Source organism: Durio zibethinus, chromosome 27, assembly GCF_047325235.1.
Source record: "Durio zibethinus cultivar Kanyao isolate XHJ-2024 chromosome 27, ASM4732523v1, whole genome shotgun sequence".
Lineage (NCBI taxonomy): Eukaryota > Viridiplantae > Streptophyta > Magnoliopsida > Malvales > Malvaceae > Durio > Durio zibethinus.
In genome coordinates, this window is record NC_143188.1 from 16,624,094 (window position 1) to 16,696,182 (window position 72,089).

Here is a 72,089-nt window from a genome sequence, read left to right on the forward strand (position 1 = left end):
CGACCCGAGCGTCGACCCGCTTCCTGACTCGCGCGTGTCTCCCCCTTCGAGCCGATAGCCGAGCCAAGGTCCCAAGCCACTTCTCCGAGCCATTTTCTCTTCCTTGAGCCGAGCCGTACTCCGAGCCGCTCCATGTTTTTTTTTTTTGAATTTTTTTATTTTATTTTATTTTTTATTAGATTAGGTTTATTTAGTATTCTTTTTACCTTTATTTTATTTTATTTTTATTTTTGTTTTACTTTTCTTTATTTTATTTTTTTATTTTCACTTTTATTTTGTTTTATTATTTTATTTTCTTTAAATAAAATCAAAAAAATATTTTTGGGAAAAAGTTGAAAGTATCAATTTTCCTTAAAAATAAAATTTCAAAAAAAAGTTTTTGAGGAAAAGTTGAAAGTATCAATTTTCCTTGAAAATCAAAGTTTCCAAAAAATATTTTTGGGGAAATGTTGAAAGTATCAATTTTTCTTGAAAATAAAAGTTTCAAAAAAATATTTTTGAGGAAAAGTTGAAAGTATTAATTTTTCCTGCACAAGAACAAACATCATTTCCTTCCCTTTTATTTTGATTTTGATTTTTATTTTTTCTATAAATAATCTGACGACGGAGCCTCTGCAAGTGAAACTGTAGTTTTTCTTGCATACTCCTGAGGTGAGGAAATTTTATCAATTTTCTGTTAAAAGTATTAGAGTCAATTGAGAATAATTTTCAATAATTAATTACTTGGTAAAATTTTAAGGCTAATTGGATAACACAAATTTAAGCTGGTACCATCTTTTGATGGACGTTGTGATGGTGCTATAACCTTCCTCACACGTAAACGAAATCTCGAACCCTGTTCTGGTTAGTAGACCTGAACCTATTCTTTTAGGGACCCTTAAACTTAGGTGTTCCCTGAAAGGACAGATTTCATAGGTGGCCAATCGCACCTAAATAAAAAAGATTAGTGGCGACTCCCTTAAGTCAATGTCCAGCGATAGATCCCCGGATCTAAATGTTATGACAATGATCCTAGAAGTAAATTTTTGAAAATCAATAATAAAATACCACATTATATTTTTTTAAAAGATTGAAACTAATATCACGCTTCTATGAGAGCAAAACCAAATTAATCCATAATAGCCTTTAATCCTTAACTAACCTATTTATGTATGAAAGTGAAACCAAACTAATCCATAATAACCTTTCTCCTTAATTAACATATTTAACAAGTAATAACTAACCATTAATTGAAAAAAAATATGAATTAGGGCTTTAATGAAAAAATGAAGAAGCTCTAGCAATTTCTCCTCTCTTTTCTCATCTTCTCAATTTTTTCATTAATTTTGATTAAAAATTACCTCTTTTAGATTAGGCTTTAGGTTTTTAGTCAAAAATGTATTGAAAACTTCACTTCGTTTTTTTTTTTTTCTCAGTTAACAAAATTTTATTGATCAGAAACAGTCTTTACACCTGATAACAATATTTCCAGAAACTACCTATTCACCACAGGAAATATTATCATATTACAGCCATGCCTAAAACAAACTAAGACTGTACCCCCTTCCTTGCCAATGAATCAGCAAAGTAATTGGCTTCTTTAAAAATGTGTACAAACTTAACCTCTCCTATGATTTCCAGTGGCCTATCAATTTCCGCAAATATCAAACTCACTGCTACTTTTGAATCTGGTTCCAAAACTAGAGCTCCCTTTCCAGCCAAGGTGAAGAAGAAACATTTGAAGTGCAGTCTTAATGGCCAAAACTTCTGCAGTATTTGACTCCTGATCACCAAGAGGGCCACAAAACAAACCTCTAATATTCCCCTCGCAGTCTCTAAGAACATCACCGCACTGATATCTCTTCCATAAATATTTATCATTTTTTGCTAGAAGTTACAGCCATCTATAGCAAAGAACAAAAGAGAATGGAATCAAATCTTCATTGGGAGTTTTTTTTTTTTTTTTTGAGATAAGTGATTAACTTTTTATCTTAAGTTGTTATCAACTTTTTTAGATGAAGATTTGAGAAAACGATTTAGGTTGGTCTATTTTTAAAAATTTTATTTTAATTAATTATTTTTAAATAAGTTAATTAGTGTTAAGATTTAAAATCAATATTGACTTGATGTTGGTAAGTGTATAGTACTAATCAATGATCATTCTAATATAAATTTGAACCCTTAATTTTTCTATATTTGAATATGTCAAGAATAAAATTATGATCATAAAAATTAGGAGTTTAATGCCATATTAACTACCAAATGACTGCAAGATTAGTAGCACTTTTTATATAATTCAACAATATATAAATAGATTATATTTTTGAAAAAATTATAAATGATAAACCCCTCTAACATTAATTTAACCCAACCTAATCTCCTTTCCCCAAATCTAAAATATAAATGATAAATTTAAATATATCTTATCCCATTATTAGAAAAAAAATTGAATAACATTATTTTATAATTGCTAATCTCTATATATAATTGTTTGAGTGTATCCATGTACATAATTGGACAACTATTATAGTATAATAGATTTGATTTTTTTTTAGTCATTTTACTTGTATTTTGTTGTATAAAATAGATAAAATTTTATTTTTATTATTTTTATTATTATTTAAATTTCGTGGAATCAATGCAGAAAAAAAAACCAAAATTTTCTATGAATATATATAGTTTTTATTTTACTTAAATTTAGTTGGATCAATGTAGAAAAAAACCAAAAAATTCTATGAATATATATATATATATATATATATATATATATTCATATCTACATTCCTGACTATAGCCGTGGTTTCCAATCGATACCTCATTGATGCAAACCCTATATAATTTTTTAGGACAAGTGTCATTAGATGAAATTAAGTAATTCAATTTACAAATGTTAAGTTGATGTTCTGGATCCTTAGTAATAAGGTATAGATTAATTTTAATCTTTTCTCATTCTCCATTAATCAATGATTTAAAAATAAATATTTTAAAAAATTAATATAATCAATTTTATTAGAAATAATTAAATGTGTTTTATTTTTTGTAATCTTCGTATAGCAATTATTAATTATTTGTGGACCTACTGTACTTATTTTATGATTATTTATTGGTTTATATGTGATCAAATTTACACATAAGTTCTTTGCGGTGAAAGAGGATGAGGATTTTACTCCATTATTTCATTTTCTTTCATGGAAATGCTACAGTTAGATATGAGGTTATTCTTTTTTTTTTAATTGTTTTTTCCTTTGATACCTTTGTTGTTATATTTTTATTATTTTTTATGTTTTTTAAATTTATTTTTTATTTTTAATTTTTGAATAAAGTAGTATGAGGGTTGTTTTTTTAAAGAGAAACTCTTTGAACTTTTGAAATCATTATTTATATGGTATATATAATTTAAGCTTTTTTTTAAAATAAAAATTAACCATGCAAAGAATGGATTCAAAAATTCTAGTTTTTTTTAATTGTTATAATCATAATCAAGTATTACATTCATATAATTAACTGAATAATCAAATATCATAATCAAATTACAATTACTGAATAATTAACTAATAAATTATAATATAACTACTAAGTCATGATCTCATTGACTAACACCCTTTATAACATAACTACTAAGTCATGATCTCATTGTTGCTTTGGAAGATTCAACATTTAATTTATTTAGTTGATGGGGTTTGCATGTGTATGAGATATATAAACCTAATTTTTTTTTATTTTGGAATAATTTGTAACCCTATAAAAGAAAATAATTGCATTTTGCGATCATAATGATATTTTCAACAATAAATGCTTATTTGGCCCATTTTATAAACTAATACTAATTTCCGAAAGACAACAAATATTAAGTAATTTTAAATAAAAAAAAACCTCTATAAAAGAGCTAGAAATGAGAAATTGATAAATAATAAAAAACAAAACACATTCTTGACTATTTCATATTACTTTAATATGATAGAATTTCTTTTAAAAAATTTAATATATTCTTAATTATTGACTTATGGTGATGTATTTCATTTAAAATTCAAATTCTTACTAATACAATTAGTACTATTTTTGTTTAAAATCTAATTTTTTAAGCATCAAAGAAAATAAATTGAAAAAGCTTTTTACGATCGATATAAAATCTGGTTAAAACAAATGAAGCCAACCAATACAACTTTAGAAATGTTCTTGGTAGGCCATAGCCAGCAATCTTTGCCTTCGCTACAATTTATGCCAGAAATCATTTACTAGAAGCTCAAAACTAAGTCAAAACTAATGAGGAAAATTTTGCCAATTTGAATAATAACTTGGAAAAGATATTAATAATAACTTGTAGATGATGGAGAATAGAGAATTGAATATTTGTGTAGAAAATAAAATCAACAAGACACAAAGCTACAGGCTTCCTTCAAAACAAAACAAATACCAAAAAAAGAGTTTCGATAGAGACATAAAGCTCTGTTCAAAGTGCAAAATCCACAACTCTTCCTACAACTATTTTAACAGAACAGTACGCTAAAAGAAATCCCCCATTTAAAAGATCAAATCACCAAACTTCTTCTGACAACAAAATCAACTTTATCCAAATCTTCACCACATTCAAACAAAAGGCAAATCATAAGAGCTCCCATGATTCCTAGGCACATCTTCTGAAGATGTATAACTCAAGAAAATTGCCCACAATTGAGTAGCGACAGGTGGTGATGCAACTCTCAATGAAAGAAAACCATGCTTGTCGCCAATATGGATTTATGTATAGAACAACAAAAATTCCCAATAAAACAATTACATATGAAACCAGAAAGCTCACACAAAAAACATATGTGTCCATGAAACTACCTTCTCCTTCATTGTCTGTTGTAGTCGGTACTGTTGGTGGTGACTCAGTTTTAGAGCAGTTATTTTGCAATGGAGGCCCACAGAGAAGAGGGTTTCCTTCATAACTCCTTTCATCAAAAGTCCCAAACTGAGCTTTTGGTTCTGGAATACTACCTGACAAGTTGTTGTGTGCCACACTGAAAACCTCTAGAGAATTCAACTCAACCAGTTGTGCAGGGATTCTACCAGTCAAGTTGTTGTAAGAAAGGTCCAAACTCTCGATTTGCTTAAGCTTTGAAAATGATGAAGGTATGACTCCGATCAAGTTATTCTGTGATAAGTTTAACGAATGGATTTCACTCAAGTTTCCCAATTCGAGTGGGATTTTCCCAGTTAACTTGTTGCAAGATAAATCAATCCCAGACATGTACTCAAGAATGTCACCACCATATGTATAGGATATACTCTTTGTTGTAAACTCTATCTCTTCTACCATGTAGCTCTTGGGATAACCACGTGAACCAGTCGAAAGAGGTAGATCCTTCATTGTATATCCTATATACCAAGAGTAATCTACAAAAGACTTTTCCTTTTTCATTGCAAGAGTCAAATTACCCAAACAAGAAGGTATAGGACCAGAAAACATATTTCCAGAAAGATCCATAATGCTCAATGAATACAACTTGCATAATTGAACCGGAATTCCACCGTCTAGATGATTATCTTTCAAAAGAATGACACTTAAAGCAGAAAGTGTGCCAATCCATTCTGGAATATTACCAGTTAGATTATTCCCTCTTAGATCTAATGTCACTAATGAAGAGCTGTTAAAAGCAAGTGTCAATGAACCGCTTAGTCTGTTTCTCCTCAAATGGACATGCCTTATGAATGGTAGATTGAAACAAGATGGTATGGAGCCAGATAAATCATTTTGAGAAAGCTCCAAAAATTCAAGTTCAAACAAGTTGCAAAATTCCATTGGAATAGAACCCTCGAAATAATTGTTTGACAAAGCCAATCTCTTCAAATACGATACATTCCCGATCCATCTTGGGAGCTTTCCATTCAAATTGTTATTACTGAGATCAATATCTTCTAGTGATGAATATAAAAATTCAGTAGTAGAGATATTAATATCAGGTATCTCTCCAGTAAAATTATTGCCATCCAAATACAAATTTGACATCTTGCCTAGGTTGAACATCATAGGAACAATCTTTCCACTTAGGTTGTTATTTGATAGCCTAAGAATCTCTAATGAGCTATTCATTATCAACTCTTCTGGTAATCCTCCAGAAAAATGATTATCCGATAGGTCTAAAAATGATAAAGTGTTCATGCCACTTAAACAAGGAGGGATATTACCTTCAAAGGCATTCTTAGATAAGAATAACTGCTTCAAATTTGGAAAACTTGAACATATATTCATCGAAATTTGACCTTGTAGTTTGTTATTAGATATGTCAACTGAAGACACAATAGGATGAAGAAGCTGTGGTAACAAGAGAAGACCAGTGAAAGAATTACCCAACAAGAAGAGATTTTCTAATTTTGTGTTGTTTTCTAACAACCATAACGGGACTGTTCCACTGAAATAGTTATTGGAAATATCAACATATCTCAAGTCATATTGGTAATAAAGGAACTTAAGAGATTGTAGACTAAGTCCTTTATCTGTTGTACACTTTGACAAACTGATGATTTTTAGTTGGAACTTTGGAATTGAAGTATGAAAGGAATTAGGTTCTATTACCATTTTGTTTTCATCACCGAAGAGAAATTTGAGATTTGGAAGGTTTGCAAGTGACAGGAATGGCATTGAAATTTGAAAACGATTTCTTGAAAGGGAGACGAATCTAAGTGATGAAAGATTTGCTAAAGGAGTCAAATTTCCAGTAAATTGATTGTAGGAGATAACTAACTCAAGAAGAGATGTCAAGTTACCCAAACAATAAGGAAGTATCCCTTCAAGTTTATTTCTACTGATATCCAACTTTTCAAGGTTCCTTAGATCACACCAACCTGAAAATTTTATAAATTCATGGAAAAAAATTCTAATTAAATTTTGATTTCCAAATCAAAATATATAAGAGATATTAAATAAAAGAAATAGAGTAAAGGATTATTGGAAAAAGAAGTATTCCACAAGTTATATTGGAGAAATTATGGAGTCTTTAATTTACCTTGATTAGGTAAGGAACCAATAAGTCCGCAATTAACTAAAGACAAAGTTTTAAGAGAGGTGAATACTCCAATGCTTTTCAAAATGTTGTTGTTGAGATAAGAAACGTCTAGAAATATTTCCTCCACATTGCTGCTCTCATGCAATTCTGAGAAATCATAGCATAAAAGTTATTATTAGATGTTAATCAACGAACATCTACTAATTTTAGTTCTTTTGGAATAAATCAATGACTTACCTTGAGTATCCATAGTCTTGTTTAAGTGATTCCCTTGTAGATAGAAGGTTTTAACTGATGGGAATGCCTGTACTAATTTTAGTAATAGTGGAATGCTTCCATTGGTGAAAACCTCATTTAGATGAAGAAGTTTTAACTTTTTCAAACTCTTATATTCTGTGAGCGAAAGAGATAAGAAAGTATAAATTTTTATTCCTTGTAGAAAAGATTACATATGCAACATAGATTTTTAATAGAGAAGAACATTGAAGCGTTAACAATTTTTAATATAAATTTTAACACATGAAACAATCAAGAAGATGAAAATCAAACAAAATTGTAACATGAAAAGGCAAAAATTTTTAAAGGGCAATAAAAATAAGTAGTCTAAAACAGAAGGACAAAATGCAATCAAGTCCAACTCTAAGACACAACAAGCTAATACAAACAAAAAGGGAAATATTTGGTATGCAACTACAACACTTCTTAAAGAAAGCAATTATCTAATACGAATATATATATCATTCTATGATCAGTAATCAAATTATAATTAATTTCTTCCTTTAAAAAATAAGCATTAATTTTAATGAGAGCATTTAATCTATAATTATTATTATACAATTAATTAATCAAAGTTTAAAATTACGTGGGGTCTAACAAAATTTTATATGGATTCCACACTTATAAGTGGTGGATCACTACTTAATTCTTAATTGTTATAGAAGAATTATAGGATTATAGTAAAAGGGTATATAATAAATAATTATTTTCTTCTTTCAAAAAATGGAGTTTTAAATTTTAATATGCTAAATTTGTTGATCATTAAAACATCTACATCACTATAAACCTCATAAATAAAAATAGAAAATTTATTTATATCCATACCTTTACAGGCCACAAATTCATTCAGATCATTGGAGCTCATATCCAGTTCCTTCAAGTTGGTAAAAGCACCTAAGTCTGGGAAAAGAAAAGTAATAGATAAACTTCATTAAATCATTTGAAAACATGAAGAATGTTTTTTTAAGTATTTGTAATAGAGTTGAAATTTTGGTTGAAAAGTAATAATTAATGAGATTATAATTTAAATCAAGCTCTTCTAAATTTGTCAACGTCAACTGTCTCCTAGTATCTATAAATAATTTATATAATTTCATCATTAACGCTATATTTGGATACATATTAATAAAGGAAATGAAAGGAAAAAAAAAAAGAAAAGGAAAGTTTTTTTATAGGAAAGAGAATGATACATGTACCCCTTGTTTGAATAGTTAAAATTAATAAAGGAAAGGAAAATAAAGAAATTTTAACAACCATTATTCAGATAAATAGTGAAAAAGAAAGAAATTAATTCATTATAGTATTTTTTTCCAATTATAACTTTTTTTTTTATAAAGTAACATAATATATAAATATATCTTTATACTACCTAACATGTATAAACAAATATTTTTGAACAAAGTTGAGCACATTTAATATGATAAGATGTACTAGCTAGTTATTAATTTACTCTTAATTTTGTGTATAATTTAGCATTTTAATTTATTTTGACAATAATTTGACTTGTTTTGTTATTAAGACTTGAAAAATCATAAAATATTTATAAATTGTGATGTTATATAAAATACTCATAAAAAAATTATCTTTGTAGAAGGTGTCAATTCTATAATCAAATTTAATGTGATAATAAAAATATGGATATAATAATCTTTTCGAAAAAATAAAATTTTTTAACTTTCCTTTCTTTAGCTTTTTTTCCAAATTGAGGTATTAAAAAAGTGAAGATTACAAGGGAAACCAAAAGTTATTGGGTTTCCATCTCTTTCTTTTTTTTTTTAAATTAAAAGTTTATCCAAACAAAGCAAGGGTTTTTCTATTTCCATTACTTTCCTTTATTTTCTTTTCCTTTCCTTCTCCTCCCCTCAATCCAAACATAGTGTAAAGAAAAGAAACAAATGAACTTATTCATTATATCATCTTGAAACATGAATTAGGATTCTATTAAGAAATTCAAAATTTTTGCCAAAAAAAGTACTTTTACCTTTCATATCTATTGATCCTTTTAACTTATTGTAGCTTACATCCAAAGACTTCAAATTTGAAAGCCCGCTAAGGGATGCAAATACGTTGTCATTAACGAGATTATTACTTAAATGAAGTTCTTCCAAATTGGTCAAGTTCAGCCGTCTCCCACTATCTACATAAGATTTACATAATTTCATCACAAAAAATTATTTATGTATTATTTAATTACATGTAAAAATTAACTAATCGAGCAAATATAAGTACACACCTTGGAAGGATTGAAGGCTTTCAATGTTGTTGCTGCTTAAATCCAACATCTTCAAATTCATCAAATTATTGAATTCTACGTCCAAGGTCAATTCAAATAATCATTATGTTAGCCTGGTTATTCAAATAATCTTTTACGGAACATTTTTAATGACTTTATAATGAAATAAATGGCAAAACAAATCTAAAGCTTCAAGTGTAGAAGAAAAATCCCCAAATATGATATGAGATTGTGCCCATTTGATGAGTTTAAGGGTAAAAAGAATTTCAAGATAAAAAAAAGTTGTAATAGCTTTACCTTGAATATCTACTGAGCCTTGCAGTTGGTTTTGTGTCATAACCAAGGACTTTAGAGTTGAAAACCCTCGAAAGGAGGAAATTGTGTTGTTCCTGAAGCGATTACTGCTTAAATCAAGTTCTTCTAAATTGGTTAGTCTCAACTGTGTCTCATTTCCTGTAAAAAATATATAATTTTATTATATGCCATTGTCAATGAAAAATTTTATATGCTAATCACATAATTAAAAACTTAGTTGAGTGAATTGAAATATATATTTATACCTTGCTTTGATGGTCGAAAGCTTTCAATTCTATTGTAGCTTAAATCCAAGTACTTCAAGTTCGTCAAATTATTCAGTCCTATTCAATGCCAATGTGTAATTAATTTTATTAAGTATCAAATAAAATGACATGCAAGAGCCATTCTTGAAACAACAATTGACTTCAACATAAATAAGAGCTAAAGCGAGTTTACTGTGAATATGAACTGTTCCTTCCAAGCGATTTTCACTTAACCATAAAGTCTTCAAAGATGAAAGACCATTCATTTGAAACAATATGTTATTTTTCAAAGAGTTGTCCCCCAAATCAAGAGTTTCCAAATTACTGAGCCTTGAAAGCCATTGGAAGCCTGTAACAAAGAAAGATTAATATTTTAATTACTGTATATCATTCATTATCAGTATTAGATTAATTTTAACTCTACCGTTTGCATAAGTTGATCCTGTGAACAAGTTTCCTCTTAGATATAAATGCTTAAGAGATGAAAGCTGACTCAAAGATAATAAAATGGTATCATTGAGGTAATTGTCACTTAAGTTAAGAATCTCCAAATTTAGCTTCGCAAAACCTGCAAGAGAGTTATTTTTAAATATACGAGGAGTTAGTAGCTTTTCATCAGTAAAATGAAATAGAATTAAATATGAAATTGTAAAAATGAAAAAGCGAAGAATGTATTTCCATATTGCAAATTAACAATGGAATAATTAAAGATGAAAAGACAAAAAGGACCTTTATTTTCAACAAAACCAGCGATGCCATTCCCTAGCAAATAAAGACGCTTCAATTCCTTGAAAGGATGAAACAATGAGGCGTTGAGATACCATCTTTCTTTGTTGGACCTTCTTGTACTTGTATCCTGAAGAGAAAGCCCTATGACATGCTTGGAGGAGGAGGAGGAGGAGGAGGAGGTGTAGCACTCAACCCCTTCCCATTGACAGCAATCTGAACCCTTTACCTCCTCCACCCAGCTGTTCAGACGATTAAAACGATTGAAGAAAGGTTTGAGTTGCAAGAGAGCAATCCTCTCATTCTCCCAACACGCTTCAGTTCTACACCATCTGCATCCTTCTAACAACAACAACACACTCAACCACAACCATTTGGGTTCCATCATCTCTTTCTCTATTATATCTCTATATTTTCTATTCTCTCTCAACTGCGACTTCTAAATATACAACTATAAGCCTCGCATCAAGCTTAATATATATAGAAAATCAAGGAGGTCCAAGATCGTTTAGACTCTGTGTTGTAGGAAAGAAATAGGAAAGTAAAAGAAAAAAAAAAAAAAAAAGAACTTTTTTCCCTCTTTCGTCCTTACCAAAAAGAGTGTTAGTCTCTTTCTTTTTCTCCCATTGGTGATAAATTCTACTATTCTTGCAATTGAAACTTTCAATAAATTAGTCAATAAAATCACCCTCCCTCGAAAGTGGCCGACATAATTTAGAAAAATTTTGCAATGAGACAATGACTTTTATTTTCCACAAATTAAAACTTTATTCATGCTATCAGCGACGTTTTGTGCCAATAATGAGTTCAACTTGACAATTTTATTATATTAATAAATAATATATTTTATATTAAATTTTAATATGAAAATATTAATATAAAAATATTTGTAACATTTTAATAAAAAATTTAATTAAAGTGAGTAATTCAACTTGAGTGTATTTCATTTATAATTTTTTTTGTTATGATCCTACAATTATTTACCTCACACAATTTTAAATTGAGATTAATTATTACTATATATGATATACTTGACTTTTCTTTTTATTTATTTATTTTGTAATTAAAACTTTAGTCCATGGTGTAATTTGTGCTTGAAATCGTGGAGTTTTGTTAAAAAAATTCTTTTCACATTTTCCATGTAGCTTCCTGTGACATTTTATTTATTTAGTTTCTCAGCCAATAGTAGAATTTTATTAAACAGAAGAAGTCAAAACATAATGCTAAAGAGGAAACAGCTTTAGATACAACATCGTTCAATGCACCAAACAAAGTACCTAAAAGTCAATTACAGCCAAGCATGAAGAAAAATAGAACACTCAACTCCCATTTTTCCAAGCAATTTATCCTCCCTTTAAATGTGAAACAAACTCCACCACCCCAAAGACTTCTCTTAATCTATGAATCTTAGCAAAGACCATTCATTGTTTCCAAAGTCAGGAATCCTTATAACACACGCAGCTAATCGTCACCATTACACAAAATCGAGAAGCTGGTTAAAACTAGGATCAATTACTCGTGGTATTTTGGCCCAAAAAAATTTACACGTAATATTTGAATTATAATCAAAATTTTAATATGATATCTAAAATTTAAAATTTTAAAGTTAAGCACTCCAATTTTTCTTTTGTCTATCAATTTGCATATTAATGCTGGGTTCACTATTAGCATTACTTTGGATGTTGCTATTATGCCTGAGATACAAGGCAATTAGAAATATTTATACAATGAGAATGAGACTGCATTGGTTATTCCTAAATTAACTTACTTTAAGCTGTATAAGCACAACTTTCTAAGCCATATCATTCTATAAGAGCTTTAGGAGCTTAGTTTAATAATAATAATAATAATAATAATAATAATAATAATAATAATAAGAATAAGAATAAAACTAAAATTTTTGTATTCAATCGTAATTGTTAAAATTTTACAATTATTATTTCATTTTTAAAAAAATGTTAAACAATAATTTTGTTATCAATATTTTAAACACATCTTTTTCAATGTATATAATTAATATGTCATTTAACCATTAATCTCCCATTAGATTATCAAAATAAGTTTTTAAAATGTTTATTACCAAAAATGCTTTTTTTATTGTGGCAATGACAATTGTAAAATTAATATTAATTGCAAATAAATTGAATCAGTAACAAATTTCTAAATTCTTTATCTTAGCAAGGGTTTTATATTTGATGCACTATTAATATATGATGTTATACATTATTAATGAACCGTGTAATGATACAACATTAAAAAAAATTAATTTTAAATATATATTTAAGATCAAGTGCATTTATATTTTCAAAAATTTTAAAATTTAAAAATATTTTTTTTCGGGAATCATTGTGTATATTGTATAGCATTTATACACTTATAATATATTAAATATAAACTCTTTAAAATATATATATGTATAACTGTTTGATTAATTCACCGTTGAGTGTGAGTGTTGATCACATTTTGGTATAATTGAACTGTTTGTTCACGGGACGAACCAGCTTCCCCCATTAACCATTCAATTCATCAAGTAAGGCCTTTAAAACAGTCAATTTCCTCAGAAAATGCCCTTCACATGAGAGTTTGATTAACGTATCTATATTTACAAAAATACAAAAAGAAAAAGAGAGCAAAATCTTAAAAGGAAAAAGAAAAGGAAAGGCAACCAAATTATTTTGGGGCTTTCTAAGCCAAAATTAAAACAAATCCAAAATTTGTGAAAAAATAGAAAAAAGGAAAGCATTGGTTGTTTTTTATACTTGCCATGAAAGAAGCATCGGGTGACACTCTCAATTCCTCACGAAATGTCCTTTTTTTTTTTTTCGAAAAGAAATCCTCTCTAAAATTAAAGACATTTTACCACAAAACCATGGCTTAGCCAAAAATTTTTTTAATAAGAAGTCATATAATATTTAATTATATGTAAAAAAATTATATTATATATTTTTTGAGTTTGTAGACACCATTTTATTTATTTATATTTTTTTCTTTTTTCTTTTCCTTTTTTGGCAACTTTTTTGTCAATTGCCGACAACTGCACTACCAGCGACTCTGATAGCTGTCTACGACTGCATTATCAGCAGCTCTGACAACCACTGGCAAATTCTTCCAACTAGTAGCCACCCTAATCCTAGGCCACCAAAATCCCAAATTTTTTTGGATTTTGGTCTTCCTTTTTTACTCTATAAATAGAGCAATGAAACTGGCAACAAAAAAAGAAAATGAGGAAACCTTGCCAAAAAAAACAAAATGAAAAAACAAATAAAAAAAACACACTACCAGATTCCAAAAAAAAAAAATTGCTGTGAAAAAGAAGAATCAAACACCAAAACACAAACAAAACAAATAGTCCTTGAAACGGGAACCACAATGCCAACCTACAAAAAAAAAAAATACCATAGAAACAAGAAAAGCTAGTTTGGCCTAACCTTCTAGGCTAAATCCCTATTGTTTAGAGCCTTTTTTCGCAAAACTAGACTCGAATTTGGACTCAAGAGGTTGGGAACATTCATTTGGTGAGTTTTGGGATTTTTCAATGACTAATGAACGGCTACATGTGATCATTGATGGTGGTAGGCACGGCACAACAGTAGTCGGATTCTAGGTTTCAAGATAAAGAAAGTGTTTGAAGGGAAGAGAGAGAAAGAGGAAAGAGAAAACTAAAAAAAAATCTAATTCGGCCTTTAAATAGGCCTTCAAAACGATGCCATTTAGGGAATGTGTCAAAACAACGTCGTTTTAACCCTAAAGGATCCATGCGTCGACCCGAGACCTATCTTGAGGTCTGCACACTCTGCCCGATGACCCGTTCTCCCTTTAATTTCTGATCGATCTACCTGAACCAGACAAGACCGAACTAGATTGAAGCTGAACCATCGAATTGAAGCTAAACCGTTAAATTGGACCAGACCAACATCAAACCACTAGATTGACCAAACCGGCCCATACCGATATTGACCAGACTATTGACCAGTTCAGTTCAGATAATTTTTTTTTTTGAATTTTTTGAATTTTTATACATTATTTTGATTGTTTTAAATTTTATTATTAATATTTATGCATGTTAAAAAGTTTAAATTTGTTAGAATGAATTTTTGTTGAAATAATAAAAATAAATAATGAAACACATAATTAAAATTTTTGATAATTTTGTTAATTTTTAAAATAAACTTTATAAAATAATAATAAAGAATAACAACATATGTAAGAAAAAAAATTTTTATCTGACGATGAGATTCAAAGGTATTCCAAGTAATGATACCTGCGAAATCTCTAGGTGAGAAGACTTTTTTTAAATGCTACCAACGTATTGGAGTATTTATAAAGAGTTTTCAATATAATAAAAAATTTTCTTTTTTTGCTAAAATAGTAAATAAAAATTAACTAATTTGTTAAAATAAAATAAAAAATAAGGAAAAAGAAAATTTATTCGAGGATGGGATTCTTAAAGTATTCATAGTAGTGATGCTTTACGAAATTCTTAGATAAGAAGATTTTTTTTAAATATCACCAGTGTATTGAAATATTTATAAAAATCTTCAATATGATAAAATTTTCTTTTTTCTTCGAAAACAATAAAAATAATAATTTAATAAATAAGTCAATAAAAATTTTGTAATGCATGCACAACATAGTTTTTATGAAAAGTAAATTCGAGCATCTTAAGATGAGATTCTAAGATATTCTAAGAAGTGATACCTAAAAAATCTCTAGGTGAGAAAGAATTCTTTTAATGTTACCAACGTATTGAAACATTTTAAGAATTATTTCAATAAAAAGATTCTAATTTATTTTTCTTGAATAAAAAATGAAACAATAAATAATATAAGGTATTTAAAAAAAAACCAAAATTACCCAAGCATAATAAAAGTTTGCAAATTTATTTTTATGCTCTTGTTGGTTTCATCAAATTTTTTTATTTTACTATATTTAATTTTATTTGGGTTTATATTTGATATATTAATGTGTAGATTTTATAAATTGTTACTAAACTAGATGATATAAACTCATTAATGAATAAATATTTACCCTTAATATAAATATATAAAAATTAATATATTTTTTAAAAACTTAATTACTTGTTAATAAATTAGTATCATCTAATTCACCTCATGATAATGCATCCAATATACATATGATCATATTGTTAATATATAAGATACCAGCGCAAGGACAACACGTTTAATTTGAAAATCTCAAATTTAAATCTCAACAAGAAAATGTTAGGAGTAATACTTAAGATGAGAGTAAATTACATTGTCTTTCTAAGTCAAACCCTTAGGCTTCCATAAACACCAAACGGAAAATATAAAACCACTTTGTTAATTCTATTTTTTTAACACATTTCAAGAAGTTTAAAAGGAAGAGAAAATCTTGAATATATTATGTATTTTCATTGGGTTAACGTTATTTGCTTTTAAAGATTTTATTATATCTATGTTTATCTCTACTATATTAAAAACGATAAATTTTAAAAGTGCATATAATGAATGACATATACATATATATATATATCTATCTATCTATCTGTGCCTTGATAATTTATTAAATTAAAATTTTCTTCCTTAATTAATAATGTTAGCCTTTAATTATTCGATGTTTTGAAATGATAAAAATTTTAAATGTGTATTTTAATTGAATTTACTCAAAATTATTATATTTCTAAAAAATTTTTTTTTTAAAGATTATTTATTTGAATTTAAATGTAAATTTATTTTTTACTTTAAAGAAAATTTATTTTGCTTTCAATATAATTTTGATATTTTAATCATAAATCTAATCGAAATTGACAAATTGGCTCGAGCTCCAGTTGCTGCTTGGGTTTTCATTTTGTTATTTTAAAATGTGGAGTTTGGGTTAAAATATTCTTTCCACCCTTTCCATGTGGCTTCTTGCTACATTCTATTTCTTTGTGGAAAGAAAAAACTTTTATTGCGAGTTCCAGTGGATATCTAATTTTAAGTCTATGAGACTATATAACATCAAATATTTCATTGTTTGAGGGAATCTTGACATTAACATTGCCTTCATATCCACGTTAATTAAATGAATATATATGTATTCATAGATTCTTAAACCATGAATACCATATGTTTAGATTTGTCTATCAATAACATAGTGATAAATTACATAATTTTAATTGTAAAAAATTAATTAAGATATTAATTAAAGCAAAGAATTTAAACATTAATATATCACTAGAATGATGCCCTCATGTTGCATGGGACATTTTTAAAAAAATTTATTTATAAAAATAATTTTAAATTGAATAATATAATTAATTTTAATAATACTTATAAAACATAATAACGGCAATAATAAAACAAAATACTAATTCTAAAATATAAATTTTTAAAAGAATAAGAATAATAATAAATCCAAAACAATAAATATAAAGTATTGAATTTTTAAAAAATTAAAATAAAATAAAATTTCACTTATTCAATTTATTATTTTTGTTATTTTTATTTTTATTCAATGCATTATTTTATGTTTTAAAAATAAAAAAGTTAATTCATGTTGGTAAGTAGAAATTAAATGGCGTAAAATTTAAAAAAATAAAATAGTAAAATGGAAGCCAATTAGTAAAAACCCAGTTCGGTGATAGGCTAGCTCCTCTTCGCACCGAAATTGGGTTTGGGGTCAAAACGTCACTAGCAATTCAGGACATGTGTTTAATGATGTTGGGTGGCCCTACTAGAAACTAATTTGAGAAATTAGCTCAAATTTGCTTGACAATAAGTTTCTGTTGTCTAGTTTGTAGTGTGAACAAAGGCTTTAGTTTTGTGGAAAATAAGTTCTAGTTTTGTCGAAAATAAGTTCTTCTCTGCTTGCTTTTACATGCTAAAGAAAATATTACTTGCTTTATTGCAAATTTTTTCTATAACGTTTCGGCTACTTTGAAGAGAGAATGATGTTACTGACTAATTCATTCGAATGTCAATTCAAAAAATAGTGGAACTTATCAACGACGAGAGAAAGACGATCTTGACAAGACTTGCTAAAGTTAATTTTCTTCAATTTATAATTTAATTAATTACCACTGATGTTGATGCATTTGCTTTTTTCAAATGTAATCCGTCTTTATACCTTTGAGATTCAATTCCTGATATTTTGCTAATACCAAAACTCTTCTCTTGATAGCCATATAGGAACCATTTCAGCATAGCCATGAGGATTTCATCATTATTCCTCATAAAAGAATATAAATAAGCTAACCTCTAGAATAAGATAAAAATAAAAAAATAAAAAATTGATTCAAAAATATAATATTTGATTAAGACCTATTTTTTTCTTATTTGATTTGGTTTAAATTTGAATATTCGTATATTTAAAATTTTCTAATAACACAACTATATTGAATATGTAGCGTGAAGAAAGTTTTAGTTTTGTGAAAAATAAGGTCTTGTGCTTGGTTTTACATGCTAAGCAAAATACTAATTGTCTCATTGCATAAATTTTCTATGGAGTTTAATTTTTCTATACCGTTTCCACCACGTTATAGAAAAATAACAGAATGTGATATTAATGACTAGTTTTTTCAAGGGTCATTTCAAAAAATATATTCTAACAAAATGCACTTTTATCATTAAAAATATAAAATTGTCACCATATAGTAAAATTACAACTGATGAGATTGAGAAAGATAGAGAAATAGAAGACCTTGACTTCACTTGCCAAGGTTTCCTTCAATTTGCAATTTAATTAATTACAACTGATAGATGCTGATACATTTGCTTTTCTGTTGTCCTACAAATCTTGATCATTGGAATAAATGAATGGTCTTGTTTTTCTTTTTTAAAGCAATATATTCGATTGCAATGAAATAATTTGTTTTTATTATTTGCCACCGTAAATTAGACATTGTCTATATAAAATAACATAAACGATTCCATGATACCTTGTCATTGGACTTGTCTATTCATTAGACCATCTGCTAATCTCCACTTAATCGAATATTGAATAAAATTTTTAAAGTTTCTATCAAGGTTGACTACTTATTATGTTTTAATTAAATAATATTTGTTAATTTAATTTAAAATATATTTAAAAATATTAAATTATTAATATTAAAATCTTTTAATATTTTAATAATAAATAAAAAATAAAATTGACGATTTGCTTGAACAAAAGATTTTAATATGCTAACCATGTTCGATTTTTTTAGATGAAAATGTGAGAAAATGATTTAAGTTTTCCTAATTTCTTTTTAATTTTATTTCATTAATTATTTTTAAGTAAGTTAACTAGTATTAAGATTTAAAATGAGAAATCGTTTGATGTTGGTAAGTTTATAATATTCATTAAAAGCTTCTAAATACTTATATGTGGAATGTTTCTAGTTGATGCCTAAAAACTCAACTTTTAGGATCACCCTAATATAATTTAAACATTTTTTTTTTCATTTGAAGGTGTCCATGATTAAATTAGAAATTAAGATTTCATTGCTCTACCAATAGATTTATTGACATATTTTATATAATTCAATAATATATAAATAGATTATTTTTGTTTTAAAGAATATAAATAATTTTAAAAAAGAATATAAAAAGATAAACATCCAAATATTAATTTAATCCAATCAAATATCTTTTCCCTCAGATCTAAAATAATCTAAAATATAAATGAAAATATCAAATATATTTTATCTCATTATTTAAAAATTTTGAATAATTTTACTTTTTAATTGCATCTTTATATATAGTTGTTTGTTACTTTCCATGTATATAATTGAACAATTGTTATAGTGTAATACGTTTGAATTTTTTTTAATCATTGATTTGTATTTTGTTATATGAAAAAAATCAAATTTAATTTTTTACTTTTTAAATTTTTTATTTAAAATATTTATATTTCATTAATATAAATGATAAAATTAATTATATCTTATTCCATGAATAATAACAAATTAAATTTTATATCTATAACTCCAAAATATAAATTATTCTCTGATTGATTTTATACGTTGGAAAAAATAGTACTCATCTTGTTGCAAACTTTTTCCCTAACGTTCCACTCATGTTTTGGAAATTGTGATATTAATGATATTTTATTCAAATGTCAAATCAAAGAAAAGTAAAATTTACCAACTATGAAAGAAAAATAACCTCCATAGACCTGCCAAAAGTTAATTTTCTTCATGATGTATTTATTTTTTTCAAATGTAATCCATCTTTACACATTATAGAGTCAATTCCTGATATTTTGCTAATGCCAAAACTCTTCTCTTGATAACCGTATAAGAACAATTTCAACAAAGCCACGAGGATTTCATCATCAATCTTCAACAAAGAATATTAAAAAGCTAACCGGCAGGAAAAGAAAAAAATTTTAAACATTGAAAATCGATTTAAATAAATAATGTTTGATTGGGATCAATTTATTTTTATTTGGTTCGATTTAATTTTGAGTATTAAATATTTTTATTAATTTGGATCAGTTTTCAAATCAAGAAATGAAAAACCAAAAACTTCCTAAGGTTGATCATTTGGGGTAACTGCCAGCAATCATTGCCTTTTTTACTTACTGATATACTACAATCTAACAAAGAAAAAAAAATAGCTAATTCGAATAATAAATTGGAAAAGATAATGACACCAAACTTGGAGGAAGATGAAGAATAAAGACTTGAATATTTGTATACAAATATAAAATAAAAAACACAAGGCTACAAGCTTCCTTCTAAACAGAAGGAATACAAAAATAAAAATAAATTATTCTCTACCTGGTTTCACTCGCTAAGGAAAATATTACTCATCTTATTGTAAACTTCTTTTATAATGTTACGGCCAGGTTTGAGAGAGTGATGTTAATGACTATTTTATTCAAATGTCAATTTGAAGAATAGTAAAATTTACCAACGATGAGAGAAAGACGACCTTCACAGAACTTGCCAAAAGTTAATTTCCTTCAAATTGCAAATTAATTAATTACTATTGATGCTGATACATTTGCTTTTCTCAAATGTTATCTGTCTTTATACATTGAAGAGTCAATTCCTAATATTTTCCTAATGCCAAAACTCTTCTCCTGATAGCTATATAGGAACAATTTCAACATAACATGAAGATTTCAACATCATTCCTTATAAAAGAATATAAAGAAGCTACTCAATAAGACAGGAAAAAAATTAAAAATTGATTTAAATATTTGTATACAAATATAAAATAAAAAAACTCAAGGCTACAAGCTTCCTTCTAAACAGAACAAGTACAAAAAATCAAATATTGAGTTCTGACAAAAACAAAGAGCTTTGTTAAAATTACAAAATCAACAAAGCACTCTCTATACAATCTGAGTAACCAAATCCACAACTTCTTCCACAACCATATTAACGAAACAGTTAACTAAACGAAATTTTCTCATTTAAAAGAAATCAACAAACTTATTTTCTCTACGACAACAAAAATCAACTTCATCCAAATCTTCGCCACATTCATGCGGAACGCAAATCTTCACCGGACCTTAAGCACAATTGAGTAATGAAAGGTCAAAATCCAACCCTCAATTAAAGAAAATCATGATTGTCACCAATGTGAAATTATGCAAAGAACAACAAAAGTTCCTAATAACACAACTACATATTAAACCAAAAAATCCGACTCAAGTCGATTGTGTTAATATAAAATAAAATAATTAATTAATAACTTTATTTTAGAATATATTTAAGATATTAAAATATTAATTTAAATATATTTTTAATATTTTCATGATAAATAAAAATGAAATGCTAAGCAGACCAAACCTAAGATTTCAAGGTTTTAACCATGCTTGGCTCCTCTTAGTTCATGGACACCTCTATTTCTTATTTTCAGACAATATATTCTTGGCAAAATTAAGGAAGTCAACTGTTGTTGCAGCTATAATAAAATTCTCCATAGTTACTCATCCCTTGTAAATAACATGATTAGTATGTTTATTATCAATTATTATTTTCCCTATTAACAAATTATTACGATATTTAATTACAAAGCCACAACATATGAAGTAGCCATTGAATTAGCCAATGTATAGTTCCCTTGGATCTTGTTTTTGTTGGCACTCTCACTAACTTTGCCATAAGTTCAAATGCCCTGTTTATTTTCAATAATAATTTTCCCTATTAACAAATTATTACAATATTTCATTACAAAGCCACAACATATCAAGAAGACATTGAATTAGCCAATGTATAGTTCCCTTGGATCTTGTTTTTGTTGGCACTCTCACTAACTTTTCCATAAGTTCAAATGCCCTGAGAACAAGACTTCATTTCGTTTCTTTTTTTTCATAGCTGTTCAAAATCTTTGGATTTCTCAAATGCATTTTTGCATCTTGCACCATCATCCTCAACCCCATCAATAGATGAAGCCTCACAGCCAGGTGTTGATATATCAGTTTCATTTCTCAAACCACTGGACTTCTCTTTATGTGATTAATCAAATGCCACACAGATTTCCTTCACAGCTTGGATAAAGTACTTGGTTTTAACAACTTGACACTTAACCGAACAATTTACTCTGTCTCAATAGTAAACGCTTGACTATTGCCAGGTGCAATAAAAGCTCCGTAAAAGAAGAAAAACAAAGGGGGAAAAATAAGCAACTAGAACACAAGTGAATTGAAGTTCTAAGAGTAGCGTAAGAAAAAATAATGATGCATGCATGCATAACTTGGCTGGGATGAAAAGCATTGCTCCTTTTTACACTAAAAATGCAGAGTCAAAAACTTCAATAATGAAATATGAAAATCCAATCACATAAACACTATCTTGAAGGGAAAAAAATGTAGATATTTAAATTTATCAACTTGCTCATGTTATAATAGTTTTGGGACCGTTAGACGAATATAAAAATGAATGAAGTCACCAATAATTTTTTTGGCTAAGTGTGATCGACTATCTGTCATAACATCTAGATCCGGGGATCTATCGCTAGACATTGACTTAAGGGAGTCGCCACCAATCTTTTTTATCTAGGTGCGATTGGCCACCTATGGAATCTGTCCTTTTAGAGAACACATAAGTTTAAGGGTCCCTAAAAGAATAGGTTCAGGTCTACTAACCAAAACAGAGTTCGGGAGTTCGATTACGTGTGAAGAAGGTTATAGCACCCTCACAACGCCCATCAAAAGATGGTACCAGCATAACTTTGTGTTATCCAAATAGCCTTAAAATTTTACCAAGTAATTAATTATTAAAAATTATTCTCAATTGACTCTAATACTTTTAGCAGAAAATTGAAAAAATTCCCTCACTTCAAGAGTATGCAAGAAAACTACTGTTTCACTTGCAGAGGCTCCGTCGTCGGATTATTTAAAGAAAAATAAAAATGAAACTCAAAATAAAAAAGAAGGAAAGGATGATTGTTCCTGTGCAGGAAAAATTGATACTTTCAACTTTTCTCCCAAAAATATTTTTTTGAAACTTTTATTTCCAAGAAAAATTGATACTTTCAACTTTTCCCCAAAAATAGTTTTTTTGGAAATTTATTTTTTAAGGAAAATCGATACTTTCAACTTTTCCCCAAAAATATTTTTTTGAAAATTTATTTTTAAGGAAAATTGATACTTTCAACTTTTCCTCAAAAACCCTTTTTTTTTAAATTTTATTTTTAGAGAAAAAAAATAAAACAAAATAAAAGTGAAAAGAAAAAAATAAAATAAAATAAATAAATAATAAAGGAAAGTAAAAAAAAATAAATATAAAATAAATATAAAAAGAATATTAAATAAACCTAATCTAATAAATAAAAAAAATAAACAAATAAATAAATTCAAAAAAAAAAAAAACCTGGAGCGGCTCGAAGGGCGGCTCGGCTCAAAGAAGAAAAAACGGCTCGGAGAAGTGGCTTTGGAACTCGGCTCGGAAAGGGGCAGATACGCGCGGGTCAGGAAGCGAGTAGACACTCGGGTCGGGTCGGATCTCGACAAAACGTGCGGATCCTCTGGGTCACTTAAGGGCCAAACAACGTCGTTTTGGAAGGGTATATAAGGCAGTTCCCTTCGTTTTTCGGCAGAAAGCTCCTCTCCTTTCTCTCTCTTCTTTTTTTTCTCTCGCTTCTCTCTAAACTGCTCAAGAACTCCGGTTGAATATTCATCGAATTCTGAGATTTGTCGTCGGAATCTGGGTTTTTCGTTGGAAGTTGGCCGAAAGTTGGTCGGTTTCTGAGATTCTTTGCCGGAAACTGGGCAGCTCACCGAAAACTTTAAAGTTGGCCGGAATAGTCGTCGAAAAATGCAATTTTTATCGAAAAATTCACTGGAAACTGGAATTTTCCAGAAATTCCCAGAAAAAAAAATCGTCAAAAATCTCAAAAAAATTTCTGCTAATTCCCAAAACACCTCTAAACCTTCCTTAGCCTTCTATACGCCCCTTTTCTCTCAATCAGTAGCTTTTGCTTACTATTTTTCTGTGTTCTATTCTTGTTCCAGGAGGTCCCTTTTATAAGGATTGATCAGGAGTTTCTGATCAATCTCAATTCCTCTTTGGACAGGGATTCAATCTTTGAGTCCAATCTGGACTCTAATTGATTGAATCCCAATGCAAGTCAAATAAATCAAAAAAATAAATCAAAAAATCAAAAAAATCAAAAGAAAATAAATCAGATAAATCAGGAAACTTAACAGATAATTAAAATTAAATACATAATCTGATATACAAAAATATTAACAGAAAAAAAAATAATAATAAAGATATATACATATTAATAAATAAGTAAATAGCTAAAATAAAAATAAAAAAAGAAAAAATATATATATAAAATAATAATAATAAAAATAAAGTAGAAATAGAATAAAATAAAAATAAAATAAAAAATAAAAAACATATACCTACCTATTTGGGCCAGGCCCAATTGATCCGGGCCTGGACCAAATTGGGTGTCTACAGCTATCCCTCTTTGCACATTTTCTGTGAAACAGAAATTGCGCAAAGACGTAGACACCCAATCAAGACTCAACTCAACATTTTCATTTTTTGTTTTTTTTTTGTTTTTTTTGTGTTTTTATTTTTTTGTTTTTTTTTTGTTTTTTTGACCAAAGCTCCTCTAAGCAGAGGCTCAACGACTTTGAGAAACATAAATGGCTCCTCTAATCAGAGGCTCAACGACTTTGGAAAATAAATTGCTCCTCTAAATAGAGGCACCACGACTTTTGAAAAATAAATTGCTCATCTAAACAGAGGCACCATGACTTTTGGAAAGTAAATTACTCCTCTAAACAGAGGCACCACGACTTTGAAAAGTAAATTGCTCCTTGACAATCATGTCCAAAGGAGTTGAAAGTTGTGTTTGAAGGAATTTCAGGAGATTATGCCCAAAGGTCTTATAAATCAATCCTGATACCAAAAGACATCCTATTTCAAGGATTAGGAACTTACCTGACAAGCTTTTTCTTTTTCAATTTTGCAAAATATCTTCATATCTGTCTTCTCCATGTGGGATGTTGGAACACCCCTACTTCTTGAATTTGTACACTATACTTTCTTGAAAGTAGTGTATGCTATGCAAATGCATATGAATTTCAATGCATGCTATGCAAATGTTGGCCAATTAATTCCTGTTCAATGTATGGTACTCAAGTTTCTCAAGCTTTTCTTGGGCATCAAGCCTTTTGATTCTTCAGAGATCCAATTACACTGCTCTTCTAAGATCGAACCAGTGTAGCTCTTAATTGTCTCTTCCACTCACCTTCTTCCTGTAACAAAAAATCTCTTCCCAGATTCGATGTCCTAATCAGGAACTGAATATCTCGATTCTGCCTTTATCACTCTTGATTTATTCAATGTAATGTAAAAATCTTTTTATGTTGTTATTCATTCACCATCATTGGGTCATTACTCATGGGTGTATCAGCATTGACCATCCCAAAACAAACTTTATCCACTGATTGTTTTCATCATTCAATCATAACTTGCAAGTCATATTGACCAATTCATCCTTGTACTCATCACTTTTCAAGATTTGCCCCATTATATTCTCCATTTGGTCACATCATATATCCTTCCAAATCATCTCTTTTAGGTTTCTACCATTTCTTCATTTTGTTACCACCATCATCTTAGATTTCTTTTCAAATGAATGCAAGACTCTTTTAAGCACATATTCATTCATTCGTTATCATTTCAATTCTTGACAAATACAATGCAATCAAGCATTTTCTCAATTCATTCTAGGGGTGAAACGATAAGAGAACACAAGGTGAATTATGGTAAAGATAATCAATGAAAATCTGTTTTGGTACAAAGTAAATGGGAAAGGAAATGAATTGGATACATGTCATTGGGATGGATGGTATGTCCAAATGATGAATATTCAAACAATTCTCAACATTAATCTAGGATTCTTTTTCAAAAACTCATTCATTTACAATTGAAGTCATATGGAGTTTGGCAAACTTTGCCCCAATCTTTGAGGGATCTTCAGATGTCTTTGATCTTCCATTCATGTGAGCCATTTTACCTGGATCTTTTTTTTTCTACCAAAATCACCCTTTCAGGTTTTCAATTTGAATCTCTTTTTTTTCATTTTTTCATTTTTTTTTCATTTTTTTTCTTTTTTTTTATCATCTTTTTTTTTTGCTCGTTTTTCATCCATTGTTGATATCTTCCATACATCCAACTTTAGAGCAATGTAGCATGATTCCATTGCTTCATCATGAGTATACCTCCGCTCAACATATGATCATTCAAGTTGAGTATTCACACTTGATCCAAATGGACTTTTCAAGGTTGTAATGTAGACCAAGGTGAAGGGTTATAAAAAAGATGGATATAATAGGCTCAAAACATGTATTAAAAAGGTTCAAAACCAAAGGATCATTTGATACAACTTGGCATTTTGCCCCCCATCATTTCACTACTTTTTTTTTCCTCACACAAAGGATTCTCATTACTTTACCCCAAATCATGTGTGACATTTGTTTTTCTTTTACTTTTCTTCCTCTTTCCATCTTTGATACCTTTTGTGGTCCCTTTTTCTTTTTTCTTTTTCTTTTTTTTTTTCAAAATTACCCTCCAGTGTAAAGGGTGATCATTGGTTGGGCATTCTTCAAGAAAAAAAAATCATGATAGGCTCAAAGGGGTAGCAATGAATGGTTTTTCGAATGATAAAAGAAAGATGGCCATTTTTCATCTCAATTATGAATACTTTTCTTGAACATCATCTATTGAACAAAGCTCAATATCTTGTATAAAAGATATCCTCAAGACATATCTCTTTCACCTCTGGTAATGGCTTACCCTTTTTACTTTTTTTTTGCTCAAATCATCTCCTCATATTAATGTGGATGAGTTCTCAGAATTAAATCTCAGAATTATTGTTATCATTGTCTAAATATTCATCATCTGAAATTTGAGAATGGGAGTATAAAGTTATGAAAGGTAACAAAGCATGGAGTAATGGTCGAGTGAAAGAGAAAAATGTAATGAAATGCATTGACTTGCCCTTATTAAGATGATAACAAGTGAAATTATATTGCAAAAAGAAATCCAATAATCACTCGAAAAGAAATCCTAACATGACAAAAGAAACCTTCAACCAACCTTATCTCCATTCTTTAAAATTGTCCCCCTATGCGATCAGGTGAAGAATCTCTATTGACATCTTGTCCTTTAAGTCATTGTGACTCTCCGGACCCTTTTTGTTCTTGACTTTCACTCAGAACGCTAACATTAGGTGTTGTTGCTTTCCCTTGATCAAAACTTACCATTCCATCATTGATCAACCGTTGCACCTTATGCTTTAAAGCAGTGCAATTTTTAATAGAATGGCCAGTAATTTCATAGTGGTAGTCGTAGTGGGCTGTAGGATCATACCACTTTGGGTAGGGTGATTTAAGCGGCTCCACATGGCTGGGGGCAATCAAATGGCTATTAAAGAGTTCTCGATATAACTTTGTATAAGTCATAGGGATTGGATCAAATACAAGTTTTTCTCGAGTAGTTCGTTGTTCTCGTGAACCACTTGCTGGGTAAATAGGACGAATTTGGGTCCTTGCAGGAGCTTGAATGTTAAGGCTATATGTAAGATCTTGGGGGCTAAAAATTGATTGGTGTGTGGATGAATAAGGTGGTTGTGGAGCTAGCTGGTATGGGTAGGATGAAGCATTATTCACAGTAGGATAGTAACCTTGGGATGGATAGGGTTGATAACCCCTGAATTGTTGTCTATCAAAGCTCACAGCTTGAGCTTCAACTTCTTTCTTTTCTGATGTCTTCTTGGTTTCTCCTCCTTTCAACTTGCCATTTTTTATGGCACTTTCAATAATTTCTCCAGAGATTACCATGTCAGTAAAATTTTTTGTTGCATTCCCTATCATCTTTTCATAATAGGGAGGTTTTAAAGTGGTAACAAACAGTACTGTGGTCTTTTTCTCTGTCAGTGGAGGTTGTACCTGTGAAGCTATATCTCTCCATCTCTAGGCGTATTCTTTAAAAGACTCATTTGCCTTTTTCTCTAGATTCTGTAAAGACAAACGATCAGGAGCCAAATCGATAATGTGTTAATATTGACTGATGAAGTCATGAGCCATATCGCTCCAAGAGCGAATGCGAGTTCTGTCCAGCTGAACATACCACCTGGCCGCTGAGCCTGTAAGGCTATCTTGAAAGACATGCATCAAGAGTTTTTCATCATGAGCATGAGCTGCCATTTTTCGGCAATACATTGTGATGTGAGTTTTGAGGCACTTTGTACCATCATATTTTTCAAATTTTGATACTTTGAACTTATGGGGAATAACCACATCAGGGACTAGACGGAGCCCAGTAGCATCAACTGACCCATAAAAGCTAAATCCTTCCACAGCCCGTAACCTTTGCTCTAGCATACTAATCTTGGAGCTTTCCTGAACTTTCACTCTTATCTTTTCTTTCTCCCGCTTTTTTAAATCATCTAGATCAGAAATTGGTTCTGCGGCTTTTTCATTGAAGATAGGATTTACATAGCTGTTATACTGCCCTGGGTTAAAAGTTGATGGCATTCCAGGATATGTTGGATATGCGAAGTGTTGTGGCGGGACCTCTTGAGTAGACTGGACTTGAGGTGAGCCAAAACCTGGAGGATATAAAGGGTCAGCCACTTCTTACAGCGAGGGACCTTGTTGGCTTGCATTTTCTTCAACTCTTTTTTCTTTATTCATGTTATTAAGAGCCTCCAGAATCTTGCTCACCTCACTTTCAATCTTTTCTTGTGCTTTTTCTATCTTTTCAAATCTATGAGAATTTTTCTGCTCCATTTGTCTTGCTCTGAATCCTGTGTTGTATCGATGGGTAGGGTTCTCGCTAGACAGAGCTATCCTTGGACCTTGAGCACCATACTTATGATTAGAAATGTTATGCTATGCTTTGCGTATGATGCTTTGATGCACGAATGGAATGCACATTTTCTTGAATGAAATCTAGTATGAAATGGATGCAAATGATTGTGTTAAAACATGATCATGAAAATAATACAGATGCATACAATCAGACAAACAACATAGTTAGTTTCCATGGATGAAATGAAAGTGATGCTGATGCATAATGTTACATATGATAATGAAAATGATACACAAAGTTAAACAATCAAAATGATTAGATAAACACCTTTTTTGTGTCTTAATTTCAGGGTATATCTATCATTGGGTAGAAAGGGCTCTATCTTAGGGTTAGGCACTTCTAAGGTTCACTATATGTGGTTTTAAAGTCAAAGACTAAAGGTCCTCAAATTGTTCCTCACATCCTTGTCCATCACAGACTAGTAAGGCACCCTAATCCTCACCCATTACAGGCTACAAGCGAAAAAGGTTCAATTTGAGTGTGAGTATTTCGCTAGCCACTGCGGAGGCATTAGACCTCACGAAAGCAATAGGTACTTTACTCCCTCCTAGAGGGACGGAGCTCAGGTATAGAGCTCATGTTATGCACATGCATATGAATGACATTATTAACAAGGTAAATGAATGAATAATAACACATATATACAAACAGGTTCAATTTTATTAGGCTTTTGGATAACACAAATTATTTGCTGGCCTGACTCTCAACGTCCCCAGCGGAGTCGCCAAGCTATCATAACGTCTAGATCCGGGGATCTATCGCTAGACATTGACTTAAGGGAGTCACCACCAATCTTTTTTATCTAGGTGCGATTGGCCACCTATGGAATCTGTCCTTTTAGATAACACCTAAGTTTAAGGGTCCCTAAAAGAATAGGTTCAGGTCTATTAACCAGAACGAGTTCGAGAGTTCGGTTACGTGTGAGGAAGGTTATAGCACCCTCACAACGTCCATCAAAAGATGGTACCAGCATAACTTTGTGTTATCCAAATAGCCTTAAAATTTTACCAAGTAATTAATTATTGAAAATTATTCTCAATTGACTCTAATACTTTTAGCAGAAAATTGAAAAAATTCCCTCACCTCAAGAGTATGCAAGAAAACTATTGTTTCACTTGCAGAGGCTCCGTCGTCGGATTATTTAAAGAAAAATAAAAATGAAACTCAAAATAAAAAAGAAGGAAATGATGATTGTTCTTGTGCAGGAAAAATTGATACTTTCAACTTTTCCCCCAAAAATATTTTTTTGAAACTTTTATTTCCAAGGAAAATTGATACTTTCAACTTTTCCCCAAAAATATTTTTTTGAAAATTTATTTTTAAGGAAAATTGATACTTTCAACTTTTCCTCAAAAACCCTTTTTTTTGAAATTTTATTTTTAGAGAAAAAAAAATAAAAGAAAATAAAAGTGAAAAGAAAAAAATAAAATAAAATAAATAAATAATAAAGGAAAGTAAAAAAAAAATATAAAATAAATATAAAAAGAATATTAAATAAACCTAATCTAATAAATAAAAAAAATAAACAAATAAATAAATAAATAAATTCAAAAAAAAAAAAAAACCTGGAGCGGCTCGGAGGGCGACTCGGCTCGGCTCGACTCAAGGAAGAAAAAACGGCTCGAAGAAGCTGCTTTGGAGCTCGGCTCGGCTCGAAAAGGGGCAGACACGCGCGGGTCAGGAAGCGGGTCGACGCTCGGGTCGGGTCGGATCTCCGCAAAACGCGCGGATCTTCTGGGTCACTTAAGGCCAAAACGACATCGTTTTGGGAGGGTATATAAGGTAGTTCCCTTCGTTTTTCGACAGAAAGCTCCTCTCCTCTCTCTCTCTCTCTTCTTTCTTTTTTCTCTTGCTTCTCTCTAAACTGCTTAAGAACTCCGATTGAATATTCATCGGATTCTGAGATTTGTCGCCGAAATCTGGGTTTTTCGTCGGAAGTTGGCCAGAAGTTGGTTGGTTTGTGGGATTCTTTGCCGGAAACTAGCCAGCTCACCAAAAACTTCAAAGTTGGCTGGAATAGTCACCGAAAAATGCAATTTTAGCCGAAAAATTCACTGAAAACTGGAATTTTCCAGAAATTCCCAGAAAAAAAAAATCGTCAAAAATCTCAAAAAAATTTCTGCTAATTCCCAGAACACCTCTAAACCTTCCTTAGCCTTCTATACGCCCATTTTCTCTCAATCAGTAGCTTTTGCTTACTATTTTTCTGTGTTCTGTTCTTGTTCCAAGAGATCTCTTTTATAGGGATTGATCAGGAGTTTCTGATCAATCTCAATTCCTCTTTGGACGGGGATTCAATTTTTGAGTCCAATCTGGACTCTAATTGATTGAATCCCAATCCAAGTCAGATAAATCAAAAAAAAAAAAAAATCAAAAGAAAATAAATCAGATAAATCAAGAAACTTAACAGATAATTAAAATTAAATACATAATCTGATATACAAAAATATTAACAGAAAAAATAATAATAATAAAGATATATACATATTAATAAATAAGTAAATAGCTAAAATAAAAATAAAAGAAGAAAAAAAAAATATATATATATATAATAATAATAAAAATAAAGTAGAAATAGAATAAAAATAAAAATAAAATAAAAAATAAAAAACATATACCTACCTATTTGGGCCAGGCCCAATTGATCCGGGCCTGGACCAAATTGGGTGTCTACACTATCTGTTAAAACTTATCTTTTTAATAAAATTTTAAAATTGATTAAAATTTATTAAAAATATAATTTTTGAGTTTACGAAAATAATTTGAGTTCAAAAGTCGGTTATACGTAAGAGAGGATTAGCATCCCTACGATACCCATTAAAAAAGGATACCACTTAATTACGTTTTATTCTTTAATTTTGACAAAAAGATCTTAATTTTGGTATTTAGAAAATAATTCCCTTGACTATTTTTATTAATTGATTTTCAATTTTCACTTTTGTTGTTTCACCCATTTTTCCTTTTTTATTATTTTCTTTTTTAAAGATTAATTTATTTTATTTAGGCAAAATAAATTAGAACTTTGTTATCAAAAAACCTCTTAAAATGTTCTAGTATATTGGTAACATTAAAAAAAATTTTCTCATCTAAAGATTTCTTTAGAATCATTACTCATATTTCTTTATAATCCCATTCTCGAAGGTTCGTATCTAGTTTTCAAAAATTAAATGATATGCAGACAATGTAAATGATTAAATATTAGTGTGCATGTTTTATTTATCCTTTCTAAAACATTGTTTATTGATTTTTTATTATTTTTTTAGTAATTTTTTTAAAAGAAATGAAAAATTTTTATTATATTAAAAATTTTTTATAAATAATTTAATACATTTATAGTATTTTTTAAAAAAATCTTTTTACTTAGAGATTTTTTAAATATTACTACTCAAATTACCTTAATATTTCATCATAAAAAAATTTTAATTTTAATTTTTTTAAAATATATTCTTTAGCACTTTTTTTACCATATACTCATTTTTTATTTTTAAGAATAAAATAAGTATAAATGAGCAAATAAATAACTTAACAAAAGATATATTAAAAAATAAAGTAAATAAATAAATTTTAAAAAAAACCCCAAAAAATCGATCAAAGTTGGTCAATATGCTTGTTCTAACGGTTTTGTGGGCTGATTCGTTGCTGGAGCAGTTTTTTTCGATTCGACCAGCTATTTGAGAGATTTTTCTCTTGTTTCTTCAACAGTTTCATAGCTGGTTCAGAAGCGATTCAAACTGGTTCAACTGGACCGGTTCAAGGAAGAGGTGACACCGGGTCAAATTAGATGATTCACGGGTCGATTCCCTAGGTTGGGGTCTGATCTGGTTTTTCAAATATAAATTCTAAAGTTTTTTTTTTCATTCATTTCAACCTCTCATTTAAAGCTTCTAACAAAGTTGATTGCTTATTATGTTTTAATTAAATAATATTTGTTAATTTAATTTAAAATATATTTAAAAATATTAAATTATTAATATTAAATTTTTTTAATATTTTAATAATAAATAATAAATGAAATTGATAATTTACCCAAGCATAAGATTTTAAGGTGCTAGCCATGTTTGATTTTTTTAGATGAAAATGTGAGAAAATGATTTAGGTTTTCCTAATTTTTTTAATTTTATTTAATTAATTATTTTTAAATAATTTAACTCATATTAAAATTAAAAATGAGAATTGATTTGATGTTGCTATGTGTATAATATTCATTAAAAGTTTCTAAATAATTATGTGTGGCATGTTTTTAGTTGATGCCTAAAAACTAATTTTTTGGGATCATCCTAATATAATTTAAACTTTTTTTTTTTTTGTATTTGAAAGTGTTAATGATTGAATTAGAAATTAAGATTTCATAACTCTGCCGACAGATTTATTGATAAATTTTATGTAATTTAATAATATAAAAATAGATTATTTTCGTTTTAAAGAATATAAATGATTATAAAAAAGAATATACAAGATAAACACCTGAATATTAATTTAACCCAATTCAATCTCCTTTCCTTAGAATCTAAAGTATAAATGATGAAATTAAATATATCTTATCCCATTATTTTAGAAAAAAATGAATAATTTTATTTTATAATTACATCTTTATATAGAGTTGTTTGTTACTTTCCATTATATAATTCGATAATTATTAGAGTGTAATACATTTGAATTTTTTTAGTCATTTATTTGTATCTTGTTATATGAAAAATAGATAAAATTTATTTTTGACTTTTAAATTTTTTTTTAAAAAAAATTCATATTCCATTAATATAAATGAAAAAATTAAATATATCTCATCCCATGAAAATATGTGACAAAGTTGAGAAAAATAAATAATAAAAATAACAAATTAAATCTTTTATCTTATAATTATAGAAAATAAGTTTTTTTCTGCTAGATTTTACACGCTAAGGAAAATATTACTTGTTGTAAACTTTTTCTATAATGTTTCAGCCTCGTTTGGAAGAATGTGACATTAATGATTAATTCATTCAAATATCAATTCGAAGCAAAGTGAAATTTACCAACAATGGGAGAAGAACGACCTTCACAGGACTTGCCAAAGTTAATTTTCTTCAAGTTGTAATTTAAGTAACAACTCTTGATGCATTTTTAGTGAAGGAAAAAATTATCACTAAAAATATAAAGTTGTCACCATATAATAGAATTTACAATTGATAAGATCGAGAAGGTAGAGAGAGAGAAGACGGCCTTGACTTGACTTGCGAAAGTTTCCTTCAATTTACAATTAATTAATTATAATTGATGATGCTGATGCATTTGCTTATCTCTTGTTCGAACAAGTCTTGATCATTGGGGGTAAATTAATGGTTGTCTTTTTTAAGCTATATATTTTATTGCAATGAAATAATTTATTTTTATTATTTGTCACCGTAAATTAGATGTTGTTTATAAAAAATAGTGAAAATACTTCTATGATACCTTGTTATTAGACTTGACCATGCCTCAGACCATCTGCTCAATCGAATTTTGAAAAAAATTTTAAAGTTTTTATCAAAGTTTATTGCTTATTATGTTTTGATTAAATAATATTTGTTAATCTAATTTAAAATATATTTAAAAATATTAAATTATTAATATTAAAATATTTGTAATAATTTAGTAATAAATAAAAAATAAAATTGATGATTTGCCCGAACATAAAATTTTAATATATTAACCATGTTTGACTTTTTAGATGAAAATATGAGAAAACGATTTAAGTTTTCTTAATTTCTTTTTAATTTTATTTAATTAACTATTTTTAAATAAGTTATCGAGTATTAAGATTTAAAATGAGAATTGATTTGATGTTGGTAAGTGTATAATATTCATCAAAAGATTATAAATAATTATGTGTGGCATGTTTCTAGTTGATGCCTAGAAACTCAATTTTTAAGATCATCCTAATATAATTTAAACTTTTTTTTTTATTTGAAAGGTGTCCATGATTGAATTAGAAATTAAGATTTCATTGCTCTACCAATAGATTTATTGACATATAATTCATCAGTATATAAATAAATTATTTTCATGTTAAAGAATATAAATAATTACAAAAATGAATATAAAAGATAAACACTCAAATATTAATTTAACCCAATCGAATATCTTTTCCTTCAAATCAAAAATATAAATGAAAAAATTAAATATATCATATCTCATTATTTTAAAAAATTGAATAATTTTACTTTTTAATTGTATCTTTATATATAGTTGTTTGTTACTTCCATGTATATAATTGGACAATTATTATAGTGTAATATGTTTGAATTTTTTTAGTCATTTATTTGTATTTTGTTATATAAAAATAAAATAAAATTTAATTTTTGACTATTTAAAATTTTTTTTTAAAAAAATTTATATTCATTAGTATAAATGATGAAATTAAATATATCTTATCCCATGAAAATATGTGACTAAGCTGAACAAAATAAACAACAATAATAATAAACTAAACCTTATATCCCATGACTCTAAAAAATCAATTATTCTCTACTTGGTTTTACTTGCAAGGGAAAATATTACTCTTCTCATCGTAAACCTTTTCTATAATGTTTCTGCCACGTTTGAGTGATGTTAATGACTATTTTATTCAAATGTCAATTTGAAGAATAATAAAATTTACCAATGATGAGAGAAAGACGACCTTCACAAAACTTGCCTAAAGTTAATTTCCTTCAAATAGCAAATTAATTAATTAATTATTATTGATGCTAATGCATTTGCTTTTCTCAAATGTAATTCATCTTTATACATTAGAGAGTCAATTCCTAATATTTTCCTAATGCCCAAACACTTCTCCTGACAGCTATATAGGAACAATTTCAACATAACCATGAGGATTTCATCATCATTCCTCATAAAAAAAATATAAAGAAGATACTCAGTAGGACGGGAAAAAAATAAAAAAATAATTTAAAAATGTAATATTAGATTCAGATCAGTTTATTTTTATTTAGTTTGATTTAATTTCAATATTAAATGTTTTTATTAAATTCATATAAATTTTCAAATTGAAAAATAAGAAACCAAAAACATCTTAAAGTTGATCATTTGGGATAACCGTCAGCAATCGTTGCCTTTTTTACTTACTGATATATTACGATCTACAGCTGAAATCATTCATCAGAAGCTCAAAATTAAACTCAAAACTAAGAAAGAAAAAAATAGCTAATTTGAATAATAAATTGGAAAAGATAATGACACCAAACTTGGAGGGAGACGAAGAATAAAGACTTGAATATTTGTATACAAATATAAAATCAGAAACACAAGGCTACAAGCTTCCTTCTAAACAGAACAACTACAAAAATCAAAACTAGAGTTCTGACAGAAATTAAGAGTTTTCTTGAAAATACAAAATCAGCAAAGTACTCTCTACAAAATCTGAGTAGCCAAATCCACAATTTGTTCCACAACCATATTATCGAAATAGTCAACTAAACGAAATTTTCTCATTTAAGAGAAATCAACAAACTTATTTTCTTTACGACATCAAAAATCAACTTCATCCAAATCTTCACGACATTCATGCGAAAGGTAAATCTTCACCGTACCTCAAGCACAATTGAGTAATGAAAGGTCAAAATGCAACCTTCGATTAAAGAAGTCATGATTGTCACCAGTGTGAATTTATGTAAAGAACAACAACAATTCCTAATAACACAACTACAGATTAAACCAAAAGATCCAACTCAAGTCGATTGTGTTAATATATTATAAAAATAATAATTTTTTATTTTATTTTAGAATATATTTAAAAATATTAAAATATTAATTTAAATATATTTTTAAATATTTTAATGATAAATAAAAATGAAATGAGAAGCAGGCCAAACCTAAGATTTCTAGGTTTTAACCATGCTTGGCTCCTCTTAGTTCATGGACACCTCTATTTCTTATTTTCAAAACGATATGTTCTTGGCAAAATTAAGAAAGCCAATGATTGTTGCAGCTATAATAAAATTTTCCACAGTTACTCATCCCTTGTAAATAACATGATTAGGATGATTCTTTTCAATAATTATTTTCCCTAGTAACAAAGTATTACATTATTTAATTAGAAAGCCACAACATAAGAAGACATTGAATCAGCCAATTGTATAGTAACCTTGGATCTTGTTTTTGTTGGCACTCCCACTAACTTTTCCTTAAGTTCAAATGCCCTGAGAACAAGACTTCATTTCATTTATTTTTTTTCATAGCTGTTCAACATCTTTGCATTTCTCAAATACATTTTGCATCTTTCACCATCATCCCCAACCCCACCAACAGATGAAGCCTCACAGCCGGGTGCTGATCTATCAGTTTCATCTCTCGCACCATTGGACTTCTCTTTATATAATTCACGAAATGCCACACAGATTGGACAAAGGACTTGGTTTTAACAACTTGAAACTTAACTTAACAATTTACTCTGTCTCAATAGTAAACGCTTGAATATTGCCAGATGCAACAAAAGCTCTGTAAAAGAAGAAAAACATAGGGGGAAAAATAAGCAACTAGAACACAAGTGAACTGAAGTTCAAAGAGTAGTCTAAGAAAAAATAATGATGCATGCATGCATCTCTTCGCTGGGATGAAAAGCATTGCTCCTTTTTACACTAAAAATGCAGAGTTAAAAACATCAATAATGAAATATGAAAATCGAATTAAATAAACACTATCTTTAAAGGAAAAAAAAATGCAGATATTTAAATTTATCAACTTGCTCACATGTGCATGAACATGACACCCGTAAGGAATATGAGAAAATATATAACCAACTATTAACAAATAAACAAAGGACAGGAAGAACAGATTCTATTTTCAACAAATTAAAATGTCTTCTACATAATTCAGGAGCAGAAGCATCATTGTCCATTCATTATGATCCAAAAGGGAATAAAGCATGGTTGTAAATATGCAAATATGAATGGAACAAAATGTCCAAGAATTTAGAAGAAAAAAATCCCAAAAGAAGCCCTGAACAGATAAAAGTTTCCAAGAAAACAAAATATTCCCCAAACCACTTCAATGTTTCCACATAAATAAACCACTTGTGCAAATGTTTCTAAGGAAAACTCCAGCTGTATTCGTTTTTAGGGCATTTAAAATACCATTACTCGAAGGCTTCCAAGCATACCATATCAGAACCACCACATGATGACACTTAACAAACTTCAGCTAAAATCTCAAACTGCTCAACTATAACATATAGAATATAACCAGAACCATAAAGGCTCCCCCAATTCATAGCTAGAATTTGGAAGGGTACTCGGACACATCTTAAGCAAGTTATTCAAGCAAACCTTGACATGATAGTAAAACTGAAACCTTATATTTCCAAATATATACAAGATTGTTTTGAACTTTATTTCTTTTCAAGATACTTGTACCTGCAAAAACTGTCCAATCAACATTCAAGAAGATCCATTATACAAACATAAAAGTTCCATTGTATGAAATAAAGATCCATTATTGCGCCCTAAATGTGTTATAGCCAAATATTACGAATAAATCCTCCACCAAAATTGGTCATTATCAACAATACATTTAAAAAATAATTCCAAAATTCTATGTTAATATAAATGTGAGAATGAATCTATCGTAGCACACAAAAATAACTAAATCAAAAATCCATTATCATATGAAAAAACTATAAGACGTAAAAATCTCAGATAATCAGCATGACTATCACATCTGCCAAATAGTACTCCCTGAACATTAAAATGGTGAGGTCCATGAGTTTATGTTATGCAACCTAAAGCTAAATGACAGAGCTGCCTAGAGTTCAGTACTGTAACACATGGAGGACTCAACACCCTCTTACAATTTTTCCCCTGTTGTCACTACAATGTGCATCCTATAATTTCTTGATCACAGGAGCTGGATGGAAAGAGACGCAACAATGTATACAGACAACACAGAGATAGAATAAATCAAATCAGTTTCAATGTATCCTGTAGTCACCAAGCATCCTATGTGAACAACATTGATAGGAAATGAAAAAAAGTACATCAAGGTTTTTCTGCTAGGATCGGCATATGTAACAAGTTATTTGGAATACAACAAATTAATATCTTTTTCAAGGAAATTATGCAGTAACACCTTTCATGTATTTATCTCATGTTCCATCTTATGGGAAAATGTGGTTTCCCTTCTACTAGAAAACAGATGCAAACCGTAAAACAGACCCATCATATATCTTCATTCATCATGTTGTCATCTCTCTCATTCACCGAACGTGTACAAATTGAACATAAAAATATTTACATTTCTTGTGTTCCAAAGAATTGGACAAAATATTTCCTAGGGTCAGGTTCTCGCTCCCAATCTTCGGGCCGGCTAATCTGAAATTCATAACCCATAGAATCTACCTCAAAAACCAACCGTAAACCAAAATCACAACAAACCAACTGAGTTCTAGGTAACAAAATAATAAAAAAATAAATAAATTGAAAATCCCTCGCTAAATTTCTGATGACACTTTCTAGGATCAAATCAATCTAGCATGCAACAAAAAAAAAAAAAAAAAACACATATTTGTCCTACTTTTTTTTCAGTCCCAAAATAAAGAAGTTGCACAGTTGCATTAAGTAACCCAATTGATATACAGGCAAAGTACCAAACCTGAAACACTAAAAACACAATCAGCTAACATAAGCAGGGCAGAACCTTGAACTCCAAAAATAGGCCTTTCACAAAATAAAACAAAGTTTACTAAAAGAAACAAATTGAGTATATAACGAACAAACAAAATACAAAATAAGACAATGTAAGCATAAAACAAACTTACCAACATCATGCAAAACTTTAAAAAAAAAAAAAAAATTCCCAAACTCATTATGGATTTATTCAAATTCATAAGTTCAAATAAGCATATAAGAAATTAAAAATATAATCATCAAAATATAAAATACCCTTTTACGAGATCTCCTAAACTTAAATTCTTAATTTTTGCTTTGTTCCCTCCCCTTTTACGAGTCCCAGCCATCAAAATTAAAACCCAAATAAATCCTCGACGCTGTCGTTTTCGGTCGACGTTGTTATTCCTTTTTGCGTTATCAAATCCAAATTCAAAGATAATTCCAGAATCCAATCAAAAAAGACAAACCAAACCGTAGAGGGAGAAAGAGAGAGATTTGGAAGTTTAGTGCCACAGATATCGCCAGCAGAGACGACGCGTCCTGTGGGCTTCCGGTGACGGATGGTGGCTAAGGCATCGAGAGAGATAGAGAGAGATATTGGAAAAATAAGTGAAGAAAAGGCCCTTTTTTTATCAAAGTGGAGAAGAAAAAAAAAAAAAGAGAATATCGAGAGAGGAGATTTATTTTTTGGGGGGTAAAATTTTGGTTGAGGGATGCTTTTGCTTTGCCCGCGTGACTGAGCCGTGAGAAAAGGTTGGAGGCGGAGGGGAGAAGTTTTGCATTTCGGTGTTGTGGGCGTTTTTAATGTGAGACTAGTGTGCGATCGCCACTATATTGAGGATTAAATATTGTATTTTTAAATATAAAATTATTTATTTTTTTTATTTTGATAAAAGTTATAATTATTTAATTTATTTGATCATTTAATTTTAATTATTTATAATAACATGACATATGTTAAATTTTATAAAATAATGATAAGAGTATTTTAATAATTTAATATAATTAATTTTATAATATATTAAATTTAATACGTAATTTAATATAAACATTACAGTAATTTTAAAATAAAATATCATATATCAATTTCTTATAAAGTATTCATAAGAATATTTACGTAATTATGATATAAAGAATATTATAGTAATTTTAAAAAGAGATATTTTCGTAAGTATGGTATGAAAAATATTATAATAATTTTGACTAAATATAGTAAGAGAAGTTTTGTTTAATTATAGTATGCAAGATAATTCTATAATTATGATAGGAAGGTATAATAATATTTTTGGCTAATTATAAGAAGAGTCATATTTTCCTAATTATAATTGAAAGACATTATAGTAAATTTGGATACATGTTAAAATCATATCAAATATACAAAGGGTGTTATAGTAATTTCAATAAAAATTATTTTAATATATGTTATTTAACATTTAATAAGTAATTTAATAAGGCTATTATAATGAATTTCAAACAAAATTTCACATGTAAAATTTTTATGAAGCAACAACAAGGGTATTTTAATAATTTAGTATGTAGTTAATTTTATATGATGTTAAATTTTCATATGTAATTTAATAAAGGTATTATACTAATTTTTAAATAAAATATCAATGAACCAATTGTAATCATATTTTAATAATTTAATATGTAGTTAATTTTATAATATGTTAAAAATTAATATATAATTCAATAAAAGAATTATAGTAATTTTGAAACAAAATACCAAATGTTAACTTCTTATGAAGTACTCGTAAAAGTATTTTCATATGAGATACATTATAGTTAGTTTTTTGCCAATTATAGTAGGGGTATTTTCATAATTTTTGTAGGAAGGATATTTTAGTAATTTTAATCAATTATACTATGAGAGGTATTTTATAATTATTGTAAGAGGGTATTATAATAATTTTAATTAATTATAAGAAGATAAGTATTTTGTAACTATAGTGAAAATGTATTATAGTAAATTTAGACACACATCGATATCATATCAAATAAACAAAGAGTTATTATAGCAATTATCAAAGAATTGTTTTAATATATGTTATTAATTTGAAGCAAAGTATCACATGTCAATTTCTTATTAAGCATTCACAAAAATATTTTCGTAATTATGGTAGAAAGAGTATTATAATAATTTTGATCAATTATGAGAAAAGTATTTCTATAATTATGTTACGAGGGTATTACAATAATTTGGGTCAATAATAAGGGGAGGGTTGTTTTTGTAATTTAATAATAAAAATGAGTATTTTTGTAATTATGGTATGATGGTATTATAGTAAATAATTATAAGATAAAGGTTATTTTCTTAATTATGATATAAAGACATAATAGTCAATTTAAGATAAAAATATTTTGTAATTATTATATGAGATATTATAGTAAATAATTATAAAAGAAAAGGTATTTTTATTATTGTATGAAGGCGAAATAGTCAATTTCGACATGTATCAAATTCTTATCAAACAAAGAAAGGGATTGTTTGATCATTTTTTAGGGGTTTATTTTCAATATATGAATAGATTTTTAAGTTAAATATTAAAAACTAAGTATTTAAATTTTAAAAATTTTTGATAATTTAAATTATAAATTTATTAATTTATTTGATATTTACTTTTATTATTGTAAGTTTTAAATAATGATATGTGATTGATAAACAATACTTTATATTAATTAATAAAATTATAATTCATATATTATATTAAAAATTTTTTAAATTCAAATCACATAAAACATTTTAATCCTCCTCTTCTACTATTAAATTATTTTGATTAAAAATAAAAACAAAACTTTTGTAAAAAATACTTCAAAATTATCAAATCAATATGAAATAATATATTTTTAAAATTATCTAAAAATAAATCCAAGTTAAAATTTGAAAATATTTTTAATTATCTTAAAAGAATAAAATAAAATAGGTTTAAATTATATTCTTTGTCAATAAATAAATAAATAAATATATGTATTTTCACTAAATTTAATGGTAAAAGTTTTACATTTAACAAATTTTAAGTTCAAAAAGAAAAAGTAGTACTATAAATAAAAATTAATGATGCAAAGCATGGATTCAAAAATTTTAGTTTTTTTTTAATTCTTACAATAATAATCAAGTGTTACATTTATATAATCAATTAAATAATCAATTATTACATCATAATTAAATTATAATCATAGAATAATTAATTAACAAACTATAATAAGCTATAGTCTCATTAGATAGCACTTTATATTTATTGTTTCTTTGGAAGATAATGCATTTGATTTATTTATTTGATGGGATTTCCATATGTATGAGATATATAAACTTTTTTTTTATTTGGGAATGTTTTGTAATTGCATTTTGCGATCAAAATGATATTTTCATATGTATGAGATATATAAAATAATTGCATTTTGCGATCAAAATGATATTTTCAACGATCAATGCTTATTTGGCTCATTATATAAACTAATACTAATTTCCAAAAAACAACAAATATTAAGTAATTTTAAATAAAAATAAAACCTCTATAAAGGGCAAGAAATAAGAAATTGATAAATAAAAGAAAAAAAAGCACATTCTGGACTTTTTCATATTACTTCAATATGATGGAAACTCTTTTAAAAATTCTGATATATTCTTGATTATTGACTTATTATGATGTATTTCATTTAAAATTCAATTTCTTACTAATACTATTACTATTGTTTTTATTTAAAATCCAACTTTTTAAGCATCAAAGAAAATAAATTGAAACAGCTTTTTAGGATTGACATAAACTTTGGTTAAAACAAATGAATCCGACCAATAAAACTTTAGAAATATTCTTGGTAGGCCACAGCTAGCAATCTTTGCCTTTACTACAATCTATGCCAAAAATCATTCACTAGAAACTCAAAACTAACTCAAAAATAATATGGAAAAAATTGCCAATTTGAATAATAACTTGGAAAAGATATTAACAATAACTTGGACACGATGGAGAATTGCGAATTGAATATTTGTATCCAAAATAAAATCAACAAGACACAAAGCTACATGCTTCCTACAAAATAAAACAAATACCAAAAACAGAGTTCTGAGGGAGACAAAAAGCTCTGTTAAAAGTGCAAAATCATCAAAGTACTCTTTCTAAGTAATTTGAGTAACCAAATCCACAACTCGTCTTACAACCATTTTAACAGATCAGTCAGCTAAAAGAAATCCCTCATTTAAAAGATCAAATCACCAAACTTCTTTTGATAACAAGAATCAACTTTGTCCAAATCTTTTCCATATTCAAACAAAAGGCAAATCATAAAGAGCTCCCATGAGACCTAAGCACATCTTTTGAAGATGTATAACTCAAGAAAATTGCCCACAATTGAGTAGCAACAGGTAGTGATGCAACTCTCAATAAAAGAAAACCATGCTTGCCGCCAATATGGATTTATGTATAGAACAACAAAAATTCCCAATAAAACAATTACATATGAAACCAGAAAGCTCACACAAAAAACATATGTGTCCATGAAACTACCTTCTCCTTCTTTGTTTGTTGTAGTCGGTATTGTTGGTGGTGGCTGAGATTTAGAGCAGTTATTTTGCAATGGAGGCCCACAGAGAAGAGGGTTTCCTTCGTAACTGCTTTCATTAAAGGTTCCAAACTGAGCTTTTGGTTCTGGAGTACTACCTGACAAGTTGTTGTGTGCCACACTGAAAACCTCTAGAAAGTTCAACTCAATCAACTGTATAGGGATTCTACCACTCAAGTTGTTGTAAGAAAGGTCCAAACTCTCAATTTGCTTAAGTTGTGAAAATGATGAAGGTATAACTCCGACCAAGTTATTGTGTGATAAGTTTAACGAACAGATTTCACTTAAATTTCCCATTTCGAGTGGGATTTGCCCAGTTAACCTATTACAAGATAAATCAATCCCAGACATGTACATAAGAATGTCACCACCGTATGAATAGGACACACTCTTTGTTGTAAACTCTATCCATTCTTCCATGTAGCTAGAAGGATAACCATGTGATAAATAAAATGGAAGGTCTATTGGTAGATCATTCATTGAACTTGGTTCATACCAACCAACATCTACAGAAGACTTCTCCCCTTTCATTGCCAGAGTTAAATTACCCAAACAAGAAGGTATAGGACCAGAAAACATATTTCCAGAAAGATCTATGATGCTCAATGAATACAACTTACATAATTGAACTGGAATTCCACCGTCTAGATGATTATCTTTCAAAAGAAGGACGCTCAAAGAAGAAAATGTGCCAATCCATTTTGGAATATTACCGGTCAAATTATTCCCTCTAAGATCTAATGTCACTAATGAAGAGCTATTAAAAGTAAGTGTCAATGAACCACTTAGTCTGTTTCTCTTCACGTGGACATGTCTCAAATATGGTGGATTAAAACAATAAGGAATAGAGCCAGATAAATTATTTTGAGAAAGCTCCAAAAATTCAAGCTCAAACAAGTTGCACAATTCCATTGGAATAGAACCTTCAAAATGATTGTTGGACAAAGCCAATCTCTTTAAATGCGATATATTCCCTATCCATCTTGGGAGCTTTCCATTAAAACTATTATTACTGAGATCAATATCCTCTAGTGATGAATGTGAAAAATCAGTAGTAGAGACATCAATATCAGGAATCTCTCTAGCAAAATTATTGCCATCCAAATACAAATTTGACAACTTTCTTGTGTTGAACATCAAAGGAACAATCTTTCCACTTAGGTTGTTATTTGATAGCCTAAGAACATCTAATGAGCTTCTCATGATCAACTCTTCTGGTACTCTTCCAAACAAATGATTGTCTGATAGGTCTAAAATTGATAAAGTGTTCATGCCACTTAAACAAGGAGGGATATTACCTTCAAAGGCATTCTTAGATAAGAATAACATTTCCAAATTTGGAAAAGTTGAACATATATTTGTCGAAATTTGACCTTGTAATTTGTTTTCAGATATGTCAATTAAAGACACATTAGGATGAAAAAGATGTGGTAACAAGAGAGGACCAGTGAAAGAATTACCCAACAAGAAGAGATTTTCTAATTTTGTGTTGTTTTCTAGCAACCATAACGGGACTGTTCCACTAAAATTGTTATAGGAAAGATCAACATATCTCAAGTCATATTGGTAATAAAGGAACTTAGGAGGTTGTAGACTAAGTCCTTTGTCTGTTATACACTCTGACAAACTGATGATGTTTAGTTGGAACTTCGGAATTGAAGTATGAAAAGAATTAGGTTCCATTACTATCTTGTTTCCATCAGCCAAAAGAAACTTGAGATTTGGAAGGTTTGCAAGTGACAAGAATGGCATTGAAATTTGCAAACGATTTCTTAAAAGGGAGACAAATCTAAGTGATGAAAGATTTGCTAAAGGAGTCAAATTTCCAGTAAATTGATTGTAGGAGATATCTAACTCAAGAAGAGATGTCAAGTTACCCAAACAATAAGGAAGTATCCCCTCAAGTGCATTCCAACTGATATCCAAACTCTTAAGGTTCCTTAGATCACACCAACCTGAAAATTTTATAAATTCATGGAAGAAATTTTAATTAAATTTTGATTTCCAAAATAGAATATATATAAAAGATATTAGATGAAAGAAAAAGAATAAAGGATTATTGGAAAGAGGTGTATTCCATGAGTTAAGATTTTTGTTAACAAATTCAAAATTTTTGCAAAAAAAGTAATTTTACCTTTCATATCTATTGATCCATTTAACTGATTGGAGCTTACATCCAAAGACTTCAAATTTGAAAGCCCGCTAAGTGAAGCAAATATGTTGTCATTAATGAGATTATCACTCAAATCAAATTCTTCTAAATGGGTCAAGTTCAGCTGTCTCCCACTATCTGCATAAGGTTTACATAATTTCATCACTAAAAAAAGATTTACATAATATTTAATTATATATAACAACTTAACTAATTGAGCAAATATAAATGCATACCTTGTGAGGATTGAAGGCTTTCAATGCTGTTTCTTCTTAAATCCAACATCTTCAAATTCATCAAATTATTCAATTCTATGTCCAAGTTCAATTCAAATAATCATTATGTTAGCCTGGTTATTCAAATAATCTTTTATTGAATATTCTTATTGACTTTATAATGAAATAAACTGCAAAATAAGTCTAAAGCTTTAAATGAACAAGAAAAATCCTCAAATGTGATATGAGATTGTACTTATTTGATGAGTTTAAACGTTCTAAAAAGAATTTTTTTTAAAAAAAGGCTGCAATAGCTTTACCTTTAATATCTATTGAGCCATGCAATTGGTTCTCCCCCATATCTAAGGACTTCAGACTTGAAAACTCCTGAGGGAAGAAAAATGTATTGTTCTTGAAAAGATTACGCCTCAAATTAAGCTCCTCCAAATTGGTCAATCTCAGTTGTGTCTTGTTTCCTATATAAGAATATAAAATTCTATTATTTGCTATTGTCAATGAGAAATTTTATATGTTAATCACATAATTAAGAATTTAGTTAAGTAAATTAAAATATATATTTATACCTTGCTTTGATGGTCGGAAGCTCTCAATTTTATTGTCGCTTAAATCCAAGTTCTTCAAATTTGTCAGATTATTCAATCCTACTCAATGCCAATGAGTAATTAATATTACGTATAAAAGCAAATGATATGCAATACCTTTTCCTGAAACAACAATTGATTTAAACGTAAAAAAAGGGTAAACCAAGTTTATCGTGAATGTGAATAGTTCCTTCCAAGTGATTTCTCATCAAACTTAAAGTCTTTAAAGATAAAAGACCATTGATATAAAACAATATGTTATTTTTCAAAGAGTTGTATCCTAAATCAAGAGTTTCCAAATTATTGAGTCTTGAAAGCCATTGGAAGCCTGTAATGAAAAAGATTAATATTTTAATTACTATATATCATTCATAATCACTATTGGGTTAATTTTAATTCTACCATTTGCTTGACTTGATCCATTAACACAAATACTCAGGAAACTTCAGGAAACAAAAATTAAAAAGAAAAAAACTACAAAATGGTTTCTCAACTGTTTCTAATTCAGTCATGTATCGGTTTTCTCACTTCAATAATAAATACTTGGTTTGGTTGTCTTTATCTTACGTAGAGTTGGATTCGAATTTCTTATCCCAATCAAAAATCGAAATGACTGACTGTTTAATAAGTGACATCCTCCTTCATAACTAGGTGTAGCTTGATTCTTAAGCTAATGGCTTTTTTCCTACCGGATATTATGAACAAGAAATGTTTTTTTGCAACCAAAAGTTGTCATATTAGCAACTGCAACTATCCAAGAGACAAAAGGTACAATTAGCATCTTAACTGGGTTTCATTTCACATTTTGAAAATAATATAATATTTGTTAACTTAATTAATGTAATTATATAAGCAAACATGATAATATTAAGAATTATGATATTATAATTAACACAATAAGAATTACAATACGATGATTGTAATTAAAAAGCCTCCATCGAGTAACATGTGCTATGCGGAAATCATTGGTAAAGACAGCCCTTGTGAGGGAAAGGCTAGAACTGGTTGCCCAACCAACTATGATCTCGAGGAAGCCACAAGGATAGAGTTGGCAACCTCCTGTACTGGATATGTTAAAGCTCATTGTGGATGCAGTGTATAGGTTCAGAGAACAGGAAGCTGGGCTAGGTGCTGTTCTTAGAGATTCAAACAGTAACGTGGTTTTTTCAGCAGTGACTTGAGTAGACTGGACTGAAAGTTCCTTTCATACAGAGGCAAAAGCGATCCTTTGGGGACTGCAACTAGCTTTTGAACAGGGTACAGAGCATGTGATAGTGGAGACTGATTCTATGCCTACAATACACGAAATTGAAAACACACATAGCTCGCTTTGGTCGGGAGGTGATTGGCTTATGGGTAAGGTTGTGTAACTTTTAAGTGTTTTGTCTTCAGTTATATACTTTGGGCGGTGTTTTGTCTGTCTGGTTTGAATGCATAGATCTATTTGCTTTGCTGCATTAACTTTATGCTGGCTTTGTGCCCTTTTGATTAATTAATAAATACCTTTGACTTAGCAAAACACTTTCTTTTATGAGTTTAAGGCTTCTAAAAGGAATTTAAAAAAAAAGGTTGTAAAAGCTTTACCTTTAACATCTATTGAGCCTTGCAATTGGTTCTGCCTCATATACAAGGACTTTAGAGTTGAAAGCCCCCGAAGGAAGGAAAATATGTTGTTCCTGAAGAGATTACCGCTCAAATCAAGTACCTCCAAATTGGTCAACCTCAGTTGTGTCTCGTTTCCTATACAAGAATATATAATTCTATTATATACTATAGTCAATCAAAAATTTTATATGCTGATCACATAATTAAGATTTTAGTTCAGTGAATTGAAATATATATTTATACCTTGCTTTGATGGTTGGAAGCTTTCAATTCTATTGTAGCTTAAATCCAAGTTCTTCAAGTTTGTCAAATTATTCAATTCTATTCAACCTCAACAAGTAATTAATTATATTATATATAAAATCAAATAATATGCAAGAGCTTTCCTTGAAACAACAATTGACTTTAATATCAATTAGAGGTAAAATGAGTTTACCGTGAATATGAACGGTTCCTTCCAAGTAATTTCCACTTAAACTTAAAGTCTTTAAAGATGAAAGACCATTCATATGAAACACTATATCATTTTTCAAAGAATTGCCCCATAAATCAAGAGTTTCCAAATTACCAAGTCTTGAGAGCCATTGGAAACCTGTAATAAACACAAGTTAATATTTTAATTACTGTATATCATTCATAATCATAATTAGAGCAATTTTAACTCTACCGTTTGTATGACTTGATCCTCTGAAGGAGTTTGCTCCTAGATATAAATGCTTAAGAGATGAAAGCTCACTCAAAGATAACAAAATTGTATCATTGAGGTAATTGTCACTTAAATCAAGGATCTCCAAATTTAGCTTTGCAAAACCTGCAAGAGAGTTCTTTTAAATATATAAAAAGGACTTAGTGGCTTTCATCAATAAAACAAAATTAGAATTAAATATGAAGTTGTAAAAATGAAAAAGTGAAGAATGAATTTTCATATTGCAAATTAACAATGGAATAATTGAAGATGAATAGGCAAAAGCGACCTTCACTTTCAACAAAACCAGCGATGTTATTCCCTGTCAAATAAAGATGCTTCAGTTCCTTGAAAGGAAGAAACAAGGAGGCATTAAGATACCATCTTTCGTTGTCCGACCATCTTGTATCATTAAGAGAGAGTCCTATGACTTTCCTGGAGGAGGAGGAGGAGGTTTTGCACTCGACCCTATCCCATCGACAGCAATCTGAACCCTTGATCTCATCAACCCAGCTGTACAGATCGTTGTGAGGATTGAAGAACGGTTTGAGTTGCAAGAGAGCAATCCTCTCATCCTCCCAACACGCCTCAGTACCATACCATCTGCATCCTTCTAACAGCAACAACAACAACACACTCAACCACAACCATTTGGTTTCCATCATCTCTTTTTCTTTATATATGATCTCTATATTTTCAATTCTCTCTTAACTGCTACTTCTAAATATATAACGATAAGCCTTGCATCAAGCTTAATATATATAGACAATCAAGGTGGTCCTCGATCGTTTAGACTCTGTATCGTAGGAAAGAAAGAAAAGGGAAAGTAAAAAAAAATATATTACAACTTTTTTTTCCTCGTCCTTTCCTTCTTACCAAAAGGAGTGTTAGTTTCTTTCTTTGTCTTCGCTCGTCGGTGGTAAATTCTACTATTCTTGGAATTGAAATCTGAATAAACTAGTCATTGAAATTATTCTCTCTCGACAGTGGCCGACATAATTTAGAAAAAAAAAATTACAATAAGACAATGACTTTTATTTTCCACAAATTAAAATTTTGTTCATGCTATATATAAATGAGGTTTTGTCTCAATAATAAGAAAGAGTGATTGGAAGAATTAGATTTTATGATCGAATCTCATTGTATATATATTGGATTTAATTTAAATTTTCTATAAATATACTATTTTTCTATTATTCAATTGTTTTATTATTATTTCTTTTTTACCAAATGATCAATCTTGATAAAAAATCATTCATTTCACAATCGTTCTCTTGGTTGTTATAGTTGGAGTAATTGTTAAACCCAACTACTTTCTAGGCTATTTGGTCAAAAAACTTGGATTCAGTCTTAAATATGATTTTTTGGGCATGCGTTCAACATGAGAATTTTATTATATTAATAAATAATATATTTTAATTAAAATTTAATTTTATAATATTAATATAAAATATTTTTAACATTTTAAGAACAAATTTAATTGAAATAAGTAAATCAGTTTGGGAACATTTCACCTATAAATTTTTTATTACAATATTATAATTATTTAATTACATTAAAAAATTATATATGGGTCCACCACTTATAAGTGTAATTTTATATAAAATTTTGATAAATCTCACATAATTTTAAATTGTGATTATTTACTATAACAATTGTAAATGATACAATTGATTTTATTTTTTTTTTCATTTTGTAATAAATACTTTAGGCCATAATGTGACTTTCGTGAAATCGTGGAGTATGGGTTAAAAATTGTTTCCTCGTTTTCCATGTGACTTCCTGTTGCATTTTATTTCTTCCTGGAAGAAACTTTTATTGCCTGTTCCATTTGATTTCTATTTTTTTAAAAGGCATTTCATATTTACTTTTAAATCTATAAGTCTATAACATCTAATATAGCATTGTTTGAAAGGATCTTCAAAATGGCGTCAACTTAAAATTCACATTGTCTTCATATCCACGTTATTTAATTGGATTATTTACTTGGATTCTTAAAGTATATATGAATATAAAATGTTGTGATTTGTCTACGAGTTTTTCATTTTCTTTTCTGATTTCTTTGTAAATGATTAATAAAATAGTAGTAAACGATCAATAATATGATATTAAATTTCATAATTTTAATACTAAAAATTTACATAAACTATTAATAAAGGATAAAAGAAATTTATGCTTTCATATATCAATAGAATGAAGGTTTCGCTTTTTATGGGATATATTTTTTTAAAAAAAATTATTTATAAAAAATAATTTTAAAGTGAATAATATGGTAAATAATAATACTTAAAAAATTGCTTTTTCTTTAATGTTTAGTTTTTCAAAATACTTACTTTAATATCAAATTGCACTTTTGGCTTTTCTAACTAAAAAAAAATTCCAAAAAGTGAAAAAAAATTAAAATACAAATAGAAAAAACTGAATTAAAAAAATAACTATTGGTCTTTTAAAAGCAAATGCAATGTCGGTTGTTGGCCAAACCCAAAAGAAAGTTACTGAGAAATTAACTCCAACTTGCTTGACACTTCAGTCATATCTTCCCCGTTAGTTTTACTTTAGCGTGAATAACATTTTAATTTGTTGAAAGTCTTCTGCTTCGTTTTACACACAAAGGCACGTACTTTACCACATTGCAAAATTTTTGTAAAGTACATCGGCAACTTTCAAGAAAATGTGATTTTAATAATAAATTAATTTATTCAAGTTTCAATTCCTGGAATTTACCATCGATGAGAGAAGACAGCGAAAGACACTAATAGTCGTTTAGGTAAAAAGGAAAAGAAACTAAACAGAGTCAACGCAAGGACTTGACTTGCCAAAGTTTTTTAAATTTACTTCATATTGATTGTGTTATTATATTATAAAAAAAATTATTTTTTAATTTTATTTTATAATATTTTAAAAATATTAAAAGATTAGTATAAATATATTTTTAATATTTTAATGATAAATAAAAATGAAATGCAAAGCCCACCAAACCTAAGATTTCTTGATTTCAACCATGCTCAGCTCCTCTTATTTCATGGACACGTTTTTTTATTCTCAAATAATATATTTTTGGAGAATTAAGAAAGCCAATTATTTTTGCAGCTCCACAATTACTCACTTCTTGCAAATAACACTGATTAGGATGTTACTATTTTTAAAATTTATTATATTTTAGGTGTTATATTAAAAATGTTCAAAATTTAAATATCTAATTAAATATTTTATTATAATTTAAAAATAATTCGTAATAATAATTATTTTTATAATTTACCACCATAAATAGAACGTTGGCTATATAAAATAATGTAAATGTTTCTATGATAGCTTGATATTAGACTTGTTTATGTGTCGGACCATATGCTGGTCTCAATTCAATCATGTCTGGAACAAAATTTTTAAAGCTTTTAACAACGCATATTGCTTATATTGTTCTTGTTAAACAATATTTGTTAATTTAATTTAAAATATATTTAAAAATAGTAAATTGTTAATATAAAAATCCTTTTAATGATAAATAAAAATGAAATGCTGAGCCGACCAAACCTAAGATTTTTAGGTTTCAACCAAACTCGGCTCATTTTTGTACATTTACACCTTTATTTTTTTTTTTTTCAAATAATATATTTTTAGAAAATTAGGAAAGCCAATTATTTTTGCAGCTCTACGGTTACTCACCCCTTGCAAATACCATGATTAGGATGTTACTTTATTTTTAAAATTTATAGATTTGATATTATTTTAGGTATTTTTAAAATTTAAATATCATATTAAATATTTCATTATAATTTAAAAATCATATATAATATTAATCATTTTTATAATTTGCTACCATAAATTAGACGTTGTCTACATAAAACATTGTAAATGCTTCTATGATATCTTGTTATTAAACTATACTTAACCATTTGTGTATTTGTATTATTTAAAATACTAAAATTCATGTACTTATATTGTATTTTGTACGAAAATTACATATTATAATTTACATATTTAATTATTTTTATTACTATTTTTTTTTACCAATGATCGATCTTGATTAAAAATCATTCATTTCACTATCATTCTCTTAGTTTTTATAATTGGAGTACTTGTTAATTATTAGGTGTTTATAGACCCAATTACTATCTAGGCTGTTGGTCAAAGACTTTAATCCAATCCTAAATATGTTTTTTTCTGCTTAAGTAGATCTGTTCTAAAGTCAGGCTATCCTCCTAGGTCTAAAAATTTACATAAGCTATTAATAAAGGATAAAAAAATTATTCTTTCAGATATCACTAGAATGAAGCCCTCGCTTTGCATGGGATTTTAAAAAAAATTATTTATAAAAAATAATTTTAAACTGAATAATATGATAAATAATAATACTTAAAAAATAATGCTTTTTTCTTTAATTTTTAGTTTTTATAAAATACTTAATTTAATATCCAATTGCACTTTTGGCTTTTATACACAAAAAAAAAATCTAAAAAGTGAAAAAATGTAAGATACAAGTAGAAAAAACTAAGTACAAAAAGTAAATATGTCTGCCACTTTCAACAAGTGTGATTTTAGTAATAAATTAATTTATTCAAGTTTCAATTCTTAGAATTTCCCATCGATGAGTGAAGACAGCGAAAGACACTAATACTCATTTGGTAAAAAGGAAAGGAAAACAAACAGGGTTTAAGCAAGGACCTTGACTTGCCAAAGTTTTTTAAGTCTAGTTCAGATTGATTGTGCTATTATATTATAAAATAATTTATTTTTTAATTTTATTTTAGAATATATTTAAAACCATTAAAAGATTAGTATAAATATATTTTTAATTTTTTAATGATAAACAAAAATGAAATGCAAAGTCCACCAAACCTAAGATTTCTAGATTTCAACCATGCTCGGCTCCTCTTAGTTCATGAACACCTTTTTTTTTTCAAATAATATATTTTTAGAGAATTAAGAAAGCCAATTATTTTTGCAGCTCCACCGTTACTCACTTCTTGCAAATAACACGATTAGGACGTTACTATTTTTAAAATTAACTATATTTTAGGTGTTATATTAGAAATGTTCAAAATTCAAGTAGGATATTAAATATTTTATTATAATTTAAAGACCATTTATATTATTAATAATATTTATAATTTTCCACCATAAATTGAATGTTGGCTATATAAAATAATATAAATATTTCTATGATTTAGACTCGTCTATGTGTCAGACCATCTGCTAGTCTCAACTCAATCAAGTCTTGAACAAAATTTTTAAAGTTTTTATCAAGCTTAATTGCTTATTTTGTTCTTGTTAAAGAATATTGGTTTATTTAATTTAAAATATATTTAAAAATAGTAAATTATTAATATAAAAAGCTTTTTAATATTTTAATAATAAATAAAAAATGAAATGGAAGATTTGCCCAAACGTAAAATTTTAAGGTGTTAACCACGTTTGACTTTTTTAGATGAAAATGTGAGAAACTACTTTAGGTTTTCCTAAATTCTTTTTAATTTTATTTAATTAATTATTTTTAAATAAGTTAACTAGTATTAAGATTTAAATGAGAATTGTTTTAATCTTGCTAAGTGTATAATATTCATCAAAAGCTTCTAAATAATTATATTGGCATGTCTCTGATTGATGCCTAAAAAATCATTTTTTTTAGATCGTGCTAATATAATTTAAACTTTAATTTTTTTATATTTGAGAGTGTCAAGGATTTATTTCTAATTGAAAATTTTGCACAAAACTTGAATTCCAATATAAATTATAATTTATCTTTTCCTTGTTAAATATTGCAGTTTCTTTATAAATTCAAACTTTTAATGTATTCAAAAAATTGCTTCAGAAATGAAGAATGATATTATAAGTTCTACCACAATAAAAGTAAATGAATCAAATGATGCTAACTTATTATATAAGTAAATATTAGCCCTTAAAATAAATATACAAAAATTAAATATTTTTTAAAATTTATTTATTAATGAGATAGTATCATTTGATTCACCTCATGACATTGAGTTAAATATATATGATTATATTCTCAATATATAAGAGGCCTGCTCAAAGGTAACATATTTAACTTGAAAGTCTCAATTTTAAATCTCAGCAAGAAAATGTTAGGAGTAATACCTAGAGTGAGAGTAAATTACAATTTTTGTTAGTCAAACTCTATATGCTTCCATAAACACCAAAAGAAAAATGTAACACCCCTCTGCTAATTCCATTTTTTGATACATCTAAGGAAGTTTAAAGGGAAGAGAAAAACTTGAATATATTAGTTACTTTCATGGGTTCATGTTATTTGCTTTATAAGAATTTAATATATATATATATACTATATTAAAAATGATAAATTTTAAAAGTGCAAATAATGAACTTCATAAATGTCTTTGATAATTTATTAAATTAACTATTTCATCCTTAATTAATAATGTTATCCTTAAATTAGTTAATATTTTGAAATGACAAATTTTAAGTGCGTATTTTGAATTGAATTTTCTTAAAATTGTAATGTACTATTTCTCAAACAATTTTTTTAATTATTTATTTGAATCTAATTGAAATTTAATTATTGTTTTAAAGAAAATTTATTTGGGATTCAATATAATTTTGATAATAAATTTAATAAAAACGGATAAATTGGCTCGAGCTCTCGCTGATGCTTGGGTTTTCATTTTGTCACTTTGTAATTAGCCAAAAGTGTGATTTGTGCCTGAAATAGTAAAGTTTGGGTTAAAAACTCTTTTCATCATCATCTATGTGGGTTTCTACTGCATCCTATTTCTTCATGGAAAAAAGAAACTTTTATTATGGTAAAACCTCATGCTACATTATTTTATTTTTTAAAGATAATAAATTTAATTCATGTTGGTAGTTAGAAATTAATAAGCGTAAAATTTTAAAAGATAAAATAGTAAATGGAAACCAATTGAAGCGTTAATATAATGTATAAATTCTCTTGATAACACATTAATAACACATAATTGTAATTTATATATATAAATCTCTATAGTTACTTGTCCCTTGCAAACAGCATGATTAGGATGTTTATATTCAATAATTATTTTCCTTATTAACAAATTATTACTATGTTTAATTGGAAAGGCACAACATATATGTAGACACCAAATTAGGTCCAGGCCCAGATCAATTGGTCCAGGCCCAGATCAATTGGGCCTAGCCCAAATGGGTAAGGCCCAATTCAATCCTGTATTATTATTATTTTTTTTCCTTTTCCTTTTCTTTTTTTTTTCTTTTCTTTTGTATTTTATGTATTTTTATATTTATTATTATTAATATATGTATATCTGTATTTATTTATTTTTTTATTTAGAATAGATTTATATGTATATTATTATTATTATTATTATTATTTTTATTATTATTTTTATATTTTATTTATTTTTGTATTTTTATTTATCTAATTATATATCTGTTATTTTTTTATTTATCCTATAATATATCTGTTTTTTTTATTATTTATCTGTTCTAATTATCTATTATTTTTTTTATTTATTTGATTTTTTTTTTTTGAAGGTTGAGATTGAAGCTGAAGAATCCTACTGGGAGTGGGGATTCAATCTAAAGAGTCCAATTGGATTCAAAGACTGAATCCCCGTCCAAGGAGGAGTTGGGATTGATCAGAAACTCCTGATCAATCCCTATATAAAGCACCCTCTGGAACAGAATGAAAGACACACAGAAAACAGTAAGCAAAGCTACTGATTTGAGAGAAAAGGAAGCGTATAGGAAGCTAAGAAAAGTTCAGGAGTGGTCTGGGAGTGAGAAAAAATTTTTAGAAGTTTTTGGCGAAAAAAATTTTCTGAAAATTTCTGGGAAATTTCCAGATTCCGACCAATTTTCCGGCAAGGCTTGAATTTTCCGGCCAGAATTCCGGCCAAGTTTAAAGTTTCCGACGATCTGCCCAGTTTCCGGTGAAGAATCCCAAAAACCGGCGAAGATTCCCAGAAATCGACGAAATTCCGGCCAGATTCCGGCGAAATTTCCAGATTCCGGCGACTTTTCCAGAATCCAGCACCGGTGTTCTTCGGTTTCTAGAGAGAAGGGAGAGAAAAGGGAAGGAAGAGAGAGAGAGGGGAGGAGCGTTCTGCTGAAAAACAGAGGGGACTGCCTTTTATACCCTCTCAAAACGACGTCGTTTTGGCTTTAAGTTAACTAGGGGATCCGCGCGTTTTGCCGAACCCGACCCGACCCGAGTGTCGACCCGCTTTCCTGACCCGCGCGTACTGCCCCTCCTCCAAGCCGAGCCGAGCCGAGCCGAGCTTCCAAGCCGCTCCCCCGAGCCGTTTTTTCTTCCTTGAGCCGAGCCGAGCCGAGCCGCGATCCGAGCCGCTCCAGGTTTTTTTTTTTTTTTTTTCATTTATTTGTTTATTTTTTTTGTTTTTTTATTAGGTTTATTTAATATTATTTTTATCTTTATTTTATTTTTATTTTTGTTTTACTTTTCTTTATTTTTTATTATTTTATTTTCTTTAAATAAAAATCAAAATTTCTAAAAAAAAAATATTTTTGAGGAAAAGTTGAAAGTATCAATTTTCCTTAGAAATAAATTTCCAAAAAAGTATTTTTAGGGAAAAGTTGAAAGTATCAATTTTCTTTGAAAATAAGCTTTCCAAAAAATAAATTTTCAAAAAAAAAATATTTTTGAGGAAAAGTTGAAAGTATCAATTTTCCTTAGAAATAAATTTCCAAAAAAAATATTTTTGGGGAAAAGTTGAAAGTATCAATTTTCCTTGAAAATAAGCTTTCCAAAAAATAAATTTTCAAAAAAAAAGGTTTGAGGAAAAGTTGAAAGTATCAATTTTCCTTAGAAATAAATTTCCAAAAAAATATTTTTGGGGAAAAGTTGAAAGTATCAATTTTCCTTGAAAATAAGCTTTCCAAAAAATAAATTTTCAAAAAAGGTTTAGGGAAAAGTTGAAAGTATCAATTTTCCTTAAAAATAAAATTTCAAAAAAAAAAGGATTTTTGAGGAAAAGTTGAAAGTATCAATTTTCTTCGAAATTAAAGTTTCCAAAAAACGTTTTTGGGGAAAAGTTGAAAGTATCAATTTTTCCCACACACAAAAAAATCATTCTTTTCTTCCTTTTTATTTTGATTTTGATTTTTGATTTTTCTTTAAATAATCCGACGACGGAGCCTCTGTAAGTGAAACAGTAGTTTTTCTTGCATACTCCTGAGGTGAGGGAATTTTCTCAATTTTCTGCTAAAAGTATTAGAGTCAATTGAGAATAATTTCCAACAATTAATTACTTGGTAAAATTTTAAGGCTTTTGGATAACACAAATTTAAGCTGGTACCATCTTTTGATGGGCGTTGTGAGGGTGCTATAACCTTCCTCACACGTAACCGAACTCCCGAACTCTGTTCTGGTTAGCAGACCCGAACCTATTCTTTTAGGGACCCTTGAACATAGGTGTTCCCTGAAAGGACAGATTCCTTAGGTGGCCAATCGCACCTAGATAAAAAAGATTGGTGGTGACTCCCTTTAGTCAATGTCTAGCGATAGATCCCCGGATCTAGACGTTATGACAGCTTGGCGACTCCGCTGGGGAATTTGAGAGTCAGGCCAGCAAATAATTTGTGTTATCCAAAAGCCTAATAAAATTGAGCCATTTTTGTATATATGTATTATTATTCATTCATATTTATTTACCTTGTTAATTATGTCATTCATATGCATGTGCATAACATGAGCTCTACACCCGAGCTCCGTCCCTCTAGGAGGGAGTAAAGTACCTATTGCTTTCGTGAGGTCTAATGCCTCCGCAGTGGCTAGCGAAATACTCCCACTCAAATTGAATCTTTTCCGCTTGTAGCCTGTAATGGGTGAGGATTAGGGTGCCTTACTAGTCTGTGATGGACAAGGATGTAAAGAACAATTTGAGGACCTTTAGACTTTGATCTTAAAACCACATATAGTGAACCTTAAGAGTGCCTAACCCATAGATAGAGCCATCACTCTTCCCTGTTAGAATTAACCAAAAGCATAGGATTCATCCTTTTTACTTTGTATGATGTCCAAATTTATTTAGTTATTTATTCTCTTTTTGGGTATACTAACTTTTTTTTCTTTTTGCATTGGTTCATGTGCATATCATAAAGTTGCATAAAGAACATTTGTCTGAAAAACGATCTTCAACAAATTTTTTCATGGACACCAATGAACGCCTAGTTTGTTCTTCATCAGTATTAGCACCCTGTGGGACACCTAATGAAGTAAGGGCCCTGTCAGAAAAGACTCAACTGAAGATGAGAGATTGCTTGCCAATTGGGTATGAGTCTACTTTGTCTCAAGAAACATCTATCCTCCTCAAACAGAATAATTTAAGAGATTTGGTTGACATCTGGAAGAAGATGAGTCCGGCAAGACAAGAGCAGTTCTTTCAGAAACATGGGCATATAGCACATCTTCTAGCAGTGGTTGTTGATGATCAACTAATCAGAGCTGTAACATAATTTTGGGATCCTGCATACAAGTGTTTCATCTTTAATGAAGCTGATATGACTCCCACCATCGAAGAATACTCGGTTTTGTTGGGTCTACACCTCAAGACTCCTGACAAGATATATGTCAAAAAACATAAGTCAGGATTTCGTAAAAGTCTGGCTCAACTCATGGGGATAGACAAGGAAGTTGGGGATTCTCATACGAAGAAGAAACAGGAACAAGTTTGCCTACCTTGGAAGTTCTTTCATGAGTTTCTGATGCAACACGCCAATGAAGAACGGGGGTTAGACATATTTGCCTTGGCTATATATGGACTGGTGATCTTCCCAAAGGTTTTGGGACATATTGAGATAACGGTAGTTGATCTCTTCGAGAGTGTGATCAATGGCTGTAATCCTTCAACGGTAATATTAGCAGAGACTATCAGATCTTTGAGTTATTATCGTCGGAATGGAGGGCGCTTCATAGGATGCATACAGTTATTGTACGTATGGATGAAAAGCCATTTTGAACAAGGAAAAGGTGCTTTCTCGAAGCTTTATATCCGTAATCGTTTTTCGATCAAGGAGTTCTGCAAAAGTGGGTGGTCAAAGCGGAAGTCTAAACAAGAATGGATAACTTTCTTACAAAAGTTAGAAAGTGCCAGGGTGAGATGGTTAGCCCCATGGATGAATCGTGAGCCTATGTTATACCAATGTGGTGATAGTACAGTGGTTCCGCTTCTGGGTTTATGGGGAGTGACGAATTATGCACCACTGCTAGTGAGAAGGCAATTTGGGGGAGAACAGTTCATTCCTATGACTTATGGGCTTCATCAGTTAGACTTCTCTTACAGTGAGCCTAAAGCATTTCAGAGGATGAATGAGATGATTAAAGCATGGAAAAATCCCCGAAGAGTGAGTCCTGGACCATTCACTGATAAGGTCACCCCAGGGTACTTGGTTTGGAGAGCAAAGAGAAGACAAGGAATGGTATTCACTTATGAAATCTCTCAACCACCAACAGAAAAAAAACTTGAAGAGACACCATCAGAGTTAGAGCTGGCAACAAAAGAATTCGAGTCTGAAAAGAGCCAGTTAAAGCAAGAGATTCAGAAACTTCAGGAAGAAAAAGCCCAGTGGAAAGGTAGAGCCGAAAGGTATAAAGTTGAAGTTCACAAGATTGCTAGGGAACGTGATACAGCTACTGAAGATCTAGCCAAGTTACACCAGGAGCATAAGAGGCTGTGTGTGAGGGAAAGAGCCAAAGGGATAACCATTACCGAGCTGACTGAGGAAAATACAAGACTGAAGCAAGAGTATACCGAATTGGAAGAAGAAAGTACCGAAGCACAGGCAGAACTTAACATGCTAAACAGTTATTTGAGCGGGCTAAGTCAAAAGTTGGAAGAACAAGGAGACCACATCGCTGCATTGGTTAGAGAACATAGAGAATTATCATACCAAGTCTGGTGTGGTAAAAGAGAGAACCTAGGAAGGCAAAAATACATTGAGCACTTAACAACCCAGATCCATAAAGGGGTGTGTAAGGCAAGAGAGATGGTGGAAGAGGCAGAGGCATTAAGACAAGTGGTGGCCCCAGTAGGAGAACATGGACAGCGTCTGTTGAACTTCATAGAAGAAGCCAAAGTCCAGTATGAACAGATCAAACAATTTTATGGCTATAATTCTAGAGGGATAAACTCAATGTAGATCAAAGTTTTTTGGAATAAATGAAATTTTTTAGTTGAATACTGTTTTAAGGCAAATGTTCTTTGCATACATACATTTTTCATTCATTGCATTCTCATTCATTGCATTCTCATACATTACACTTACAAAATAACCATGTGATGATCATGCCAATTCACTAATTCTGAGATATGGTACTCAAGGTTCCAGGATAGCTCCGTCTAGCGAAAACTCTGCCCATCGATTCAATACAAGATTCAGAGCAAGGCAAATGGAGCAAGAAAATTCCCAAAGATTTGAAAAGATAGAAAAAGCCCAAGAAAAGATTAAAAGTGAGCTAAGCAAGATTCTGGAGGCTCTAAATAACATGAATAAGGGGAAAGGAGTTGAAGGAAGTACAAGCCAGCAAGAAGTGGCTGACCCTTTGTACCCTTCAGGTTTTGGCCCGCCTCAAGCTCAGTCTGTCCAAGAGGTCCCGCCACAACACTTCGCATATCCAACATATCCTGGAATGCCACCAGCTTTCAACCCAGGGCAGTATAACAGCTATGTAAATCCTGTCTTCACTGAAAAGGCAGCAGAACCAATTCCTGATTTAGATGACTTAAAAGAGAAGGAGAAGGAAAAAATGAGGGTGGAAGCTGAAGAAAGTTCCAAGATTAGCATGCTAGAGCAAAGGCTAAGAGCTGTGGAAGGATTTAGCTTTTATGGGTCAGTTGATGCTGCTGGGCTCTGCCTAGTTCCTGATGTGGTTATCCCTCATAAGTTTAAAGTACCAAAATTTAAAAAATATGATGGTACAAAATGCCTTAAAACCCATATCACCATGTATTGCAGGAAGATGACAGCTCATGCACATGATGAAAAGCTATTGATGCACGTTTTCCAAGACAGTCTTACTGGCTCTGCGGCCAGATGGTATGTTCAACTGGACAGAACTCGCATTCGCTCTTGGAGCGATATGGCACATGACTTTATCAGTCAATACCGACATATCATCGATTTGGCCACAGATCGTTTGTCTTTGTAAAATCTGGAGAAAAAGTCAAACGAATCTTTTAAAGAGTATGCCCAAAGGTGGAGGGATGTTGCTTCTCAAGTACAACCTCCTCTGACCGAGAAAGAAACTACAGTGCTGTTTGTCAGCACTTTAAAACCTCCCTATTATGAGAAGATGATAGGGAATGCAACAAAGAACTTTGCTGATATGGTAATCTCGGGAGAGATCATTGAGAGTGCCATCAAGAATGGTAAGCTAGAAGGAAATGAAGCATCTAGCAAAAGAGTCCCGAGGAAAAAAGAAACTGAAGCTCAGGCTGTGAGCTTTGATAGACAGCAAGTTAGAGGTTATTCACCCTACCCCCCACCAGAATATCTGCCATATCACCCCACTGTAAATAACACTTCATTTCACCCATACCAACCATTCACACAACCACCATACCCTCAAACCTATCAAACCTCTCATAGACCCCAAAACACCATGCACAGTCCTAACATCCAACCTACCTCAAAACCATAAATTCGCCCAACTAACCCTGTTGGTGGCTTGCGGGAGCAACGAACCACTCGTGAGAAACCTGTTTTTGACCCGATTCTAATGACTTATACGGAGTTGTATAAAGAGCTCTACAACAGTCATTTGATTGCTCCAAGTAAATTGGAACCTCTCAAGCCACCTTACCCCAAGTGGTATGATCCCACCGCCCATTGTGACTACCATTATGGGATTGCTGGTCACTCTACCGAGAATTGCACTACCCTGAAACACAAAGTGCAACGGTTGATCAAGGATGGGATGATTTACTTTGACACTGAAGGGACGGCTGCGTCAAATGTTAGTGGCAATCCTCTACCGAATCATAATGTGAATGCTATAGGTGAGGAACAGAAGTGCCATGTGAAGAAGGAAGTGGCAGATATTAAGACACCCCTGGGCCAATTGTTTGATATTTTACAAAAAGCAAACATGATACAACTGGTAAGCTCACACAGCTATCATGGAGCATATATAGCTGATACTAGTTGTAAATATCATAGTGGGGCAATGGGCCATTCCCTTGAAACCTGTGAGCAGTTTCACCAAGAGGTTCAAAAACTCTTGGATTCGCATCAGATGGAAGTCTCTGAAAAAAAAAAAGACTTGAAAAATGCTGAAGTATACATGACTGATAGGCCTAAAAAGCTGTTTCCCAAACCAGTGACAATTCAGTGTGGGAACAAACCAAAGTCAGTCATAGACAAACTCCTCCCTAGGCCAGTAACTTTTAAAGTCCCAACTCCTTTCCCATATAAAGATGATAAAGCTGTACCCTGGAGATATGGCTGTGACACTATAGTTCAAGGACGAAAAGAAGAGGTTTCCAAAGTCGATGCTTCCAATATTACTGGTGTAGGAGGCATTACCAGAAGTGGGAGATGTTACACCCCAGAAATGCTAGAGAAGGCTAGAAGGGAGAAGGCTAAAGAAGGGGAAAGATGAAATAATCCAGAAATAGAGCCTGAAGAAGATCAGCCCAAGCCAGTATCAGAAAGGGAGGTCTGTGAATTTCTGAAGCTGGTAAAACATAGTGAGTATTCAGTTGTGGAACAGTTGAATAAAATGCCAGCTCGAATCTCATTGTTATCACTGTTGCTGAACTCAGAGCCACACCGAAATGCCTTGCTGAAAGTGTTGAATCAGGCATACGTGGCCCATAACGTGTTTGTTGAATATGTGAATCACCTGGCTGGGAATCTAGTTATGCCAAATCACATTTCATTCAGTGATGATGAGATTTCTTTGGAAGGAAAAAGAAATGCCAAGGCTCTGCATATCACAGTTAAGTGCAAAAGCCATATCATAGCCAAAGTCCTTATCGATAATGGTTCTGCTATCAACGTCATGCCTATGTCAACTTTGGCAAGGCTACCCATTGATTATTCTCATATGAGGGATAGTCAGATGATTGTGAGAGCTTTTGATGGGACCAGAAAAGAAGTCCTGGGAGATATTGAGATGCCCTTACAAATTGGGCCATGCACCTTCAATGTAAAATTTCAAGTGATGGACATCTCTCCATCCTACAGCTGTCTGTTAGGAAGGCCATGGATTCACATGGCAGGAGCTGTGCCCTCTACTTTGCATCAGAAGATTAAGTTCAATGCGGAAGGTCAACTAGTAGTGGTAGTTGGGGAAGAAGATATGCTAGTGACCCAACCATTGAACACTCCATACGTAGAGGCTGCCGAAGAAGCATTGGAATGCTCCTATCGATCTTTTGAATTGGTCAATACTGTAGGTGAAAGATTTCAAAATCAGCCTTTTTCAAAGATAGTGGTGAGCCAAGTCATCAACAAAGGCTGGTATCCAGGACTTGGGCTAGGCAAAAATTTACAGGGAATTAAAGAACCTCCAACAATAGCAGACAATAGCGACAGGGTGGGCCTAGGCTATGAGACGACAGAGTGGGAAATCAAAAGAAGGCCATCAAGAAAAATAACCAGACTGATGTTTATCCCACACTTGTATGAAACTTTCAGACCTGGAGGATTCATGTACCCAGATGCAAGGAAAAGTGTGGAAGGCGATTTTGCCCAGTTAGCTATTAATGCTGTTGAAGATGAAGTGGGGGTTAATCAAGAGGAATGGGTTCGCCTTTGTCCACAAGACTATGAGCTGAACAATTGGAGTGCCATTGAAATGCCTCTGACTTTTGATTTTGATTCAATGTAATTGTAACATCTCAATAGCTTTTGCCCAAGGCTATGGGGTGATCTTTTTTGTTTGGGCCATTCATCATTTATTATTTTTAATAAAAATTAGGAAGTATGCATTTTCATTCATTTCTTCTTGTGTCTTCATTTTTTTCATCTCTCCAAGCACATCTTACCAACATATCCCCATTCCATTCAATTGCAGGTCTTTAAATGAACATGAAGATAATCATGATAACCATCAAGAGGTTAACTTTGAGAATTCAATTAATACTGATGAACTTGACAATGAAGAGAATTCTGAAGAATATGTTATGCCTCCAGACCTAATGAGGATGATTGAACAAGAGAATAAGCCAATTGAGCCTCATCAGGAGGTAGTGGACTTAGTGAATCTGGGAGATGAAGAAAATAAGAAAGAGGTTAGAATGGGCACTTCACTTTCATCTGGAGATAGGCAACGGTTGGCAGATCTACTTCGAGAATTTGTAGATATATTTGCTTGGTCTTACCAGGATATGCCAGGGTTGAGTACAGAGATAGTGGAGCACAGATTGCCCCTAAAGCCAGAATGTAAGCCAGTTCAGCAAAAACTAAGACAGATGAAGCCCGAAATGCTGCTAAAGATTAAAGAAGAGGTGAAGAAACAATTTGATGCAGGTTTTCTACAAGTGGCTAAGTATCCAGAATGGGTAGCCAATATAGTCCCAGTTCCTAAGAAAGATGGAAAAGTACGAATGTGTGTGGACTATCGAGATTTGAATAAGGCTAGCCCAAAGGATAATTTTTCTTTGTCTCATATTGACACACTGGTAGATAACACAGCTAAGCATTCAATTTTCTCCTTTATGGATGGTTTCTCGGGGTATAGTCAGATAAAGATGGTCGCAGATGATATGGAGAAAACTACTTTTGTGACCATGTGGGGAACATTCTGCTACAAAGTCATGCCTTTTGGGTTAAAGAATGCTGGGGCAACATATCAAAGGGCCATGGTAACACTCTTCCATGACATGATGCACAAGGAGATCGAAGTGTATGTAGATGATATGATTGCAAAGTCTTGTGAGGATGAAGATCATGTTACTAGCCTCAGAAAGTTATTTGAGAGGTTGAGAAAATTTCAGCTCAAACTAAACCCAACCAAGTGCACTTTTGGGGTAAAGTCAGGAAAGTTGCTAGGCTTTGTGGTCAGTAAAAGGGGAATTGAAGTCGATCCCGATAAGATACGAGCCATCCAGAATTTGTCACCTCCCAACACACCAAAAGAAGTTCGAGGTTTTCTGGGGAGATTGAACTACATTTCTCGGTTCATCTCTCAGCTTACTTATAAATGTGATCCCCTCTTTAAGCTTCTCCGTAAAAATAATCCTGGGAAGTGGAATGAAGAATGTCAAGAGGCGTTTGATAAAATTAAGCAGTATTTATCGAACCCTCCAATATTGGTGCCACCTGTTCCAGGAAGACCTTTAATTCTATACTTAACTGTATGTGAAAATTCAATGGGATGTGTGCTGGGGTAACAAGATGAGGCTAGCCGAAAGGAGAGAGCTATTTACTATCTGAGTAAAAAGTTCACTGAATATGAATCCAGGTATTCTTCACTGGAGAAAATGTGTTGTGCATTAGCATGGACTGCCAAAAGACTCAGACAGTATATGCTTTATCACACTACGTGGCTCATAGCAAAACTGGATCCAATCAAGTATATCTTCGAGAAGCCTTCTTTGTCTGGAAGGATCGCTAGATGGCAAGTGATGCTCTCAGAATATGACATTATATATGTGAGCCAAAAAGCAATAAAAGGAGGCGCTATAGCAGAATTTCTTGCAGATCGTGCTACTGAAGACTATGAGCCGATGAAGCTGAAATTCTCTGATGAAGACTTAATGACTATTCCCCAACCAGAGGAAGGGGAGCACATGGAAAAATGTTGGAGAATGTACTTTGATGGAGCTGCTAATGCCTTGGGGCATGGAATTGGGGCAATTTTGATTTCTCCAGAAAAACAATATTGTCCCGTAACAGCAAGGTTAAATTTCAATTGCACAAATAACATCGCTAAATATGAGGCATGTGTCATGGGCTTGCAAGCTGCTATAGAAAGAAGAGTGAAAGCACTAAAGGTATTTGGAGACTCAGCTCTAGTCATATACCAGTTGAAAGGAGAATGGGAGACGAGAGATTCAAAACTTATCCCGTATCATAAGTATATTCTAGAGTTGACGAAGCAATTTGAAGATATCCAGTTTGATCACTTACCCCGAGAAGAGAATCTGATTGCTGATGCATTGGCTACTCTGGCTGCAATGATTCGGATTAACGATAATATCGACATTCAGCCCAACAAGTTAGATGTTAAGGATATACCAGCTTATTGTTCTAATATAGAGAGAGAAAAAGATGGAAAGCCCTGGTATTATGACATCTTACAGTATGTCAAGGATCAGCAGTATCCAGTTCAAGCAACAGAAAATGATAAAAGGGTCATCCGAAGATTGGCTATGAGCTTTTTCCTGGATGGAGATGTCTTGTACAAAAGAAGCAAGGATCAAGTATTATTGAGGTGTGTAAATGAGGCCGAAGCGAAGAAAATCATTAAAGATGTGCATGATGAAATATGTGGGGCACATACTAGTGGACATATGATGACAAGACAGATCATGAGAGCGAGATATTACTGGTTGACAATGGAGAATGATTGCATTGACTATGCTCGTAAATGCCATAAATGCCAGATATATGCTGATAAGATCCTTGCTCCACCATTTGCTTTACATGTTATGGCACCACCATGGCCATTTTCAATGTGGGGCATGGATGTCATTGGTCCAATCACCCCAAAAGCTTCTAATCGACACAGATTCATTTTTGTGATGATAGATTACTTCACAAAATGGGTAGAAGCAGCGTCATATGCAAATGTGACACGCTCCGTAGTTTGCAAGTTCATAAAAAAGGAGATCATTTGTAGATATGGACTTCCGGAGAGAATTATTTCAGACAATGCCAAGAACCTAAATAGTAAGATGATGCAAGAAATATGTGCTCAATATAAGATCAAGCATCATCACTCGGCACCATACCGTCCGAAAATGAATGGGGCAGTTGAGGCAGCCAATAAGAACATAAAGAAGATTCTGGAGAAGATGACCGAGACTTACAAAGATTGGCATGAGAAGTTACCATTTGCATTGCATGCATATCGAACGTCAGTTCGCACATTGACTGGGGCAACCCCATTTTCTTTGGTTTATGGGATGGAAGCTGTACTACCAGTAGAAGTAGAGATCCCCTCTTTGAGAGTCTTAAAAGAAGTCAAGTTGGAAGAAGCTGAATGGATTCGAGAATGTTATGAGCAGTTAAATTTCATTGAAGAAAATAGATTGACTGCGTTGTGCCACGGCCAGTTATATCAAAGAAGAATGATGAGGGCTCATGATAAGAAAATTCGACCTCGTTGTTTTCGAGAAGGAGAGTTGGTTTTGAAAAGAATTCTCTCAATCCAGCACGATAGTAGAGGAAAATGGACTCCGAATTGGGAAGGGCCGTATGTGGTGAAACGGGCTTTTTCGGGTGGAGCGTTGATACTGACTGAGATGGATGGAAATGATTTACCCCATCCTGTAAATTCTGATGCTGTGAAGAAATACTATGCTTGAAAATGAAAAAAAATGATGAAAAAATAAAAAAAAATTAAAAAAAAGAAATGAAAAATGATAGAAAAAATGAAAAAAGAAAAAAGAAAAAGTGAATGAAAAAGGAGGACTCAAGGCGAAAACCCTAAAAGGGCGGTTTGAGTCATAGGGGGTTTTGTCTAAGTTGAAAACCTGAAAAGGCGGCTTAGATAAGGAGAATACAGCATCGAATTCGAAAGTCTGCTGATATGGAGGTTAGCAAATTCGAAAGAGTTCCAAGTTGTTAAATACATCAGAGGGTTGAGTTTTCAGAAAAAACTTTGAGATGTGTTATCATGATTATCTGATTGTTCATTTTGGGCTTTGTCCCCATACCTATCCTTGTAATTCTCTTTTGGCCAAGGTTTGCCAACATTTTGCTAATAAGAAACATTTTTCATTCTTCATACCTTGTTCTGATGACTGTTTCTCAACCATTCATATCCTTTTCTTCTCAATACCCCACCATGGAAGAAATGTGCAAATGCATTCTTACTTTTTGAGTTTGAAATAATGATTGATGAATGAATAACAACAGAAAAGATTTTTACATTACATTGAATGAGTCGAGAATGACAAAGGCAGAATCAAGATGTTCAGTTCCTGATTAGGACATTGAATCTGGCAAGAGATTTTTTTTTTCCTTACAAAAAGAATGTGAGTGGAAGAAACAGTTGAAGGCTACACTGGTTCGATCTCAGAAGAGCAGTGTAATCAAATCCCCGAAGAATCAAAGGGTTTGATGCCTAAGAAAAGAGCTTGAGAAACTTGAGTACCATACATTGAACAACGAATTAATTGACCAACATTTGCATAGCATGCATTGAAATTCATATGCATTTGCACATTGAAATTCATATGCATTTGCACAGCATACACTACCTTCAGGAAAGTATAGTGTATAAATTCAGGAAGCATGGGTGTTTCAACATCCCACATAGAGAAGACAGATATGAAGATATTCTGCAAAATTGAAAAAGAAAAGCTTGGCAGGTAAGTTCCTAATCCTTGAAATAGGATGTCGTTGGGCATCAGGGTTGATTTATAAGACCTTTGGGCATGATCTCCTGAAATTCCCTCAAACACAACTTTCAACTCTTTTGGACATGATTGTCAAGGAGTGTTTACATTTCAAGTTCGTTGCCTCTGTTTAGAGGAGCAATTTACTATTCCAAAGTTCCGTTGCCTCTGTTTAGAGGAGCCTTTTACTTTTCCAAAGTCGTGGTGCCTCTGTTTAGAGGAGCAATTTATTTTTCCAAAGTCGTGGTGCCTCTGTTTAGAGGAGCAATTTATTTTTCAAAGTCGTGGTGCCTCTGTTTAGAGGAGCAATTTATTTTTCCAAAGTCGTGGTGCCTCTGTTTAGAGGAGCAATTTATTTTTCAAAGTCGTGGTGCCTCTGTTTAGAGGAGCAATTTACTTTCCAAAGTCGTGGTGCCTCGGTTTAGAGGAGCAATTTATTTTTTAAGTTCGTTGCCTCTGTTTAGAGGAGCTTTGGTTAAGAAAAAAATAAAAAAAAACAAAAAAACAAAAAAAACAAAAAAAAACAAAAAAAAACAAAAAAAAAACAAAAAAATGATGTTGAGTTGAGTCTGGATTGGGTGTCTACGTCTTTGCGCAATTTCTGTTTCACAGAAAATGTGCAAAGAGGGGCAGCTGTAGACACCAAATTAGGTCCAGGCCCAGATCAATTGGGCCTAGCCCAAATGGGTAAGGCCCAATTCAATCCTGTATTATTATTATTATTTTTTCCTTTTCTTTTTTTTTCTTTTCTTTTGTATTTTATGTATTTTTATATTTATTATTATTAATATATGTATATCTGTATTTATTTATTTTTTTATTTAGAATAGATTTATATGTATATTATTATTATTATTATTATTATTTTTATTATTATTTTTATATTTTATTTATTTTTGTATTTTTATTTATCTAATTATATATCTGTTATTTTTTTATTTATCCTATAATATATCTGTTTTTTTTATTATTTATCTGTTCTAATTATCTATTATTTTTTTTATTTATTTGATTTTTTTTTTTGGAAGGTTGAGATTGAAGCTGAAGAATCCTACTGGGAGTGGGGATTCAATCTAAAGAGTCCAATTGGATTCAAAGACTGAATCCCCGTCCAAGGAGGAGTTGGGATTGATCAGAAACTCCTGATCAATCCCTATATAAAGCACCCTCTGGAACAGAATGAAAGACACACAGAAAACAGTAAGCAAAGCTACTGATTTGAGAGAAAAGGAAGCGTATAGGAAGCTAAGAAAAGTTCAGGAGTGGTCTGGGAGTGAGAAAAAATTTTTAGAAGTTTTTGGCGAAAAAAATTTTCTGGAAATTTCTGAGAAATTTCCAGATTCCGACCAATTTTTCGGCAAGGCTTGAATTTTCCGGCCAGAATTCCGGCCAACTTTAAAGTTTCCGGCGATCTGCCCAGTTTCCGGTGAAGATTCCCAGAAATTGGCGAAATTTCGGCCAGATTCCGGCGAAATTTCCAGATTCCGGTGACTTTTCCAGAATTCGGCACCGGTGTTCTTCGGTTTCTAGAGAGAAGGGAGAGAAAAGGGAAGGAAGAGAGAGAGAGGGGAGGAGCGTTCTGCTAAAAAACAGAGGGGACTGCCTTTTATACCCTCCCAAAACGACGTCGTTTTGATTTTAAGTTAACCAGGGGATCCGCGCGTTTTGCCGAACCCGACCCGACCCGAGCGTCGACCCACTTTCCTGACCCGCGCGTACTGCCCCTCCTCCAAGCCGAGCCGAGCCGAGCTTCCAAGCCGCTCCCCCGAGCCGTTTTTTCTTCCTTGAGCCGAGCCGAGCCGAGCCGCGATCCGAGCCGCTCCAGGTTTTTTTTTTTTTCATTTATTTGTTTATTTTTTTTTTTGTTTTTTTATTAGGTTTATTTAATATTATTTTTATCTTTATTTTATTTTTATTTTTGTTTTACTTTTCTTTATTTTTTATTATTTTATTTTCTTTAAATAAAAATCAAAATTTCCAAAAAAAAAATATTTTTGAGGAAAAGTTGAAAGTATCAATTTTCCTTAGAAATAAATTTCCAAAAAAGTATTTTTGGGGAAAAGTTGAAAGTATCAATTTTCTTTGAAAATAAGCT

General features: G+C 30.4%; 2 protein-coding genes across 2 annotated transcripts; both read right to left on the minus strand.

Annotated features, from left to right (window-relative positions):
• Positions 1 to 4,307: 4,307 nt before the first annotated feature.
• On the minus strand, positions 4,308 to 11,249 carry LOC149511067 (cuscuta receptor 1-like). The gene is made up of 10 exons (XM_089756113.1): positions 10,767 to 11,249; positions 10,462 to 10,605; positions 10,231 to 10,386; positions 10,038 to 10,115; positions 9,775 to 9,930; positions 9,478 to 9,552; positions 9,226 to 9,381; positions 8,070 to 8,144; positions 6,730 to 6,807; positions 4,308 to 6,660 (listed from the first exon to the last, which is right to left on the minus strand). The coding sequence occupies exons 1-10, from the start codon at positions 11,149 to 11,151 to the stop codon at positions 4,604 to 4,606; spliced, it is 3,360 nt and encodes a 1,119-aa protein (XP_089612239.1). The 5' UTR covers positions 11,152 to 11,249; the 3' UTR covers positions 4,308 to 4,603.
• A 32,386-nt stretch (positions 11,250 to 43,635) lies between these two features.
• On the minus strand, positions 43,636 to 50,570 carry LOC149511068 (cuscuta receptor 1-like). Its single transcript, XM_089756112.1, has 10 exons — positions 49,786 to 50,570; positions 49,479 to 49,622; positions 49,248 to 49,403; positions 49,055 to 49,132; positions 48,791 to 48,946; positions 47,189 to 47,266; positions 46,925 to 47,080; positions 46,626 to 46,700; positions 46,372 to 46,527; positions 43,636 to 46,192 (listed from the first exon to the last, which is right to left on the minus strand). The coding sequence occupies exons 1-10, from the start codon at positions 50,159 to 50,161 to the stop codon at positions 43,980 to 43,982; spliced, it is 3,588 nt and encodes a 1,195-aa protein (XP_089612238.1). The 5' UTR covers positions 50,162 to 50,570; the 3' UTR covers positions 43,636 to 43,979.
• Positions 50,571 to 72,089: the final 21,519 nt, after the last annotated feature.

Bases quoted from the DNA above. Each gene is read 5' to 3' on its own strand.
- LOC149511067 (XM_089756113.1), bottom strand. From the start codon at position 11,151: ATGATGGAACCCAAATGGTTGTGGTTGAGTGTGTTGTTGTTGTTAGAA. The intron at 10,606-10,766 runs GTCCTTTTTGTC...ACTCTCTTGCAG, and splicing joins TGGTTTTGTTGAAAATAAAG to GTTTTGCGAAGCTAAATTTG. The intron at 8,145-9,225 runs GTAAAAGTACTT...TTCTTTTCCCAG, and splicing joins AGGATCAATAGATATGAAAG to ACTTAGGTGCTTTTACCAAC.
- LOC149511068 (XM_089756112.1), bottom strand. From the start codon at position 50,161: ATGATGGAAACCAAATGGTTGTGGTTGAGTGTGTTGTTGTTGTTGCTG. The intron at 48,947-49,054 runs GTATAAATATAT...ATTCTTGTATAG, and splicing joins CTTCCAACCATCAAAGCAAG to GAAACGAGACACAACTGAGG. The intron at 46,193-46,371 runs GTAAAATTACTT...TAAAATTTTCAG, and splicing joins TGGATCAATAGATATGAAAG to GTTGGTGTGATCTAAGGAAC.